Raw genomic sequence first — 72,089 nt, 5'->3', positions numbered from 1 at the left:
CCTCCGTCTAATAGGCACTGCTCATACATGGTTGTATACATCTTTTCGCGGGTTTAGTGACATCTCTGCTCAGTCAAAGAGACTGTGTCAGTGATACATTATCCAAAGTCAACGTTTATCTTCAATGGTTCTGGGAACCGGGGTGATGTAAAACTTTTTTTGATGTGTCTATATAGGACATCGTCTTAAGTGGACAGACTTCGAGAATGTGGAGTAAGGCTGCATACATTTCAAAAGCGTTGTGTGTAGTACATGAACAAGCACATTACGAAACTACCAAATAAATCAAAATGTCTTAGTTGGCACTCAGTTAATTATTTAAATCTTTCTTCATCATGTTGGCACTCAGTTAATTATTTAAATCCATCTTCATCATGGTTTTATCAGCTATCATACAAATAGCTAATCTGAAGCTTTAAGAACGTTCCCACTGAACAGTAGGGTAGCTCAACGTACAGTCTTAGACGTAAAAACGGACCGTGGGTCGGCTGCCACAAAGACTAAGTCCGAATCGTTCACTTAAGGTGGCCATTAAAACCGACCGCCCCTGTTAACACTTAGCGCGCCCACCTGCACAATCGGGCAACACAGTAAGAATCGGAAGTGTCAGGAGTAAGTTATGTCTACTTCCGATATAACACCGTGTTCTGCGAGCACGTGATCTAGTGGTAAACCTCGTGCATTCTGGACTTATATTTCTGTGTTCACCGGCAACGATTTCTTTCTCTTTTCCTTTTGTTTTTAACCATATTTTGGCCCTCGTCTAATGTCATGAGTTTGAATGAACATCGAAGGTAATTCACTTCACATTCTCCCCACCAGCAATGACAAATATTTCCAGAAACCATTCCGTATGACAGCTCTTGGCTGCGTCCCGATCAGAACAGCTTACGCTCGAGCGTTTCCTTGAACTGCAGCGGCTACCGGCCACCGCCCAGACGCCACCCGCCGACTGAAATCGGTCGCCACCCAGGTGAACGCGGCGCCACGCTTTCAGTGTATGTATCAACTGTCGTTTTCGAATTTGAAGTTCTAGTTATCATCTTGCAGTGAAGCATTGGAATTTGCATACTTGAAAATCGTTAAGTACGGTTAAGCACTATAAAATTGGGTCGCAAGTGGAAAAAGGTGTAGCCTCAACAATACAGTAATTAGTTTTGGTGTAAGAGAGGGGTGAATGCAGAGGAGGCAACTCGAAAGATTTGAACTGTGTGTGGAGCGAGTGCTTTTGGGAAAAATATGCCAGAAAAAGATATTCTTGTTCAACAAAGATCGTTCTGGCATGAATGATTTTCCAAGTGAAGGAAGTCTCGAGTACTGATATAAGTAATGGATTACCTTTAACATTTGCATTCAACCGGCAAGGATCAGAAGTGTGGTGTAGGAGTACTGCACGCTCTAATTCGAAACATCAAAATTCAACACAGTAAATATTATTGCAGTTTCGCTTGAACGTCATCAGGTCGCTCATTAGGCATTCCTATGCGATACTGTTACTGGTGACGAGTTATGATGCCTTTATCGTTAACTTCCTAAGAAGAAATGAAAGGCTGAACCCTACCAAAAGACAAACTCGAGCAAAGAGTAGTGTGAACATAATTTTTTCCATCTGATAGCTCGAAAATGATGTTTTGCACTATGAATTCTTCCCAAAGGGTGTGATCACAGCGGGAATGTGTTGCCAACAATTGAGATACCTCTCAGTCGCAGTGTAAGATAATCAACAGACAAAACTACATCACATGTGCTACGAACTCTGTTGATTTGATAAACAGAACTATCCAGGAGATTGATAGGGAAGGCATCTCTCAGGCACCTGTCACTCTGATCGTATACTCGTAAAATTTTACCTTTCCCGCTCTTGATCCAGCAACCGTCAAGGCGATTTATTTCTAGCCAAAATTGCTCCTCGAACTGGACTGGTTTAATGACATCCATAGAACCAGTAGGTTTCTACAGTCGTAGAATTTGTGAACTGCTTTAGCATTATGAGATAGTTTTAGATATTGTGAAAGAATATACTGTTGCTGATTAATCTCTGTTTGACGTTTACTGTTGTGTCCAATAAGCTAATGGAAAACGCAATTTTGATTTTCTGTACTAATACAAATTAAATTCAACTTACTACAGGAACAGTATGACGGCAGTCTACCTTAATAAAGTGTCCGTGAGACGATTGTGGCTATTTTAACACGAATTAATAGGATATTACCGAGTTCTGACTTCGAATAAGTTTCTATTTACTGCATGTTCTGTACCATACTCAAGTATTATGAAAATTTGTCAGTTCGTAGACAGAATTATGTATTCAGAGAACAAAAAATACCTCGGCAGAAAACAAAATTTCCATTATGGATTATGCAGTACCATCAGAGTTTCGCTCTGACACTACGCGTTGTCTTACGGTTCCCTTATTGAGCTTCTATCTGCCAGCTTGATAGACAGTTAAAAATATGGCAGCAGCGAGTCTCGACAGGCCAACAAAAGCACCTTGTACGAGGTAGACAAGTGCCTTACCTTGGAGATACTGAAGAGGAGCGGTATATGTGTTTTACTTATTGATAAAGTAGTTTTTTTATGACAGATAAATCGCAATATACGAGACGACAGTTGTCGTATTTCCCATGAGTGATGTCCATCTTGGACTCAAAAGCATAAACTGATATCCTCATATCACATCTCAAGAGAAAATCTCTCGCATTATTCAATTGAAATGCCACGGTAATCTAAAGGGAATTTAGCAGGTTAGTTCTGTGCCATCAAGGAAGTAACTCGTCCGTCACAGAGTTGCCAAACATATTCTGTGTTGTTGCCAAGTTTCAGTTATTCCACCAGGAAGGGTACCAGCAGATTTGTTCTTTGAGTGACCGCGAAGGTGATTATAGCTTCTTCTCGAAGTTGTCGGTAGCAAGGGCCAGAACATCCACGGGACATTGCAATGGATCTTCATCGCATTTTTATAACTAGGTTTACGGGCTAGAGTGTAATTACTTGTAATACACTCCTGGAAATTGAAATAAGAACACAGTGAATTCATTGTCCCAGGAAGTGGAAACTTTATTGACACATTCCTGGGGTCAGATACATCACATGATCGCACTGACAGAACCACTGGCACATAGACACAGGCAACAGGGCATGCACAATGTCGGCACTAGTACAGTGTATATCCACCTTTCACAGCAATGCACGCTGCTATTCTCCCATGGAGACGATCGTAGAGATGTTGGATGTAGTCATGTGGAACGGCTTGCCATGTCATTTCCACCTGGCGCCTCAGTTGGACCAGCGTTCGTGCTGGACGTGCAGACCGCGTGAGACGATGCTTCATCCAGTCCCAAACATGCTCAATGGGGGACAGATCCGGAGATCTTGCTGGCCAGGGTAGTTGACTTACACCTTCTAGAGCACGTTGGGTGGCACGGGATACATGTGGACGTGCATTGTCCTGTTGGAACATCAAGTTCCCTTGCCGGTCTAGGAATGGTAGAACGATGGGTTCGATGACGGTTTGGATGTACCGTGGACTATTCAGTGTCCCCTCGACGATCACCAGAGGTGTACGGCCAGTGTAGGAGATCGCTCCCCACACCATGATGCCGGGTGTTGGCCCTGTGTGCCTCGGTCGTATGCAGTCCTGATTGTGGCGATCACCTGCACGGCGCCAAACACGCATATGACCATCATTGGCACCAAGGCAGAAGCGAGTCTCATCGCTGAAGACGACACGTCTCCATTCGTCCTTCCATTCACGCCTGTCGCGACACCACTGGAGGCGGGCTGCACGATGTTGGAGCGTGAGCGGAAGACGGCCTAACGGTGTGCGGGACCGTAGCCCAGCTTCATGGAGACGGTTTCGAATGGTCCTCGCCGATACCCCAGGAGCAACAGTGTCCCTAATTTGCTGGGAAGTGGCGGTGCGGTCCCCTACGGCACTGCGTAGGATCCTACGGTCTTGGCGTGCACCCGTGCGTCGCTGCGGTCCGGTCCCAAGTCGACGGGCACGTGCACCTTCCGCCGACCACTGACGACAAAATCGATGTACTGTGGAGACCTCACGCCCCACGTGTTGAGCAATTCGGCGGTACGTCCACCCGGCCTCCCGCATGCTCACTATACGCCCTCGCTCAAAGTCCGTCAACTGCACATACGGTTCACGTCCACGCTGTCGCGGCATGCTACCAGTGTTAAAGACTGCGATGGAGCTCCGTCTGCCACGGCAAACTGGCTGACACTGACGGCGGCGGTGCACAAATGCTGCGCAGCTAGCGCCATTCGACGGCCAACACCGCGGTTCCTGGTGTGTCCGCTGTGCCGTGCGTGTGATCATTGCTTGTACAGCCCTCTCGCAGTGTCCGGAGCAAGTATGGTGGGTCTGACACACCGGTGTCAATGTGTTCTTTTTTCCATTTCCAGGAGTGTACATCGATGCAGTGAGTGCAAACGTCATAAATTAATAACTGTGACAATTATTTGTGTTTTACCGTCTACACCGGACCGAAACACGGAATCCGTTTTCACCAGACGCGATTCACAATTTTGGAGCTTCTCCAGCGGTTGAGTTGGCAACAGATCTTTTGGTATATAATCTTGTTACTGAGATCACTGTAATTGGCACACCCGCCTGAACACAGGCATGAGCTGACTTCTTGTTGTTGGCTTTTCTGACGAATATCCTGCCGTTGCTCGAAATGTGAAGCGTTGCTCCAAATGTGAAGTCTGAAGGTGAATTTGATTATCCCAATCTCATCTTTCTATACTTCAAGTTATAACATTCAAAAAATAGTTACAATAAGCGGCGGAAAAGAACCGGTACAACTGCAATTGATAATGCAGTCATAATTAGTGGAATCTGATAATCTCCACCTGTCATCTGATAACTGTCAAAATTTCCCTTTTTCATCTGCACAGCACCGCAGTATGAACTCAAGGTTTTCGTAGGATTTCTATACCTAATTTCGTTGTGAACGCTTTCGAAGGACGGTAGAAGAGGAGCAAAGCCATCAGTATTGAAATATACTTTTCTAGCTGGATTTGAATCTTTGGATGCAATTGCAGTAGCACATACAGTGACGTATCGAAAGTTGGAGTATTCACTCATTACTGTAGTATAGGCTAGGGCAGTAAGAAGCAGGTTTCCCACAGAGTAAACGATGAGAGTCACTGCAATTAACGCATAAAGTGACCATGTCGCAAACGCAAATTTTGGAAATCGTTGTCACTTAGTAAACATGAATGGTTCAGAAAATTACAACTATTTTCACCGAAATGAGTAGGTTAATGCAGCTACAATCCGTCACTATCATTGAGTTGCCAAATGTTTTAAGAATAGCACTTAAGATAGAAATATATGTATGTGTGGCAGGGGGGGGGGGGGGGGGGGGAAGGTCTGTTCTTTCTGACAGAGCGTTAAAATACAGCTACGGCGGCAGATGAAAACTTGTGCCTGACGAGGTTCGAACCCGGATTCGTTGTGCCTTTTCTTTAGGGAATGTTCTAAAGAACGGACAAGACACATATATGCATATACAGGATGTTTCAGCAGGAATAGTGGATATTTTAGCAGATAGTAGTATAGGCGAATTGCATTTAAAAATTCGATGTAAGTACTTTGTATTGAGTACAGAGATACAGCCGTTAGTACGCAACCCTAACAAATTCAAAGCAAAGGCAAATGATGAGGTTCAAAGTTGATTTTCAATAATTTCCCGACCAACTTCGATGCACTTTTAACTGCTCTTGATAACACCACGTGTATCCCTTCTGAGGTCGTCTTTGCTGTCTTTAGTGAGGACTGCACTATTCATAATCCGTATGATCAAATCGGCTTTGGGGTATAATTTTTCTTTTGAGACTTCACCTTTCAACCATTCCCACAGCAAACATCCAAGGGGATAAGGTCCAGGGACCTTGGTGGCCGAGGAAAGTGTCCATATCTACTGATCCGTCTTCCAGGAAATGTTAGGTTTGGATGATGTGGCACCTGACGACTAGAATGTGGAGTAGCCTCGTCATGCTGGAGGAATATAGGCATTCTTGTAGCCAAAGCTCTTCCACTAATGCTGGAGGTTCATTTTCAAGGAAGAGTTGACAATGTGGTCCTGTAAACACCTACAAATGAAACGAAAATGCATTGAACCCTGGCAAACAATAGAAATTTAACACATTTTATATGGTATTATTCTGCAGATTGTACATACCACAACCTCCTACAGTATTTACTATTCCTCTTGACACATCCTGTATAATTATTCAGGACTCAACGGGTCATCGAAAGTTTTCAGTGCTAGGCGCACGTCATCGTCCAAATTCTCGCGGGAATACGGTGTGGCTGCGAGCGAATGGAATAATGGACGAGGGGTATCGCGTATTTAGTATGCGGCGAAGACGGAAATTTGCGTCTGTCGAGGAGAGTGAGTAGATAGGTCCTGCAGGAGGGTTGGCTGTTGTGTCCCGATAGTGGAGCGGTCAGCGCGTCTGCGTAGTAAGCAGGAGGTTCAGGTTCGAACCCCAGTGCGGCATATACAGGGTGCCGTTGCTGTATTTCAATGCACTGTGACAGTGTTGACGTCTGTCCTTCGATATTTAAGGGGAGACGTTGATGAAATTGAACAAAAATGTCCATTTTCGATTTATTTTTTTGTTTGTTAGAACAACTCATGGACAATAAGTTCCCAAAGATTCAATTTTGAAATCGCATCCGAAGTTCCTGAAAATTAATTAAAAGTGTGACGCGGCCTCCCTGCCCGCCCACATTCTGAATCAGCACTTCAATACCAGCTCAGTCAACAACGATTCTATGTATTACTTTCAACAAAACGTGTGCGGGATACATCTACAAGGCCGTGATACATACTCTTTGGCTTTATAGATCATCTTTGACTCTGTTCCGTATCTTATTAACTCATATGGAAGCGATGTCTTAATAACACATTTGCATATGCTGCAGTTGCCATAATTGCAACTTATGATGCAGTTGTTATATTTAATGATGGTAACGTTGGGAGGATGAAGCTATTAGAGAGAATAGGCTTCAAGATAGGAATTTTTACTCAAGGCATCCTGAGAAAATAGATTTACAGCGTGTTCCTGCAGCTGAAATGTCAGTTGAAGACCTGGTAAAGGAAAGAAGACAGACAAAAGGAAACCAGAAGAGAAGCACTGAAGGGAAGGACGACCCAGAGCACAAATGTGGTGCCTTCTGAAGAAGTGACATAAGAAAAAAGTTATGTTGAATTTTAAATTGCATTTCCTGAAAAGTTTGTTTTTTAAAGTCTGTGTTCCTTTTCCTCAGATCGTATGAATGTTAGAATAATGAAATTTTGTACACGTATTTCTGTATACCTAATAAGCGTTGTCTCGAGAGCAAATTTTGAAATTCTGATTGCAAGCTGAGATTGGGCAAAGCGCTTGGAATTTTGCATGAATTTAAGATGGTACTTGTGGAAGGATAATTAAAAAATTATGAAAATTCTCCTACTTGACCTATTCCAAGAACCTCATGAGAGAAGCTTAGAACATATAAAGAGATGAAACAGAGAATGTTTTGTACAAATCTCTTGAATACTTTCTGATGAAAAGGAATATACATTATTTTCTGAAAATAAAACTTCGAATATCATTAAAAAGTTGAATATATAGATAAACAAAGGATTTTATATGCAAATGTGTTACTTTCAGCCGGCCGCGGTGGTCTCGCGGTTCTAGGCGCGCAGTCCGGAACCGTGCCACTGCTGCGGTCGCAGGTTCGAATCCTGCCTCGGGCATGGATGTGTGTGATGTCCTTAGGTTAGTTAGGTTTAAGTAGTTCTAAGTTCTAGGGGACTAATGACCACAGCAGTTGAGTCCCATAGTGCTCAGAGCCATTTTTGTTACTTTCATGTAAAGCGTGATACAAAATTTCACTGCCATATCTCCAAACCTGTGGATATGGTACAGTTTCTAAATAGTCCCCCCTCAAGATGCAACTGTTTTTCGAGGCAATACAGATGATTTGCGAACCTTCGTCTTGCCATCAATGTAACGGAGCTTCAACGGCATCCACACTTTAGTCATTGCCTTGTGACGCCGCTAACCCATATTACATACATGCGAATCAGATTGAAGCACACATTTAGTCAGATAATGAGTGGTCAGTATACAAGTACTTACGAACAGCAGAAGCTGGATTGCAGCAAACTAATCACTTAACCAAGTGCAAATCGAGTACCTGTGTAGTGAGTCATTTCAGCTGCATAGATGATGATAATATTTGTCAAGCAATTCATTGTAGAATAAATGTAATACCCACTCGATGATCGCTGTAGTCATACTGCATCATTAGCATCTTGTGAATGTAGTACTATGCTCGTTAAATGAGATTACTCAAGCTGATGCCAAATGAAGAGAAGCAACGACGCCTCCACACTATCTTCACTTAGGTAGATAGTGCTAGATTATGTGCGCACCATTAACGTACTGTAAGCAGTTTGACAGCGTAGCACCACCACAATGTGTGCCATTATCATCGTACAATTGTTACTCGCAGTGATTACAAGTTGCCGATGTTTGTCAAGAACAGTGGAAAGCGCCTCATGAATATAAAGTTCCATTTGCATCACGTCTAGGAGTGAGCGAATACTAAATAACAGTAACAGGCTACCCAGTTAAGGAAAGAGTCCACGTATTGTGTCGAGTTCTTGCACTTTGATATTAATTTAGTTCCCCATGGTTTCACACTAACGGGTTGTTTTGGCTATCGAAATACTCATACGAGAATTATCAAAGCGTAATTGCTACTTTGGATTGAATATGACTCGGAAAGCGACGTTAATTTGACGTTTCCGTCCGTCCCCTGACGACTTCCTGAATTAAGTCTGAAGTGCCCTCACAACTGCGTTGCCTGCTGCATGAATTCTGTAAAGTGTTGTGGTAGGCCTGCAGCGGTGGTCCAGCGGCTCTAGGCGCTCAGTCCGGAACCGCGCGACTGCTACGTCGCAGGTTCGAGTCCTGCCTCGGGCATGGAAGTGTGTGATGTCCATAGGTTACTTAGGTTTAAGTAGTTCTAAGTTCTAGGGGACTGATGACCTTAGAAGTTAAGTCCCATAGTGCTCAGAGCCATTTGAACCATTTTTTGTTGTGGTAGCTGGTAGTCATTGCTGAATGCAGACAAGTGCAAATATCTTCACTGCTCTGGGGGAAGTCGTCTTTGTTACATTTTTTCGTACCGCGATTAGAACAATATCATAAGGTTCATTCTGTTGAAGAACTTGATGCCCGCAAGTTCTTAACCCGGCGGAGGTCGCACTCCTCGTGGAAATGGGAGAGGTCACACCGGTCCTCAGAGACTCGAGAGTCACTTTAGCTGTTTAATGTCGTTAGTTCTCCTATGTCATGTAATATGTTTACCATCGTTATAGAATACAATAAAACGAAACGCAATAAAATAATATGTATAACACATGTATTGACAAACTATATTTATAAGTAAATGTTATAGGTAATATATATTAATAAACAATATTTATAAATGAGAAACAAATTTTAATCGTACGCTTTGACTTTGAACAACCTTTACTTGCTATTTACTTCTAAATAGTAGCTATAACAATATTTACAAACGAAGATGGAATGGTCCTTTATGCAAATGTGCTTTTGGCGTTTCATACATTGGTAGTTCGTTTTCCTATCAATATTACTCGAACAATAGTAACATCTTTTCCTTCCTTGGTTCGATGTATGAGAACTGGTTCCACTCGATGGTTGTGGATACAGTGTTGCAAATGAGTTGTCAATCGATGATCTCAGTTGTCTGAGATTTTCCATGTACTTCCTCCGTTTCACCTGCTCAGCTACAAGACCAAAAACACATTCTTTCAAAAAGGTACCCCTTTTTTCGGAAGAGTACCTTTTGAGAACTGTACACTACCATTGCATTAATTCCACAAACATTCAGCAGTTAATAGAAAACGGTCATTGGCCAACGTAGAGTATTTCTGTCCACATTCACAGAGCTGTTTATCGTATCCACTCTGTCAACCCCAGATTTGGTGGCATTGTGAAAAGAAATTACTTCTGGCCTTTTGGTGACTGTTTTACTTTCAATCACAGCGTAATGATGCATACTAGATAACTATTTTTTTGCCTGATATGCAATAAGAGTTTTTGTGTCATCAAACAAGAATAGGGTGGAGTACAAATTTTGTTTATTTGCAATTCCAGGTGGTAACTCTTTTCTATTTTTTCTTACCGTCCAAACAAATGTCAACCTTTTATTCAACAATTCTTCGGCCAGTGAAAAGCTATTGAAACAGTTGTCCATAGTAATATTTATGTATTGTGTAAAGGCTTCGTCAGAAGCATCATCACGTCGAATGGAGACATGACAGTCGAGGAGGGTCCAGGAGGATGTTGTCCAGCATAAATTTCCAAATTGAAGGCATACAACGTCCGTGCTTCGGTAAGGGCAAACATCTTTACACGGTACTTGGCGGGTTTCGAAGGTATACATTGCTTGAAAGAGCATCTTCCTCCGAAAACCTCAAGCTTTTCATCAGTTGTAGCATGTTCCCCAAAGTATAGAAGTTTTGGAAATTACCAGCGATTCGTTCAAAAAGTTCTCTAATTGGAGATAGTTTTTCACCTTTTTCTCGCTCTTTATGAGTTAGTTTATCATCGAATCGTAAATTTTCTAGCAAAAGTCTAAACTTAGACATACTCATTACTGTTCTGGCAAATTCCTCACTGGTTGTATCGTTAGTTCGTATTTCCTCTAGGTTTGTACGATTCAGTTTTTTGAAACCAAGCATCTATATATTACTCCCACAAATGCCCTCAATTATACATCCTCTGCATCCTTCACATTCCTTTCTAGAGAAAAATTATCTTTTTTTGTCCTAATTTGTAATGTGGACTGATCTATAGCATTTATTACGTTGGCCTCAAAGAAAAGTTCCCAACAGGCTACAGGGGTCGTCACATGTTGTGCTTGTCTTTTCACACCAGGTAAATGTGTAATAATGTTCATTTCCAGGGTTCTCTTATATCCAGGCTGAATTTTCTTGGTCCATATACTTTCACCATCACGACCAAGAAGAATGTCGCCAATGTCATCCTCGTCCGAGGAATTATCTTGTTCTGTGTCAGATGCTTCTTTCCTCTGTTCTAAATATTCGTCGCTCACCACACCCTCAGAATCCTCATCTTTAAATTCATTCTCACCCTAGAAGTTAGGCGTGTTGCGTAAGCCCAGCTCAGGAAGATAATCGAGGAGCATCGTGTGTGAATTCGTCGTACACTATCGTTGTCCTCAGGTGACCTATTTAGGAATCCTGCGGTGCATTAAACGTATTACATAATGTCAATAATCCACATGATGAAAATGTTATACCCAGGAGGAAAAATAAGTAAAACTCACTGGGACAAACAACGTCAGGCGGACCCGCAGATGGAAACTCAACAAAGATCAGTACACCTAGACAGCAGGGTGGGAAGTGCAGTCGTGCTGAGGTTTTCCGCCTGCGCAGGACGAGTGGAGGGAGAGGCCTACCGGACGTGAGGTCACCACCTCCGCACTGGCTGTCTCCTGTAGAGTATGTCTGGGACTGTCGGGTCTGTCAGACCCATGCGACCACCACGGGGATAATAAAGACTCTGTGAGGAGTAGTAATGCATCAAAGGAAACAGACTGTTGGATAAAAGAATGGAGAGCTCTCTGCCTTTGCGTTTCCGATATCGCCTGCGATAAGAGTCTGGTGTCCAGAACAGTAACTGCTTATTTTTTCACTTCATACTAAAATAAAAGCTATGACATAAGAAGAAGAAATGACTTAAATGCTTCTCAGAAAGTTTATTTTTAACGTTTATTTTCTCACATCGTACTAAAACAAGGGCGTTGATATAAAGTACACGCTTCAAAAACATTAAATTTCCTTGTTTGTTACTACTGCGTGCATGAAAGCTCTGCAGTTAATTTTTGTGTATTGAATAAAGTATGATATTACCTCTTATTGTTAAAGTTTAATGATTAATGATTAACCAGCAATAGTAAAATCTTTCACAATATCTGAAACACTCTCACAATGCTAAAGTGGTTTACAATTTCTACATCTGTAGGAACCTACTGTTCTAAAAATGTCATTAAACCAGTCCAGTTTGAGGAACATTTTCGTCTAGAAACGAATTGCCTTGACGGCTGATCGATCAAGAGCGGGAAAGGTAAAATTTTACGAGTATACAATGAGAGGGACAGGTGCCTGAGAGATGACTTCCCTATCAATAAAGGTGCCTGAGAGATGTCTTATGTATCAATTTCCTATATATTTTTGTTTGTAAAAAAAAAAGAGAGTGCGTAGCACACGTGATGTGGTTTTGTCGGTCTATTTTCTTACACTGCGACTGAGAGGTATCTCAATTGTTGGCAACACATTGCCGCTGTGATGGACACACCTTTGAGGAAGAATTCGTACAGTAAAACACACTTTTGGAGCTATCAGATGCAAAATCTTATGTTCACACTACTCTTTTCTCGAGTTAGTTTATTGGTAGGGCTCAGCCTTTCATTTATTCTCAGTAAGTTAACGGTAAAGACATCATAACCCATCACCAGTAACAGTATCGCATAGGAATGCCTAATGAGCGAGCTGATGACGTTCAGGCGAAACTGCAATAATAGTCACTCTGTTGCATTTTGATGTTTAGAATCAGAGCGTACAGTACTCCTACACGAAACATCTAAACCTTGCCTGTTGGATGCAAATGTCAAATTGTAATACATCACTTATATCAGTACTCGAGAGTACCTTCACTCGGATAATCATTCATGCCAGAACGATCTTTGTTAAAACAAGAATATCTTTTCTGGCATATTTTTCCCAAAAGCACTCGCTCCACACGCAGTTCAAATCTTTCGTGGTGCCTCCTCTGCATTCACCCCTCTAAAACACCACAAGTAAATACTGTGTTGTAGACGTTAGACGTTTTTCCACTTGCGAGCCAATTTTACGACTCTTCATGATTTTCAAGAACGCAAATTCGAATTCTTAGCTGTAAGATGATAACTAGAGCTTCAGATTCGAAAATGAAATTTCGTACATACAGTGGCAGAGTGGCGCCGCTTTCACCTGGACGGCACCCGATTTTAGGTGGCGCTTGGCGTCTCGCCGGTGGTCGGTAGCCGCTGCAGTGCGATGAAACGCTCGTTCATATGCTTTTCTGATCGGGACGCAGTCACGAGCTGTCCTGCGGAATTGTTTCGGGAGATATTTGTTATTACTGGTGGGTAGGGTTTGAAATGAATTATCTTTGATGTTAATCAGACTCATAACGTTACACGGGAAAAAAAATTGTTGGAAGCGAACTCGGAACTAGAAGTTTAGAAAGCCTGACGTTTACCACTAGACCACGGGCTCACACAAGATGACAACATCTCGGAAGTAGACTACACTGCCTTCTGACATTTCCTTATGTTACATTGTTGCCACATTGTGCAGATGGCTGGACTTAGCGTGTCAGGGACGGTCGGTTTTATTGGCCACCTTAAGTGAACGACTCGGACTTAGTGCTGTTGCGGCCGGCCGGCGGTCACCTTTTATGTCTGAAGACTGTACCTGTTTAGTAGATTACTCTCTCACTTCGTTCCCTGAGCACTATGCTTTCCACAGACACCTCTCTGGACGACGGGCTACTCTGGTGCATACTGCGGACCTCTACCCACGACCCAGCTTCCCCAGCTTCACCGAAAGCGACAACGGGAAATCCTCAATGCAGGTGAGTAATGTCATTCGTACTTCTTTAGGGTGGCATTCAGTGCAATACATCATTGGTCAAAAAGCACTTTACAACTTTGAAATGATATACTAATTTACTGAGATAACTTACATGAGTCATCTTGCAGCAGACAAACTCAAGTTTCTCATAAAAGCGTCAATTGTCAATTTTTTAAGTGGCGAACATCCCACCAGTAACCAATTCCTTCTCACACTCGTTCCAGCAAATCGGGCGTAACTTGTGCAACGGCAGCATAGATTCGATTTTTAACGTAGGCTAAATTGTTTGGTAGTTGAGGAACACACACGGTCTTCAGTGAAAAATCAGAGAAAAGAATCGGGTGTTACGTCTTCGGAGCGACGTGGCCGTGTGATTGGCTCTTCAAGGCCAGTTCGCCAACCAGGGAAGCGATTATCGACTTCCGTGAGGTGGTGCACCGTCTTGTTGGTGGTAAACCATTCCATCTCGGCCACGTTCATCGATCTGTGGAAGTAAAACGTTTTCGAGCAAATGCTGATAGACAATACAGCTCTTCTATGAGGAAGGGAGGGCTGTATATACTCAATTTGCAAAGAGCACAATACACATTAACATAGATGCTGTTACGAAGGTGTTCCATGGTACGTGTGAATTTTCTCCGCCACATATTCTGCAGCTGTGGGTGTTCATCATACCACCGATAGGAGACGTTAACGTACCGCTGAAGAATAGTATGTTCAGAAACGCTCCACGAGCAGCCTTATCTGCATCACTAATGTGCTGTGTCATTGCGAATCTGTATGATTTCCAATGTAAACGTCGTAGTAGTCGCAAGACATTCTTATGTGGAAAGCCAGTCTCGCGAGACGCATATCACTTTGATTGTTATGGACGGTGAAAAAGGTCTCCCTAACCTGTTCAACATAATCGTCTACACGCGGGCAATTTGGTGATTTATCATGGTGCAGTGAACAACCTGTCTCAACAAAATAATTATACCAAGAGCAAATTGTAGGCCGACTTGGAGGTTAGCGTTTTGGGGGTAAATTTGTGCCAAACAGTTGTCACCGTTTCATGAAATCAAAACATATACCTAGTACGCTCCGCACCAGTGAACGTAGCCATATTAACTATGCACTACGCTGACGCTGCTGGTGGCGGAATGGAAAACTGATGCACTATGTGACTAAAAGTTTAGGTTGTTTGTTACAAAATGACACATCTAACGATTCCGTAAGTCATCTCAATGAACTCAAATATCTTTCCAAAGTTAGAAAGTGCTTTTCCAAGAATCTCTATAGATGGCTTTTGCCGCGCGGTATTAGCCGAGCGGTCTATGGCGCTGCAGTCATGGACTGTGCGGCTGATCCCAGCTGACGTTCAAGTCTCCATCGGGCATGGATGTGTGTGTTTGTCCTTAGGATAATTTAGGATAAGTAGTGTGTAAGCTTAGGGACTGATGATCTTAGCAGTTAAGTCCCATTTTTTTGCTTTCTTTATAGCTTTGTTGAATTGACGACAATACGTTATACTGCTGAAGCGAGCGACTACTGAGGTAACTTAAGTGAACGCGGTGACCATCTGATGGCACTCACGTTATCTACTCTTACTGGTATGGAAACTATGTAGTTCCAGTTAGTAAGGTAGTAATACGGAAAGAACAAGCCTAGTTGGAGCTGTCTCGCTAAGGCACTGATGCATTGCGGCAATTTGCATGAGACATACTACCGGCGGCCCTTCTCAGGATACTTGAAACTGAATAGTGGAGACGTCACACAGTGAATACGACGAAGACATAGTTTCATGTAGAGTGTCCCTCTTGTAGAGGATTTCGAGAAAGGAGCTAAGCGTCGAAAACGAATACTTAATTTTTTATTGGCCTATGTAACTTACACTTCACAACAACTAAACTGTTGAAAAGAGACGCCACCAGTCCCAGTTCGTCCATAACAAAGGTGCATGAACGGTAGACACACTCTCTCCAGTAACCTTATCAACCAGTTCTTATTCAGTTGGAGCTACATTCAAGAGCAAAATCTTCGAAGGAAGCCCTTTAGAGTGCACAACATCCACAGACAGATGACCCCAGCATGCTAGTATAAATTAATTTTTGAGAGATGCATATGGGACCTGAAGATAGCATGTTGAATTGCCAAAACTGGTAGCGAAAATTGAATAAAATGATTTCTCAGTTTGCACGGCTGTTCGTCGTATTTCTTTGCTAAAACTTTATTATTATGGTTCTGCTAATGTTTCTTATGCCAGTGGCTTCATATACCCCAAAAGAAAAGCAGCATAGGCGATGGCAGTATTCGAGGCGTGGGATCTCCTCTGTCACTCAGCAACCTGTCACGTGTTTAAAGACGGTGATGACGGGCTACCACGTGCCGCTGTGCTACTGAAGTAAACGGGGTATCGTGCATCAGTTTTAATCACTACGCAAATGTTCACTGAGCCAGTTGGAAACACCACGTCTGCGGCCTGCACGATCTGTAGCAAATTCATCAACGCAATACTGGATTAGATAATCTAGTGAAAGAACTGAGCAGTGGAGCTAAACCATTTGGCCCCATTGCTTGTACAGGTTGACAACGGCCTTGCCGCAAAGGATGCACCGGTTCCACGGAGATCACCGAAGTTAAGCGCAGTCGGGCGTGGTCGGCAGTTGGATCGGTGACCATCCAGGCCGCCATGCCCTGTTCCCTTTTTTTCTGGGTGCACTCAGCCTCGTGATGACAAAAGGAGCTACTCGACCGATTAGTAGCGACTTCGGTCAAGAATAGCACCATAACGACCGGGAGAGCGGTGTCTGACCCCACGCCCCTCCTATTCGCATCCTCCTATGAGGACGACGCGGCCGTCGGATGGTCCCGGTAGGCCACTCGTAGCGTGAAGACGGAGTGCTTGTACAGGTTGTTTATGCCATGGTTGTAGCTGCTGATCTTCTAGGACCCTCCACACGCTCCGCGTTCTACGACCATGCTGAAGTGTTCTTATTGATGAAGACTTTTCCACACAACACGTAAGTATTCCTGAAATTCGAAAATGGGAACGATTCTGCGCCGAGATCTTTGATTATTTTGGCCTTCCGCGCACTACATCCTGTTCGTTCACAATCTCAAGTTCCTTAGACGGATACTGCTCCATCTTCTGTAACCAGTGAATACCTGTGAATAGTGAAAACCTCCAGCGTGAAGAACTCAGAGACGGTTGTGTACCGTTTTCAGTACGGGGCTACAAACGCCGATGCCGCAGCTAGTTGATCCACTAGATTATGGGTGTGTATCGACAGCATACCTTACGGCTACCTTTTTTCATTCGAAATTTTTGGTAAGGTCTTATGGGACTAAACTGCAATGGTCATCGCACTACTTAATCTAACTTAAACTAACTAACACTAGGAACAACACACACACCCTTGCCCGAAGGAGGACTCGAACCTCTGATGGGGGCAGCCGCCCTTGCCGTGACAAGACGCCTCAGACCACGCGGCTACCCAGCGCGGCTCGGCTATCTTCATAGTGAGATGACAGACTAAAGCTACAACAGTCGCATCCCTCGTTTTAAACAGGAGAGTCGAAATCTATTACATCAGTCAGAATGCTGCGTAACTAAGAAAAAGTGAAAACTTGTACAGTTTACTAACACAAAGCACGTACACGTTCAACATTGAAGACGTTGTACCGCTTTAAATAGTCGTTTACGGGCGTTGATTTCTTATGTAAAAATACTCAGCTTGTCATCTTGTACCATCTACATAATTTTGATCCTCTTGGCTTAACACAACGTGTGCATTGGGGACACTAGAAGGATGGGGACGTACTCTCGTATACCTGTTCACTTCGTCTATGCGTCAAAAACTTTGTCTCCTGAACCATCTCATATTACATAAGAAAGATAACCACGTACTGGTGCACGTGAACATCCTGGAGTGTTTCACAGCCAAGTTGGGTTTCTCGTAGACTTTCAGTCCTATTCAGTGATATAAGAACATTCTCCCGACGTACAAGCTGCTTCAAATACTTCAAATAGATCTACTTGCAACACTGGTTACAGACGATTTGTACTGTTTACACACCAACTACTGCACGACCAGTGATGTAAGAAACATTGCTCATTGGAGGAAAATAATCGGCGCCAAGCAACAGCCGTTCACTTTCATTCCCAGTAGCAAATTCTTAGCGTGAGCAGATACTATATTTACATGACTGGAATCATCATACGCTGCCAAAATGTGCTACACAGAGCTGTGCACTGGATCAGTGATGAATGCCTCCTCGACCGTGTAACAAACTCGTACCAACAGCTCTCACCACCTGTGGTGGTAGTTTGCAAGAAACCATACGCCTGTGGGGAGTGATCTGGAGGGGGTGCATCATCGACAGTCTTTTGTCCGTTAGGAAAGCATTTGAATTACGCCGAGCGGAGTGATCGCGCGGTTAGGTGCGCAAAGTCACTGGTTGGAGTCCTCCCTCGGGCATGGGTGTGTGTGTTGTTCTTAGCATAAGTTAGTTTAAGTAGTGTGTAAGACTAAGGGCCGATGACCTAAGCAGTTTGCTCCCTTAGGAATTCGCACACATCTGAACATTTGAATTACCATAAGACAGATTTTCCGTATAGAACTTCTGTTTACTGCCTTTACAGTTATATTGGTCCCTGTTACCGACATTCGCAACACAGAGTACAGTGTGCTCGAAAGTCAATTCATCTCAAACCCACACGAGTCTTCAGTCTCAGTTCAATCCACTGGCCACTACACAGACATTAGCTTCAAACCAGTGTGTTCAGCATTACATGGAATTTTTAATACGTATGTCTGTAAACTGAGGTCTCAAAAGTCACTGAGTATCGTCTAATGGCGTGTCCGGGCTCCTTTTGCCCAGAACAGTGCAGCAACCTGGCGTAGCAGGGACTCAGTAAGTCGCTGTAAGTTCCCTGCAGAAATATTGAGCCACGCTGCCTCTGTAGCCGTCCATAACTGCGAAAGTGTTGCCGGTGCTGGATTTTGTGCATGAACTGACCTCTCGATTATGTCCTAAAAATGTTTGACGAGATTCTTGTCGGGCGCCCTGGTTGACCAAATCATTTTCTCGAACTGTCCAGAGTGTTCTTCAAGGCAGTCGTAGCCTGGTGACAACACGAGTTGGCATCTGCAAAAATTCCATCGGTGTTTCGGAACATGAAGTCTGTTAATGGCTAAAAATGGGCTCCCAGAACATAACCATTCCCTATCAAGGATTAGTTCAGTTGGACCAAAGGACGCAGTGCATTCCATATAAACACAGCACACACCACTATGCAGCCACCACCTGCTAGCACAGTCCCTTGTTGGGAACTAGGATCCGTGACATCGTGGCGTCTGTGCCATGCTCGAACCTTACCATCGGCTGTTATGAACTGAAATCTGGACTCATCTCACCAAGCTCCAGCTTTCCAGTTGTCTAGGGTCCAACCGATAAGGTCACAAGCCTAGGAGAGTCACTTTAGGCGATGTGGTGCTGTTACTAAAGGTACTCGCGTCGGTCTTTTGCCGCGATACCCCACTAACGCCACATTTCGCCGCTCTGTCGTGACGGATACATTCATCGTACATACCACATTGAATTCTGTAGTTATTTCACGCAGTCTTACATGTCTGTTAGCACTGGTAACTATCCACAAATGCTGCTACTCACGATCGTTAAGTGAAAGACGTCGGCCACTGCGTTGTCCGCGGTGAGAGGTAATGCCTGAAATTTGGTATTCTCAGCATACTCTTAACAGTGTGGTTCCTCAGAATATTGGATTCCTAAACGATTTCTGAAATTGAATGTCCCATATGTCTATCTCTAACTACCATCCCGCGTGCAAAGTCTGTGAATTTCCGTCGGAAAACTTTTCACATGAATCACCTTGGTACAAATGACAGCTCCACCAATGCACTGCCTTTTTGCTCCTTGTGTACGCGATACTGCCGTCGTATGTACATGTATGTATCGCTACCCCACGACGTATCAACTCAAATGTTAACATACGTTACCACTGAAATATGTCTGTTTGTGGAACTACTATGATTATTTTTTTAATTTATTTGCAAAAATATGATGTTTAAGAAGGATAAATGATATCGTATGAGTAGTTAGAATAACTAATGAAGAGTTACGTAATCGGATTAAGCGTAAAAAGCATTATGGCACAGTTTGACTAGAATAAGAGATCAGTTGACACAACACATCACGCTGCATCGAGGAATCGTCAGTTTCTTAACGGAGTGTGACATGATTTTTTTGGGGAGGGGCAGAGAATTGCAGAGCAGATCAAAACATTACTGTTGTAAGCGGGCTGAAATGTACACTCATGTTCAGAAAAGAAAACAGGTCACCTTGAACAACTGGAGACAGAACGTTCATATTCACAGGACATGTACATTAGTATGTGCTGCAGCAGTCATTAGCATTTCGGTCACCTCTGTTCAGCATGTGTCCCGTTGCCTAGTAGGCGCAGGGTCTACAAGGGCCTGATAATTTGTCCCGTGCGTGATAACATCGACTCGCGTAGGGCGCAAATGGCGTGACGAGGTGTAGCCATTCATGTTGGATTCACCTTCCTCCAAAGTTAATGTGTGGTGTTTGGAACTCGGTCACAGCACTGTCACCATATTACACACATTTAGGACTGGCGACAAGTCTGATGTTCTGGTGGGTCAGGACAAAGGGCTGACATCCTCTGACACCAAGAAGGCACCTGTTCGTGCAGCAACACATGTTCGTGCATTGCCTCGCTGAAAAGTGGCGTCAGGGTTGTTGTGCAGAAAGGGTATGGCTACGGGACGCAGGATGTTATTCACGTAGGTCACGCTGGTCACAGTGGCCTGTACCTCAGCAACTGTGATTTATGGTTGTACCCAATAGGACCCCACACCATAAGGCCTCGAGTTGCTGCGGAGTGTTTAGTACGAAAGCAGTCAATGCGATGCCCCTCTCCCTGTCTACCTCCCGGCTATTATTTTCAAACAAACGTAACCTGGATTCGTCCTAAAACACTACCAGGTACCATTCCTGTCCACCGTGACGCCGTTCCATACACCGCTGTCGTCTAGACCGTCTCTGCACATTAAAATGGTTCAAATGGCTCTGAGCACTGTAGGACTCAACGTCTGAGGTCATCAGTCCCCTAGAACTTACAACTACTTAAACCTAACTAACATAAGGACATCACACATCCATGCCCGAGGTAGGATTCGAACCTGCGACCGTGGCGGTCACGCGATTCCAGACTGTAGCGCCTAGAACCGCTCGGCCACCCCGGCCGGCTGTACACATTCCTCAAAGGTAGCCGATAGGTGCGCACTTAACCCATACCGTAATAAACGGCGACGGACTGTCCCCCCTTATAGTGTACGATGCGTTACACTGTTCCATTGTTGCGTTAGAGCCGAGAAGGACTGCGATCTGTCCTGCAGTACCTCTCATATGATGTGTCGATCTTCTGGGGGATGGTCTGACCCATCTCATCGTGATTTTGTCACACACGTGCAGCAATTTTTCGTATGGATGCATCACATTCTCTCATGCCAATAACGCACCCTCTTTAAGACTCACTGCGAGGCATCCCTCACGTCTACTCAAGTCACACTGATCCATTACTTTCCGACCGTAGCGACAACGAGGGCCGCAGGTACGTTTTTCCGGTAGGTAGTGTTGCGCGATATCGATGTTGACCTTCAACATGAGGGCCGACATGGTTCCAGCGCTAATTATCTCTTCAGAACATACTAATGTACACGTAATGTGAATATGAACGTCCCATCTCTAGTCCTTCAATGTGTTCTGTATTTTTTGAATATGCGTATAGTTTGCGGCAATTATACAGAGATACAAAAAACATAACAACAACATGGTAAATAAAGTCTTCGTTCTTATAGCAAGTACTTCTATAATTACTGTTCATACTAATGAGATTTTATAGGTGGAAAATAAAGTATCCTACTTATTCTACAAATAATTTGAGGCCTAAATATTGCAGATTACCAGTACTTCTTACTTAATATAATCCGAAGATGAGGCTGGACGATGCACTAACAATTTTTAAGACTGTGGCTTGATGTAGTCATAGGGTCCAGCTGTACATGTCCGCTGTCATACCTAGCAGCTGAATTCGCTACAGAAATGGTCATAACCTGCTATCCAGCAATCTAGTTATTCGAACAATGGCATGTAATGCGAATTATTAGGTAGAAGCATTCGCACGGTAGCTTGGCACGCGAAAGCACTTTAGCGCAGTTACGCTCCCCGACGCTTTACCTAATCACAGTTGTGCTTGAATTCCGACATTCCGACTCCCGAATGCCCGCCGACAACGATTGATCTTCCCAAGAGCGACTCCACGGCAGTTCGAGCGGCCGTCCGCTTGTCCTAATAAACTCTCGCCCTCCCAACCCCCCCCCCCCCTTCTTCCCACCAAAATGTATAACTTACCTAATATTACAGAAAACTGAGCACCATTTAAATGATGATAATGGTACAAATTTGACATTTAACTTAGGCCAGGACTGGCCACGGCGCGCCAAACTTAACACGTGCAGCGTGTGCGGGGCAAGGCCCGAACTCTCACTGGACTGTCCTCGGTTCTTCTGGGAAGTACCCGGAACTGCGCGTCATTTGATTTAGGACTGTGGTGTGCCATTTCTCCGTCACCATAATTCTCTTGACTTCGGAAGAATGGTGGTATCAGCGCTTGGTACTGCTCCCTCTTTGTTCGTTGCATGAAATACGTACAGAGGTTCAGTGGTTCTTTGCAAAAAAAAACCCGCTCTAGCGATCTATCGAATCCTTTTAAATGAACGGGAATGACAGAAGAGAGGGACGGTAATTGTCATTTCGTATGCCCCCCTCGTAATAGCCATGTACCGCAAGTCTCTAGAGGAAGGTTCCAAATGATTGGAAAAGAGCACAGGTAGTACCAGTCTTCAAGAAGCGTCGTCGAGCAGATGCGCAAAACTATAGACCTATATCTCTGACGTCGATCTGTTGTAGAGTTTTATAACATGTTTTTTGCTTGAGTATCATGTCGTTTTTGGAAACCCAGAATCTACTCTGTAGGAATCAACATGGATTCCGAAAACAGCGACCGTGTAGGACCCAACTCGCTTTGTTTGTTCATGAGACCCAGAAAATATTAGATACAGGCTTCCAGGTAGATGCTATTTTTCTTGACTTCCGGAAGGCGTTCGGTACAGTTCCGCACTGTCACCTGATAAACAAAGTAAGAACCTACGGAATATCAGACTAGTTGTGTGGCTGGATTGAAGAGTTTTTAGCAAACAGAACACAGCATGTTGTGCTCACTAGAGAGACGTCTACAGACGTTAAAGTAACCTGTGGCGAGCCACGGGGGAGTGTTATGGGACTATTGATTTTCACAATATACAGGGTTTTACAAAAAGGTACGGCCAAACTTTCAGGAAACATTCCTCACACACAAAGAAAGAAAATATGTCATGTGAAAGTCAAGAGGGTTGAGGTCAGGAGAGCATGGAGGCCATGGAATTGGTCCGCCTCTACCAATCCATCGGTCACCGAATCTGTTGTTGAGAAGCGTACGAACACTTCGACTGAAATGTGCATGAGCCATATGTTGTGTCGTACTTGTAAGGGCACATGTTCTAGCAGCACAGGTAGAGTATCCCGTACGAAATCATGATAACGTGCTCCATTGAGCGAAGGTGGAAGAACAAACTAAAATGAGCTCTAACATGGAAATTAAGCGTTTCCGGACATATGTCCACATAACATCTTTTCTTTATTTGTGTGTGAGGAATGTTTCCTGAAAGTATGGCCGTACCTTTTTGTAACATCCTGTATATAAATGACCTAGTAAATAGTGTCGGAAATTCCATGCGGCTTTTAGAGGATGATGCTGTAGTATACAGCGAAGTTACAGCATTAGAAAATTGCAGCGAAATGCAGGTAGATCTGCAACGGATAGACACTTGGTGCAGGGAGTAACAACTGACCCTTACCATAGAAAAATGTAATGTATTGCGAATACATAGAAAGAAGGATCCTTTAATGTATGATTATTTGATAGCGGAACAAACACTGGTAGCAGTTACTTCCGTAAAATATCTGGGAGTATGCGTACGGAAAGATTTGAAGTGGAATGATCATATAAAATTAATTGTTGGTAAGGCAAGTGCCAGGTTAAAATTCATTGGGAGAGTTCTTAGAAAATGTAGTCCATCAACAAAGGAGGTTGTTTACAAAAGCCTCGTACGACCTATACTTGAGTATTGCTCATCAGTATGGGATCCATACCAGGTTAGACTGACAGAAGAGATAGAGAAGATCCAAAGAAGAGCGGCGAGTTTCGTCACAGGGTTATCTGGTAAGCGTGATAGCGTTACGGAGATGTTAAGCAAATACTCTGCAAGAGAGGCGCTCTGCATCGCGGTGTAGCTTGCTGTCCAGGTTTTGAGAGAGTACCGTTTCTGGATGAGGTATCGAATATATTGCTTCCTCCTAATTATTCCTCCCGAGGAGATCAGGAATGTAAAATTAGAGAGATTCGAGCGTGCACGGAGGCTTTCCGCCAGTCGTTCTTCCCGCAAACCACACGCGACTGGAACAGGAAAGGGAGGTAATGACAGTGGCACGCAATGTGCCCTCCGCCACACACCGTTGGATGGCTTGTGGAGTATAAATGTAGATGTAGATGAATATTTAGTTGACAATGCAGAGCAAAATACTTCAACAATGTGCAGACGGATTCATTGTTCCGGACATCAAAAAACACTTTGTGCAAATTTTGCAGTCATGGAGTACGCGAAGAAATATGTCTTACAAATGGTAGAATTTTTGAAGTCGCACGCATTATTCCATTTTCAGGAGCAAAATTTTCCAGTGGAACTGAGGCAAGAATATGGAGACTTCATATATTATTGCAAATTATGTTGGTTAAGTCAAGGTGCATTTCTGGAACGGAACCTCGCCATTTATGAAGCTATGAAGGAAACATAGAACATACTGAATGGCTTCCAAAACTTCGTATTTTAAGCAAAACTTGATTGAACTTTGCCCACAGTAAAACATTGCATGGTAACCTCTTTCTGATTTGATTCACATGTATATGGAAAGAAAATCGCTTTGTAGAAGATGCACATTCTGACAAAGACAAAATGGCTCTGAGCACTAATGGAGTTAACTGCTGAGGTCATCAGTCTCCTAGAACGTAGAACTACTTAAACCTAACTAACCTAAGGACAACATACACATCCATGCCGAAGGCAGGATTCGAACCTCCGACCGCAGAGGTCGCGCGGCTCCACTGAGAAAGACAGTCCAGTTCGCTAAAATCACTAGTGTTAAAAAATACTCGAGGTTTGCACAGTTCATTGTGGCATTGAAAGAATTGCAAGGATTGTTTTATAAAGGTAGTGAGGACACTGTCAGTCTCACATCTGCTTTGTAGCTGTTTTCGAGACTGTTTGCCGTTTCAGTTGAAAGTATCCCTGTGCATGTGCAGATGTAACTGACTAACATGCCGGTTAATTCCAGTTATAATGACAAATTATTATGTTTTTTAATTTTTTTTTTGCATTAAAACTGTCCAGTACGTCTCCCTTGCTTTCCTCGTGTAGAGTTTCCATAACGAGGATACAGAAGTGCTACAATATTTCAATCGGTGTATTTATGAGAAGGACTTTTTTTGATTATGAAACTAAATAAGTCATGATTACATGGCAAATTGAGTGCAAAACTCTGAAATTGTCAGCTCCTGTCCACACGTCAATTTTTCGTACTAGATTAAAATTGCATTATATCTCCAATTCACTACAAATAATTAAATAATGCTGAAAATATGTTTTGTTCGTGATCTATGTTGTAGAAAAATGTGAAATATGCCGCTGAATTGCCATTTAAATGAAATGTATTCACAGACTTCTCCCGTTCCTCGTCCTCGCTCTCAGACAGAGTGGTTGAGTGTGCAGAGAGCCTGATTGCTACTGTAGCCGTGCGTGGGCACAGCCCACGAGCCGAAATCTTGGCTGCCCCTGACTTAAATAAAGTCTCTTCCTCTTTCAGTATCATTAGCACCAAACAATATTCTATTACAAAAATTTAGACGTAAATACGAGAGTTGTCCAGAAAGTAAGTTCAGATCTGTCGCGAAATGGAAACCACAGTGAAAACCAGAAACGTTTTATTTTCAACAGTTAGTTACACCTTCCACCTACTTCTCTACATAGTGGCCGCTCCAACTTTGAGTTTTGTCGTAGTGTTGTATCAACATTCCAATATCCTCGTCATAGAAAGCAGCCGCCTCTGCTTTCCGCCAGTTATCTGCACTGGTCTGCAGCTCGTTGTCTGTGGAAAACTATTGTCTTCATAGTCAGTGGTCCTTGTGAGCAGAAATGAGACTCAGGGGGAGCCAATTACGGACTCTATTGTGGACGATCAAACACTTCGCATCGTAAACGCTTCGGGAGCGTCTTCATTGTCCCTGCAGTGTGCGGCCGAGAATTGGCATGAAGAAGGAACTGCTCGACAGTTGTGTTATGTGGGCTGCATGACACAGGCGAAATCTCTAACCAGGCCCTCTTACTTGGCGGGAGACACTATCTCCTATACATATTTATGTGCTCACTATTTACTCGGAACTGAAAAGAGCGACGCGGCACAGTCGGCAAGCATACTGGAGACACTGGCCAACACATCTGTTGAAAGCCTTAGCAGATTTTCCCAGTGGCTTCCATTTCGAGACCGACTGGAACTTACTTTTTCGACAACCCTCCTGTTCAAGACACACATCTCGCAGAATGCACATATGAAAAATTTATGTCAACTGATCCGTCTTTTCACACTCAGTCTAATGATAGTACAAACCTTATCAACAATTTACCATATTTTATGTTCCGAATGCTTTTAATACTAGCTGAAGTAAGTTTTAGTTAAACAAATTAATAAGCTATTAATAATCTACACTAATGCAGTATTGTTACTTATGGAGAGATATGAGGATGCCATATTCATGTTCATTTGGTGTGTCTATAGGGATATAGTAATGCATTAAGCAATTAAGCTTTCTGTGATGATAGCTGTAGAGCTAACCTACCAATCAACACCTAGTTTATTGTGCTCATGTGAACTGTCAGGTAGTTAAAAACATACAATTGTTTTTGTCAGAGAATTCGTTTACTGTGGTTTTTGTGAGAAATGTGAAATTCATCTCTCAACAAATTCACCCCAGTGATAAGATTGGATTTGCGCTACAATGAAGCATCGAATTATAGATAGCTGTAGAGCTAACCTACCAATCAACACCTTGTTTATTGTGCTCATGTGAACTGTTAGGTAGTTAAAAACATACAATTGTTTTTGTCAGAGAATTCGTTTACTGTGGTTCTTGTGAGAAATGTGAAATTAATGTCTCAACAAATTCACCTCAGTGATAGATTGGATTTACGCTACAATGAAGCATCGAATTATAGATTGTTGCTGTGTGGTCATGTTCCACACTGTTTCAACTGCCACTACTGTAAAGTTCACTCACACACCATACCAAGAGTGCTGTCGATCATCCGTTTTCCCAGACCACCCTCCCACGGGAGAAACCGCTGATCAGCTGTCGATGGGCACTCCTTTGTCGGCGACCGCTTGTTTTGCCTTGAAAGCCTTAGACAATGACCCTTCGACTCGCTTCAGCCCCTTCAAGTAAACCAACGCTTGTAACTTTATGACATAAATCTTCCACCAGGCCGATACAGGTTGACCACTATAGGAGTCCCTGATTTCAAAATTAAATTCCTGGAAAAATAAGGTCGATAGATAAGTGCAACAAGCGGTGAGTTTGTAGTGAAATCTGTAAGAATTTTATACAGAACGTTCAGAAGTTTCGAAGTAGTTCGAAAAGCTGCTGACAGATGGCTCTCTAATAGCAATACGAAGTGCCTATATATAGCACACAGCAGCTTAGAGTGATCATCTCCGCAACTGAAACGTGGTATGTGGTTAGCTAAACGGAGGAAGAAGTTGAAATCATGTATTCCACAGGGCAATGTCTTATATTTTTGCTGGAATACAGCAGTTTATAATATTATGGGAAAAATGCGCACTTTCCAAACACGATTTAGTGTTCCAGAAGCACCGTATGTAAAAACCATTCAGAACCTCTTTGTTTAGTTCCAATGAACTGGCAGCACGTCTGATGATGAATCGGGGAACGTTGGTCCCAAATAAACTTAGCTACTCTTGTTTTCCGGAATTATTCATCAAAATTTAAGCAAATCCGTCCGAAGAGATGCAGCAGAAACTACACTCCTGGAAATGGAAAAAAAGAACACATTGACACCGGTGTGTCAGACCCACCATACTTGCTCCGGACACTGCGAGAGGGCTGTACAAGCAATTATCACACGCACGGCACAGCGGACACACCAGGAACCGCGGTGTTGGCCGTCGAATGGCGCTAGCTACGCAGCATTTGTGCGCCGCCGCCGTCAGTGTCAGTCAGTTTGCCGTGGCATACGGAGCTCCATCGCAGTCTTTAACACTGGCAGCATGCCGCGACAGCGTGGACGTGAACCGTATGTGCAGTTGACGGACTTTGAGCGAGGGCGTATAGTGGACATGCGGGAGGCCGGGTGGACGTACCGCCGAATTGCTCAACACGTGCGGCGTGAGGTCTCCACAGTACATCGATGTTGTCGCCAGTGGTCGGCGGAAGGTGCACGTGCCCGTCGACCTGGGACCGCACCGCAGCGACACACGGATGCACGCCAAGACTGTAGGATCCTACGCAGTGCCGTAGGGGACCGCACCGCCACTTCCCAGCAAATTAGGGACACTGTTGCTCCTGGGGTATCGGCGAGGACCATTCGCAACCGTCTCCATCAAGCTGGGCTACGGTCCCGCACACCGTTAGGCCGTCTTCCGCTCACGCCCTAACATCGTGCAGCCCGCCTCCAGTGGTGTCGCGACAGGCGTAAATGGAGGGACGAATGGAGACGTGTCGTCTTCAGCGATGAGAGTCGCTTCTGCCTTGGTGCCAATGATGGTCGTATGCGTGTTTGGCGCCGTGCAGATGAGCGCCACAATCAGGACTGCATACGACCGAGGCACACAGGGCCAAAACCCAGCATCATGGTGTAGGGAGCGATCTCCTACACTGACCGTACACCTCTGGTGATCGTCGAGGGGCACTGAATAGTGCACGGTACATCCAGACCGTCATCGAACCCATCGTTCTACCATTCCTAGACCGGCAAGGGAACTTGCTGTTCCAATAGGAGAATGGACGTCCACATGTATCCCGTGCCACCCATGGTGCTCTAGAAGGTGTAAGTCAACTACCCTGGCCAGCAGGATCTCCGGATCTGTCCCCCATTGAGCATGTTTGGGACTGGATGAAGCGTCGTCTCACGCGGTCTGCACGTCCAGCACGAACGCTGGTCCAACTGAGGCGCCAGGTGGAAATGGCATGGCAAGCCGTTCCACAGGACTACATCCAGCATCTCTACGATCGTCTCCATGGGAGAATAGTAGCCTGCATTGCTGCGAAAGGTGGATATACACTGTACTAGTGCCGACATTGTGCATGCTCTGTTGCCTGTGTCTATGTGCCTGTGGTTCTGTCAGTGTGATCATGTGATGTATCTGACCCCAGGAATGTGTCAATAAAGTTTCCCCTTCCTGGGACAATGAATTCACGGTGTTCTTATTTCAATTTCCAGGAGTGTAGTTTGAACCATTCCAGCACCCAGGAATAACTGAGACGGAAGAGCTTACAGAGGTCTCTGCTGAAAATCCAAAACCACCAGGCCATACCTCTACGAGCTGTGTGACAGACGGCTCGCAATGATTGGCAATGAAGGAATTGATATTGGCTACATCTAGTTCACAGTTGAAGCACACTTCCACCTGAATGGAGTCGTGAATAAAGAAAACTGGGTATTTTCAGTTTACTAATATCCCCATCTGTGTGAATCGAAACCACAGTATTCCCCCAAAGTTACTGTTTGGGCTACGGTGTACAGCAGAGGCATTGCTAATCCTTCCCTCATGTGAGACACAACCGCTGAGTAAACCTTACGTTACAGTTTTAGAGCATTTTATCTGCACACATCTATTACTGAAGGACAGATCAATCACCGCATGGTTCATGCAAGATGGGGCAAAACTACATCTCACCGAACAGGTGTTTGCTGACTTGAAGTATCGTCGGGGGATAGACTCACTGCGTTAGAGTATTGCAAATTTACTGTCGCAGGGATAGATTGCCTCCATATTCGCCTAATACGATTCCTTCTGACTAAACCATTGTAATGCGATTGCAAAGATTGCTTCCAGAGCACGACTGTTCAGCGTACAGTGCCTTCTGTTAGCAGCTTTTCGAGCTATTCGTGAACTTCCGGATAACTTCCGCATAAAATTCTTACAGCTTTCACAATAACCATACCATTCTTGCACTGGTCTATAGATATTAGTTTTCGAGTTATTTAATTCTGAAATCAGGGACTCCTTCGCTGGACACCTTGTATCTCGCCAGTCCATTTCGTCATAATATTATAGTTACTGATGAGGTCCCTCAGAACGTCTGCTCCACCTCACTACGTCATCGCCTAACAATAGATGTGGTGCACTTGATCCCAGCTGCCAATACGACGTTAACAGCTGGCCCAAAAGGGAGGCACGATCTAGTTTCTATATCGTGATGAGCAAACGTCTAACATAGGACAACTTAGAAAGCCGGTGGAACTCCCAAGCAAAGTTACATATTTTGTTCCACTCCAAGACCATTGTGAAACAGGAGCGGCACATCGTCAGAAGAGTGTTGTTGTTCTGGGTTTCCGCAATGTTCAGTTCTGCTGCGATCGGATAACACGGATATCACGGTGTGGGACTAACGTGGCAACTGGAAACGAAGTCGAAATTAGCTCTCACAACATTAAGATTACTCTGGGAATAACTTCTGCATCGTACAAGGATTCAACTTGAAATTCTGGCATATTTGGATCAAATGCAAGGTCGCGTCCAGCTGTAATTAGATGATGGCAACAACTTGACCAAATTCACAAAGATGTGAACAGTGCTGATCCTGAACGGGTAGAAAGCTCATTGACGTTAGTCGCACAAGGTAATGTTCAACAGATGGAGGCAGAATATCTGGTTAGAAGTGTGAGACATACACTGAAGGGACAAAAAAAAACTGGTATGGGCATGCATATTCACATACAGAAATAGGCAAACAGGCAACTACGGCGCTGCGATCGGTAACGGCCATGTAAGACAACAGGTGTGTGGCGCCGTTATTAGATCAGTTACTGATGCTACAATGGCAGGTTACCAAAATTTAAGTAAGCCTGAACGTGGTATTATAATCGGCACACGAGAGATTGGACACAGGTAGCGATGGAGTGGGTATTTTCCCGTACGACCATTTGATGAATGTAACGTGAATATCAGGAAACCGGTAAAACATGAAACCTCCGACATCACTACGGCCGAAAAAAAGAACCTGCAAGAACGGGACCAACGACAACTAAAGGGAATCGTTCAAGGTGACAGAACTGCAACCCTTCCTCAAATTGCTACAGATTTCAATGATGGGCCATCAACAAATGTCAGCATCCGGAGCATTACACGCAACATCATCGATGGGGCTTTCAGAGTCGAAGACCCACTTGTATACCCTTGATCACTGCACGACATAAAGCCTTACGTTTAGCCTGGGCCCGCCAACACCGACGTTGGACTTTTAGGAAACATGTTGCCTGGTCAGACGAGTCTCAGATTAAGCCGATCAAATGGACGCGTACCGTTATGGAGACAACCTAGTAAACACATGAACCCTGCATGTTAGCAGGTTCTGTAATGGTGTGGGGCGTGTGCAGTTGAAGTGGGACCCCTGATACGTCTAGATACGACTGTAACAGATGACACGTACGTAAGCATATTGTCTGATCACCTGCATCCATTCAAGTCCATTGTGCATTCCAGCAGGACAATGCGACACCCCACACGTCCAGAATTGCTCCAGAGTGGCTTCAGGAACACTGTTCTGAGTTTAAACACTTACGCTGGCCACGAAACTCCCCAGAGATGAACATTATTAAGCAATGTGATATGCCTTGCAACGCGATGTTCAGAAGAGACCTCCACCCCCTCGTACTCTTACGGATTGATGGACAGTGCTGCAGGATTTATGGTGTCAGTTCCCTCCAGCACTACTGCAGAGATTAATCGAGTCCATGCCACGTCGTTTTGCGGCACTTATGTGTGCTCGCGGGGGCTGTACACAATATTAGGCAGGTGTACTAGTTTTCTTGGCTCTTCGGAGTATTTCTCAACGGGTTTATAAAACGTCTTTGTGAGCAAGTAGCGAACTGCATGGTTGTTAGAAACTTCTGGTCTTTTTTACCATGAGTTGCTGACTACTTTGAAACATAGGGGCTTGTGCCTGATGCACTTTGAAGTGTAGTGCAGCAGCCAGTAAAAGTTACTTGGCCATCCATAACAATGTCCCCTAATGTGAAAATGAGTTCACTGTGGTACTGTGCCGTAAATGCCACTTGTATGCTGTTCATCGCTAGCTGTGTTTGAGTACCACACCTGAAGATATTGATACTGACATCGACCACATGAATATAAAAGTGCCTTCATTATTCAGATAGAAGGAAAGCCTGATCCTAGATGAATGATTCTATGGCGATGGCCAAACACCCAGATACTCACCTAAAACTAGGACCGCAAATACTGAGTGAATGGAAAGAGCTATTGATGTGCGGTTTACACAGAAGCGATTTGGTAGTTAGGGGCTCGCATTGTTAGGCAATAAAGAGAATATAATAAGACAGACAGGGTGTATTTTTTCTGCAAACATACACTAAAAGGCCAGCAGTAGGATAAATCTGAATGTCAGTGATGTTTTCTGCAGATTTATAGTCGTTTACGATGTTAATGATGCATAGCATTTTCAGAAGTTCCCAAACAGTGACACTTGTACAATGCCTAAGGTAGCACACACTAAAGAGCAGCACAAGTGCATACATTAGGTACGGATTCCGACCAGTAACGAGACAATTAACCATCACAGGTTGTCTTCGAAATGACCACCGGCAGCGGCAAAACACTATTCCAGTCGGGTGTGAAACGTGTGCGGCACACGTGCTAGCATTTCAGTGGAGACGTGTGAGCAGGCTGCAGTAATATATCGTTGCATATTATCGGGTGTAGTAGGTACGCCCTTGTAAACAGCGTTTTTTAGATTTCCCCCACAGAAAAAGTCTACAGGTGTCAAATGCAGCGAACGGGATGGCCGTGGTAGAGGTAATCTGCGTCCTGTCCAGTGACTGGGAAACAATTCACAAAGATCTTCTGTAGTACATGGTGCAATAAGGGCTGGGCAGCCATCATGTTGGTACCACAGGTTACTCCTAGTCTGCAGTAGAACGTCTTATAGTCTCCGTGGACGCTGCGACACTTCAGTGTTCCGCCTGCGAAACACGGGTCAATGAGCTGATGGTTGACTATCAAACATCACACGTTTACACTCTATGGATGCTGACGTTCCACCTGCCGAAGCAAAGGGGATTGTCAACAGACCAATAGTGTACCAACAGTGTACTTGGCCATGATTGGTAAATGTGGCTTCATCAGATACGTGATGCATCTGGAGTAACCTATCTTAATGCCCATGTACAGAAGTTCACAAGATTTTCATAATCATTTCCATGTAACTGTTGATGGAGGTAGATGTGATAGAGGTGGAATCTACGTCGATGGAGAATGAATAGGACACTTGCCTTACTCATGCCACTTCCTCGTGCGATTGCACGGAAGCTAACGTACGGATCGATTGCATCACCAACAGGAACATTAATTTTCTCTTGCATAATCACTTTTTTCCTTCTGTTGCCTTATGTACGTGTTACACGAAGATTTTCACGTAATTGGTTCAAGAACTTGATAAATAATTGCCCAGAAGGTTAACGCCTATGGGAGTATCTTGTCATGAAAGGTATAAGAAAGAACTTCATTAATCCTGCACTCTCCATACACAATGAGCATGTCCACTTTTTCTGCATTGGTAAATCCCACCGTACACTCACGACCTACTGCCTGGCGTGTCACGCACTACCCGAATGTCAATTCGCAGTGCACTCAAGTAACATACCACCACACTCTAAACAAACATAACATCATCGTACCTAGTAACTACACGGGTTTAATAGCACTAACAAGTGTCGGTGTGGAAATATTTCAAAATACTATATCTCATAAACGACTGGCACTAGAATCCTGGCAACAAGCACCGGTGACATTTTAATTACTTTTAGTTTGTTAATATCAACAGACATGGTTCAAATGGTTTAATGGCTCTGAGCACTATGCGACTTAACATCTGAGGTCATTAGTCCCCTAGCACTTAAAACTACTTAAACCTAACTAACCTAAGGACATCACACACATCCATGCCCGAGGCAGGATTCGAGTCTGCGACGGTAGCGGTCGCGCAGTTCCAGACTGCAGCGCCTAGAACCGCTCGGCCTCCGCAGCCGGCATCAATAGGCATCCTTCCACTTCAAAAGTGTTTGTTTGTACAGAAAATACACTTCTTGAGTATTACAGTACGAACCCTTGACTATCAGTCTATTCTCTGAAAACCGCACTTCAATAGCGCTTCCCATTTCCGCAATATCTGTGGTGCTGGCTTTACGTGATTCTTTCCGTATAAGTTGTAACAAAATGATATTGACAAATCTGGAGGGTTTTTAGAGCGCCTCGAGGATCAAATTGAGGATAGTAGACTAAGACAAGAAACGTAGTACAAACATATCTACCTCTACTCCAGGCCTTAGACAAGCTCCACGGAGTGCTTTTGCGACGTGTGTACGCTTTTGAGTCCGCCTTACGTCCTGAATGCTACGAGGCCCACTGCCCGGCGTTAAACTTCTACATCTACATCTACATACATACTCCACAATACACCACACGGTGCGTGGCGGAGGGTACCTCGTACCGCAACTAGCATCTTCTCTCCCTGCTCCACTCCCAAACAAAACGAGGGAAAAATGACTGCCTATATGCCTCTGTACGAGCCCTAATCTCTCTCATCTTATCTTTGTGGTCTTTCCGCGAAATACAAGTTAGCGGTAGTAAAATTGTACTGCATTCAGCCTCAAATGCTGGTTCTCTAAATTTCCTCAGAAGCGATTCACGAAAAGAACGCCTCCTTTCCTCCAGAGACTCCCACCCGAGTTACTGAAGCACTCGCGTGATGATCAAACCTACCAGTAATAAATCTAGCAGCCCGCCTCTGAATTGCTTCTATGTCCTCCCTCAATCCAACCTGATAGGGATCCCAAACACTCGAGCAGTACTCAAGAATGGTTCGCACGAGCATTCTATAAGCGGTCTCCTTTACAGATGAACCACATCTTCCGAAAGTTCTACCAAGACGACTATCCGCCTTCCCCACAACTGTCATCACATGCTTGTCCCACTTCATGTCGCTCTGCAATGTTACGCCCAAATATTTAATCGACGTGACTGTGTCAAGCGCTACACTACGAATGGAGTATTCAAACATTAGGTGATTCTTTTTCCTTTATTTTCCATTAATTTACATTTATCTATATTTAGAGTTAGCTGCCATTCTTTACACCAATCACAAATCCTGTCCAAGTCATCTTGCATCCTCCTACAGTCACTCAATGATGACACCTTCCCGTACACCACAGCATCATCAGCAAATGGCCGCGTATTGCTATCCACCCTATCTGAAAGATTATTTATGTGGATAGAAAACAACAGCGGAAGTACCACACATGCCTGGGGCTCTCCAGATGGTACCCTCACCTCCGATGAACACTCACCATCGAGGACAACGTACTGGGTTCTTTTACTTAAGAAGTATTTGAGCCACTCACATAGCTGGGAACCAATCCCATATGCTCGTACCTAAGTTAGGAGTCTGAAGTGGGGCACCGAGTCAAACGCTTTCCGGAATATGGCATCCGTCTGATACCCTTCACCCATGGCTCGCATGATGTCATACAAAACAAGGGCGAGTTGCGTTTCGCAGGAGCGATGCTTTCTAAAGCCGTGCTGATGCATGGACAGCAACTTCTCTGTCTCAAGGAAATTCATTATAATCCAACTTAGAATATGATCGAGAATCCACAAACAAACCGATGTTAAGTATATTGGTCTGTAATTTTGAGGATCCGTCCTTGTACCCCTCTTATATACAGTCGTCACCTGCGCTTTTTCCCAGTCGCTCGGGACTTTACGTTGGACAAGAGATTCGCGATAAATGAAAGCTAAATAAGGAGCCTATGCAGTAGAGTACTCTCTGTAAATCCGAATAGGAATCCCATCAGCGCCTGGCGATTTATTTATTTTCAACCCATTCAGCTGCTTCACAACCCCAGGGATGTCTATCACTATGTCCTCCATACGGGAATCTGTACGAGACTCAAACGGCGGTTTGTTTGTACGATCCTCCTGCGTGAAAGATTTCTAAAAATGCTAAATTTAAAATTTCAGCTTTCGTTTTGCTGTCTTCCGTTGCAAGGACAGACTGACCAGCGAGTGACTGGATTGAAGCCTTCGACCCGCTTACCGATTTTACGTAAAACCAGAATTTCCTTGGGTTTTCAGGAAGATGTTTTGCTAAGGTATGACGGTGGCAGTGGTTGTATGCTTCGCGCATTGCTCTTTTTACAGCAGCACGAATCTCTACCACCTTTTGCCTGTCCTCATTCTCCCGATCTTTCTTGTACCGCGAGTGCAATTGTCTTTGCTTCCTGAGCATTCTCCGAATTTTGCTGTTAAACCACGGTGGGTCTTTGTCGTCCGTAACCCACTTATTCGACACATACTAGTCTAATGCATGATTTACAATGTGTTTAAAATTTGCCCATAATTCTTCCACGTCCATCGTACCGGAAGTAAATGAAGACGATTCATTTACTAAGTGGGATGCTAACAACTGCTTATCTGCTCTTTCTAGTAAGAATACTCTACTAGCCTTCTTGACCGACTTTTTAACTTTCGTAACCACAGTCGTAATGACAACATCATGATCACTGATCCCGCCGTCGCTGCACCTCGAGGCAGTAGCCTGAAGGCAGGTGACCATGGCCAACAGCAAGCTCAGCTGCTCGCGAACCGCGGCCGTTTCCTCCTGCGCCCGCACACAGCACGCACATACCCTACCCATCCTACTCCTAACATCTAGACGTATAGAGTTGTGACAAATAAAACAGCAATATGCGACTGCACGGTTGTGTCACCAGCGCCAAATTGAGCTGCGATATGTGAACAATTACTTACGAACAAAGCAATCAAATGGCTACAACGACGCCACTATATAGATATTACAATGCGATCGTACCCCTGTCTTAGTACAAATGACAACCGGCTACGTTATGTTACACTCTACCATTTATTAAAATTTGATACTACCCTTTTCTAATTCGAAAATATTCAAAGATCCGAAAAATTTCACCACACAAGCACACAAACACAAAGTAATTTGAATTAAACCTGCGGAACTAATAGGAAAAACTGAATACACGACTAGTTTCTGCTACTGCTGCTCGCACACGTCACTCTGCAAGCAAAGATGAAACTGTCTTACAACTCACGTTTTCTGCCGAAGGCTTTGGTCACCGTAACTTTAACTTTCACTGACTGCCGAGAGGTTCTACAGACATGTATTCAAACACGTACACATGCACATATTTTAATTTTGGTCTGGACCAATGAAAAAAGTTGTTTGAAATATAAAAATTGCTCCAATTTACCTGTACTGACGAACATTTCCGGGTGGTTTGTCTTTATCATTACGGAAATGCTGGAGCTAGAAAACTGCTTCAACAATATTCTAACTGGGATTCTCTTTGTCTCACTTTTTGATTACTGGGATCTTTGGCTGAAAATGACGAGCCGCACCTGTGGCTGGCGTCAGGTGTCGTTATCCGCCGCCCAGCGGCCAGGCGCTCCTGTGGACGGTGTGGAGGTGCGCAGACACGGTACCACGTAACCGCAACACGACAGCCCCTTTGCTTCATGGGACAGGTCGGAAACGAAGGTGAGCCGCTGGACGGGCAAGGGGTGGGTAGGTGTAGGGGAGGGTGCGCTGCTTCCCGGCTGTGGCAGCTCTAGGACGGGGACTGCAGGGAGAGAGAGAGAGAGAGAGAGAGAGAGAGAGAGGGACAGAGAGCGATAGAGATAGTTTGCGGACCGTGACGGCAGAAAGTTTGCTCGTTTTCCGGCACGCGGTGGCTGGCGGGCGTGATCTGTAAAACTCTCGTGCATTCATTAAAAGACCCAGAGACAGAGCCAAAGGAAAAGTACGAGAGAGGCTTTCCTCAGCGACAAGATAGCTTGTTTTGTACAGGACGGTGCAGATATAAGTAGTCGTTGTAAGTATAAAGATAATGCACTGAAATTACAGAAACGAAGAGCTGAAATGGACTTACTATTTGTATACATTTTAAGAAGATGCTGAAAGTGATTCACTGCAACATCAATACACAGCTGTGCACGTCTAAGCATAGTTTTGTACATCCGGCGTGAAGTTCGGATATCGATGGCGGCAGCTTCACGGCTGATACAGTCTTTCAGTTCCAGTATTGTACGTTTTTTTTTTCATGGATACAGGAAAAAATTACATGTTGTTAGATCCGGCGAACGTGGTGGCCAGAAATATTTTATGTTTGCCGACAGATCATGTCTCAGTGAAGACATTGTGGACTTGTTACAGGGATACCTTAGAGGTGTGGCATGTTGCCCCATCTCGATGGAGAAAGGGGCATTGTCTTTCATATTCAGTGAGTTGAGCACAAACTATACCACAAATTTCTCTAAGTGCAACCGTGTTGAGGATAATGTCAAAAAAATATCGGTTCAGTGATGCGTTTCCTGTTACACAATACCAAACGCCGATTTTTGCACCACGGAGTCGTTGCTAACACACAATATTATGGTTCTCCTACGCCCAGTACCTCGTGCTCCGTGAAATGACATGTTCATAAAGATGAAACCATGCTTCATCACTCATGATGTAATGGAAAGGCTGTAGTAAACCATCGCTGATCTCATTCAAAAGTCACGATTCTGTCATCTTCCCGCGGTTGATGTACGACTGTCACGCGATATGGCTTGAAATTAAGACTATTAAATGTCTGACGGCAGCTCTTTCTGCTTCATATTAGTGTCGAAAATTTAAGTGTAGACTTCTTTTAATTTTGAACAATTCTTCGTCGAATGTTTTCAATAACTTCCTGTGTGCGAACTGAAGGAATTCTTTGTCGTTTCACATTCTGCACAGATGCTTTAGGTGCTCAAATTTTTATACAGACACTGTACCGCTCTCTTTTCTGGTAGTCTTCTATCCGGTTCTGGTAGTCTTCTTTCACGAGCTTCATTAACCGAACTTGTTTTCACATATACTTGCACAAGTCCAATTCTTTCTTCTTTCGAGAAGGTCCTTTTGCAAATCGTAAAGAGAAACGTCTAACTTCACTAACGAAAAAAACGAAAATTGTGACAGAACAATGCTAACCATCGATTGTTGCATAAAACTGTATGCTGTTTACTCTCTTTCAGAAGTCGAAATATTGCATTCGCATTCAAATGGGAGGCAGACTACTTTCAACTGCACCAACTGCATTACAGAGGGGCCACGGCACTGTCTTCTAGACTTCTAGATGCTATTTGAAGAAATTTGTGGCAGTTTTTTAAGTGTCTGAATGTTGACGAAACAGTACACAAAAGAAACGTTGTATATGTTTTTCATTAACCACAATATTTCGGCAAGCCACAACAGTGCCATCCTCAGGTGCGTTGACGAGCTGACTGCTTATAGAGGTGCGGCATTGTCATCTCTTCGTCCCTCCCCCCCCCCCCAACCGCCCCCCCCCCCCCCCCCTCGGCTCCTCGTTCCACTGACCTAAGGTTATTTCCGGCGTCCGCTCACACCATCTCTTCCCCACTCCTTCCTCCGACACATTGCTCTGTCGTAGCTACACTCTAGCTACACAAGCCGGTGGCACCTCTTCTGTTCCTGCACCTGGCCACGAATTCAGCTCGTTCAGAGGTAACTGCTTCTCTTCTTAATTAAATTAATTCCGGGTTCCCAGGCTTCACTAACTTTGTAGCTTAGTGTGATCGTAATGGATTACGATAGTACTAACTCTCGTGGAACGTGTCTTTATGAATCCATTGAGATTCGAGACAGGAAACCGCTGACCAATCGTGATGCTGGCTATAGCACTGCTGAGACTTGAGAACCCACAATCAGTGTGAATAAAAAGACGATGGAATACCCGACAACCAACTGACTTCGGGGGCAGGCGGAGCAATAGGATAGGTGCCACCAGCTTGCTTACATGAGTGTGAACTTACGACAGAGCGATGTGTCGGAGGGAGTTGTGTGGAAGGATGTGTTGGGCTCAGACGCAGATGAAACGGCCAATCTGAGGGATTGGGGAGGGGAGGGAGGGCTGGAGAGGTTAAGTTAGAAACTCCACGCTCGCCTCCTAGCGATCAATTCATCAGGAAACCTGGTGGTGACAGAATTATTGTGCCCATTGAACGATAACATCCGTGCTTTCATCCGTGAGTTATGAGGCTGTGCTGAAAAGTGATATCTCCGAATTTGTGATGTGAAAACACTGAAGCCTTTTCAAATAAAACAAATGTTATTAACATTTTGTATCTTTATTCTTTATGTCTACCTAATTATTTCTCAACATAGTTACTATGACCATCAATACATTTCTCCCAACGAGAGACCAGTTTGTTTATCGTGTTACTTCATGACCATCAGCGTAAAGTCATAGAAGGTGTACCTCATGTCGGGACTGTACGTCAAGCTGAAGGAGAGTTTTCTCCATGTGTGGACAAACTCTTAGAATTTGAAACTCGGTTACAGCACGCTGTTTCTCGCTCACCGAGAAATGATGATGATGATGATTAGTTTATGGGGCGCTCAACTGCGCGGTCGTCAGCGCCCGAACAAAGTGCTAATTTCTACACAGTCTATTTTTTTCACAGTCCAATTTAACCACTGTCACGAATGTTGATGATGCTGCTGAAATGATGGGGGCAACACGAACATCCAGTCCCCGCGCACCGACATAGTTACGCGCTACAATTGGGAGACCTTTAGCGGTAGAGAGCTGCAGTTATGTACGGATGAAGAACAAAGACGTAGAAGGGTTCTACCGTTCGCTTTATTTCAAAACTTTAAGAGTTTTCACATAAAAGAGGTAAGTGGCATTACTTTTCACCACGTCCTTCTATTTCTTCATGGAGGACGCCGGAAAAAGTAGAAGAATTACATGCCAGAGTGTTGCTGCCTCAGATTTTTTCACCAACTTCTCGGTCCATTGTTTTGCAAGTTCTGACTGATATTACAACCTTATGTAGAAGCTGTTATTTCTGAAATTGTTGTTGTTGTGGTATACAGGCCAACGACTGGCTCGATGTAGCTCCTCACTCTATATCTTCTGCAAGCTTCTTCTTCCCAAAATTGAATCAGCTTACGTTATTGAATCTTTGCTCTCCCTATACAATTTTTATCTTTCACATTTCCTTCTGTTACGTAACATATATTATTGGAAGCCAAAAGATGTATCCTACCAAGAGATCCAAACTGTTAGTGCAGTTGCGCCATAAATTTCAATTCCTTAATTCCATTGAGTAACGCATCATTATTTATTCGATGTATTCTTTTCTTGTCTGAAACTTTCGATCATACATTTTTTTTCTGCTCAAATACCAGAACTCATCGACTAGTTATAGTATCTCGTTTCGCAATATATAACACTATCAGCATCATTTGACTGAATTAGGATATCCCATTACCCTTGTTTTACGATCAATTTTTCATAAAATGGAAATAAGAACTGGGCAGCATACCATTACCTTAGTTTTTATTTTCTTTATTTTCATCTTATAACCTCTTTTAAAAAGATTCTATCCGTTCTGTTCAACTACTCTTTAAAGTGCTCTGAAAGAATTACTACGTCGTCGGCAACCCTCAAAGATTATGTTTCCACTCGTTGAACTTAAATTCCCTTCCCTTTGTTCAATGAACAGATTGAAGAACGTAAAAGTACTGTCTCACTCCCTTCACAAGTAATGCACCCTTTCATGTCCTTAGATTCTTACAGCAGTTGTAAATAACCTTTCGGTCCCTGTACTCTGGGGTGACAAAATCATGGGATAGCGATATGCATATATACAGACGCGGGTAGTGTAAAAGGGCAGTGCATTGGCGGACCTATCGTTTGGACTCAAGTGATTCATGTGAAAAGGTTTCCGACGTGATTATCACCGCACAGCGGGAATTAACAAACTCTGAACACGTAATGGTAGTTCAGACTACATGTATAGGACATTCCATTTAAAAAAGTCAATATTCCGAAACCCACAGTGTCAGGAGTGTGCCGAGAATATCAAATTTCAGGCGTTACCTCTCACCACAGACACAGCAGTGGCCGACGGACTTCACTTGACGACCGAGAACAGCATCGCTTGTGTAGAGTTGTCAGTGCTAACAGACAAGTAACACTGCGTGAAATAATCGCAGAAATCAATGTGGGGCGTGTGACGAACTTATCCGTCAGAACAGTACTGCGAAATTTGGCGTTAATAAGCTATGGCAGCAGACGACCGAAATGAATGCGTTAGATAACGGTACCAAATCTTGTGCAGCGCCTCTCATGGGTTCGTGACCATGTCGGTTGGTCCCTAACGTCTAGAAAACCGTGGCCTGGTCAGGTGAGCACCGATTTCAGTTGGGAAGAGCTGATAGTAGGGTTCGACTGCGGCGTGTACCCCACGAAGCCATGGACCCAAGTTGTTAACAAAGCACAATGGAAGGCGATGGAGGCTACATAACGGTGTGGTCTAACTGACAGATCATTGACTGGAGACGATTTGCACTCTTTTAGGGACTTCATGTTCCCAAACAACGATGAGATTTTTATGGATGACAGTGCACCATGTCAGAACATTCTGGACATTTCGAGCGGATGATTAGACCACCAAGATCGCCCGACATTAACTCCATAGAAAATTTATGGGAAATGCTGCATTAGCAGCTCTGTAGCAATACAGGCAGCAAGGATCAATATTTCTACAGGCGACTTCCAACAACTTGCTGAGTCCATGCCTTCATGAGTTGCTGCACTATGCCTGGCAAAGGATGTCCGACGCGATATTAGGAGACACCCCACGGTTTTCTTCGCCACAGTGTACTTTGCATTACAGTAAGGAGATCACGTAGAACCGTGGTATAGGTGTATCGTCCTTGATTACTAGTCATAACGTTCCCGGTCTCGGGTTGAAGCCTCTGCGCAATTTAAGTTTTGAATAGAAATCGTCACATTAGCAATGGGGGCGGAAGACTGCCGATTTATGAAATCGCCTTCATTCTGCCAACGGCCGTGTCAAAGAGGACGAAGCAGCGGAGAGAGGTTTGGGGCAATCTCTTGCCTTTGCTCAGAGAAACTGCCCGTAAAAGGCGCAAGAATTAGCAATGATTAACGGCATAAGAATACAGAAGGCAATAGGAACCACTGAATTAAAGACACAGGATACGGGGCCTGTAATAAAAAAAGTGTCCTAATGATCTCTCCTTTGCTGAAAGATTCCGGAATAGTCCCCCATTCGTATGTCCGGGAGGGGACTGCCAAGGGGGAAATGACTACGAGAGAAAGATGAATAACCAACGAAAGGATAACGTTCTATGAGTCATGGCGTAAAATGTCAGAAGTTTGGACATGTTAGAGAAAGTACAAAATCTGAAAATGGAAATGCTAACGCTCAGTCTTGATATAATGGGTCAGTGAAATGAAATGAAAAGACGTTAAGGATTTCTGGTCAGATGAGTACAGGATAATATCAACAGCAGCAGAACATCGCGCAACGGAATTCGTTATGAATAGGAAGATGGCACAGAGAGTGAGTTACTGTGAACGGTTCAGTGACAGGGATGTTCTCATCAGAATCGACAGCAAACCAACACCGGCAACCAACAACCGACGTTGTAGGCCAACGATATAAGGTTAGTGTGAGAACATGAAGGTATTGAACAGGTAACTCAATACGTGAAAGGGGATGAAAATCTAATAGTCATAGGGGATTGGAATGCGGTTTTAGGGGAAGGAATAGAAGAACGAGTTACAGAAGGATATGGACCTGGTATTAGGAATGAAACAGGAGAACGATTAATTGAGTCGTGCAATAAATTTCAGCTAGTAATAGCGAATAGTCTATTCAACAATCTCACGAGGAGGAGGTATATTTGGAAAAGATCGGAAGGTACGGAGACTTTTCAGTTAGATTACGTCATCCAGTATCTACATCAGATACTGGATTTAAGTGGTACCCAGCAACAGAAGTAGACTCAGATCATAATTTAGCAGTGATGTGGAATGGGCTGAAGTGTACGAGATTAGTGAGAAAAAAGCAGTGTACAAAAAAGTGTGATCCGGAAGTACTAAGGAATCAGCAAGTACGCTTCAAGTTCTCGGAGGTTACAGATACTGCGATAAGGAGTAGCTCAGTAGGCAGTTCAGTTGAAAAGAAATAGGCATCTCTAAAAACGGCAGTCACAGATTTTAGACAGAAAAACATAGGTACAAAGAAAGTAACAACTGGGCAGAATCCATGGGTAACACATGAAATATTTCAGCTGATTGTTGAAACAAGGAAGTATAAAAATTTTCAGGGAAATTCAAGATGACAGAAATATAAGTCACCTAGAAACGCCATAAATAGGAAAAGCGGGGATACTAAAGTGAAATGACTGCAGGGAAATTTTTAAAGAAATCGAAAATGATACGATAGTCGGAAGGACTCAGCATATAAAACAGTCAAACTACCTACGGCGAAATCAAAAAGCAAGGGCGGTAAAATTAAGATTTCAAAGGAATTCCACTGTTAAATTCAGAGGAGAGAGAGAGAGAGAGAGAGAGAGAGAGCAGGTAGGTGGTAGGACTACACTGAAGGCCTCTATGAGGAGGAAGACTTTTCTGCCGACGTGACTGAAGAAGAGACAGGACTCGGTATGGAAGAGATAGGGGATGCAGTATCAGAATCTGAAGTCAAAAGAGCTTTGGTTACGATCGAATAATACATTCCTTCAGAATCTCCAAAATAATTGAGGGAAAGGCAATGAAATGACTATTCATGTTTGTGAGCAAAATGTATGAGTCTGGTGGTATACCATCTGACTTTTGGAAAAACATCATCCACAGAATTCCGAAAACTGCAGGAACGGAAAAGTGTCAGAAATATCGCCAATCAGCTCATGCATCCAAGTTGCTGACCAGAATAATACACAGAAGAATGGAATATAAAACTGACGATATGTCATATGACGATCAGTTTAGCGTTAAGAGGCGTAAAGGCATCACAGAGGCGATTTTGACGTTGCTGTTGATAATGGAAGAAAGACTGAAGAAAATTCAAGACACTTGGATAGGATCAGTCAACATGGAAGAAGCGTTCGAACAATCTAAAATACTGCAAGATGTTCGAAATTCTGAGGAAAACAGCCATAAGCTACAGGGAGAGACGGATAACAATAAATGTACAAGAACCAAGAGTGGACGACCAGGAATGAAATGTTCGGATTAATGAGGGCGTAAGACAGGGATGTAGTCTTTCACCCCTACTGTTCAATGTGTACATCGAAGAAACAACGATGGAAATATAAGAAAGTTTCAACAGTGGGATTAAAATTCAAGGTGAAAGGATACCAATGATACGATTCGCTGATTACATGGCCATCCCGGGTGAAAGTGAAGAAGGCCCTGAGCACTATGGGACTTAATTTCTGAGGTCAGCAGTCGAACGTGAAGAAGAACTACGTGATCTGATGAATGGAATGAACAGTTTAATGAGTACAGAATGTGAACTTAGCGTAAATCGAAGAAAGAGGAAAGTATTGAGAAGTATCAGAAATGAGAACAGGGAGAAACATAAGGATTAATGATCACATATTACATGGAGTTAGGACCGCTACCTTGCCAGCAATTTAACCCATGATATTCGGAGCAATGAGGACTCAAAAGCACACTAGCACTGACAAAACGGACATTCCTAGCAAAGAGAAGTCTACTAGTATCAAACATAAGCCTTAATTTGGGGAAGAAATTACTGAGAATGTACGTTTTGAGGACAGCGTGGTGGTGAATCATGGACTGTGGGAAAACCGATACAGAAGAGAATCGAAGCATTCAAGATGTGGTGATACGGATAATGTGAGAATTAGGTGGACTGATAAAGTGAAGGTTGAGAAGGTTCTGCGCAGAATCGGAGAGAGAAGGAGTATATGCAAAACACTGACAAGAAGAAGGGACAAGATCGTAGAACATCTGTTAAGACATGAGAGAATAACTTCCATGATACTGAAGGGTGCTGTAGAAGGAAAAACTGTAGAGGAAAAGAGAGATTTGAAAGTTTGCCATTGCTGCCCTGTAATGAAGAAGTTGGCACAGGGCAGGAACCAGGAGAGTGATAACTCAAAGAAAAAGAAAGTAGCCAAAAAGACGTGAACGATGATGATGCATATTTTTTCCCAGGAGCTATCAGCATGGTCTTTCAGATATGTTGTTTGAGTACAAGTAGCACAGTGTGCGGGGGTGGGACTGGAGTCAGGCTGGTGACTGATCTGTGTGAAACTACGGGAGTGGGTTCCTCCTCCATACCTTATACCAATGTGTGAAATTGGGGCTTAGAAATTGCAATATAAACGCGTATCATAATAAAATGCAGAGTTAGTTTGACGGCTGTCTCATGGTACGTCAGTGGGAGACCGGGAGAAATGTCCAATTTCTGTACTCTTCTTCATGTTAGCCCGGACGGTGCATTCAACCAGTGTCTCGTTCACTATCTGTGGGCACCACATTCAAGTCGCGGTAGGTTTGTTCAGGTTTTTTCCTCGGTGCTTAAAGTGTTGTCAGCAGAGTATGTTTGGCTCTCTGCTAGAGGCTCTTTGTGAGATCGTCCACTCAGCGGTGGCTTACTAATCGCACATAATTTGTCCGATGTTGCTGTGGTTTGTCATTCTCCTTTCCATGCCTTTAGGATTAGGTGTCGAATGTGGCATGGTCGTGGAGATTGCGAGGTCTAGCAGTTCTTTTGTCGTATCTTGCTTTGCCCCACGATCAGCCGTTCACTTCCTGTGATAACTTGGCGTCCGATTTAATGTGACATGGATGTCGTCATGAAGCTTTGCTAGCTGGTCCTGGATGTTGTATTCAAATAAGTTACGTTGTATTGTTTGTCAATTGCCTGTAAACAACTAATAGAATGGTGACATATTACGAAGTCGTTACACACTTTCATTTTAATTCTCTACCGGTCTTGGGTAATCTCTATAAGTCTAACGGTAAACACACTTCGGTAGGAGCCATTCTCGATTGTTTGATCCGTGAGGCTAGTCGAGGAGCATCACTGGCCGGCTTAGTCTTGCAAATACCATGAGAAGAACTTGGTGGTCCAGAATGAGATATTCACTCTGCAGCGGAGTGTGTGCTGATATGAAACTTCCTGGCAGATTAAAACTGTGTGCCGGACCGAGACTCCAACTCGGGACCTTGCCTTTCGCGGACAAGTGCTCTACCAACTGAGCTACCCAATCATATCTCACGCCCCCTCCTGACAGCTTTACTTCTGCCAGTATCTCGTCTCCTACCTTATAAACTTAAGGTAGTATATCTGCTCTTGGTCGTTTCGTGTAAAGCACTCGTGCATGTGTGATGAAGATTGTAATGTGAAGATACAGAAACACTGAAATCACTAATGATTTTGTCTTAAGGATAAAATGTTACTCCCTCGCCGGGCGGAAATGGCGAAATGTGAGTGTGCAAGTGTCGTAGGCTGCATGAGATGTGGAAGGTTGGGTCGGCCCTGGAGGGCTGCCCACTAGCCTAAGTGGTCAAGTCGACCGCTCCCCATAAGAGGGATTCGAGTCCCGGCCCGGAACAGATTTTCATTTATCATAAGCAGCTGATATCAATCTAGATTCCCAAAATGGGAATCAATTTCATAAGGGAATTGTTGTTTAGTATTCTATATCACGACATTTTTCATTTAAAAGCAGACAAACTGTCATATGCGCAAGGTGACAGAAAGTGAAATCGGGCTATTGCCACACTCAGTAAGAAAGTAATTAACGTAGATTCCAACAGAAATCTCCATGCGTAGAACGAAGCTAATGAAATTTTTATATACAAAGTATACTGTACGTAGCGAGAACAGTTGGCCAACGGCCTTGCGGCAGTGGTAATACCGGTTCCCGTCAGCGCTATCCAGCTGGCTACCTCTTGGCTGGATGACCATCCGGTATATCCCTCCATATCCGCAACCATTGACGCTTGGGGGCTGAGGATGACACGGCGACTGGTCGGTACCGTTGGGCCTTCCAAGGCCTGTTCAGTTCACAAACAATCCTTTTTTCTACCTATTGTAGATCTGGCGATAACCGGCAGATCATTCAGAACCGGCCACCCTTGTATAATTCTGCAGTGAAGACAAATTTTATAGTGAAAATTAAGATCGAATACTCCATAAAATCGTTGATGTGAAGTGTTAAAAATTATTAATTAATCGTATCTTCCAGTGGAAAAAACTGCTTCGTCTTCTTGTTTAATTTTCTTCTGTTATTTAGTGTGTGTTCTCGTTCCGTGATCATGAATAGAGCAGTAACTATAAAACTAATATTTCTCTTAATGTGTACAATGGATTGTCCTGATGTACCCGACTCAGTAAATGAGTAAATACTAAAAGAAAAGGCAACTCCTTAGACATATTTTTACAATGAAATTTAGTGAAGCTGAGCAACACTAACATCGACATGAAGAAGTTGGATCACTTAGAACATGATACTGCCCGCATCTCGTGGTCGTGCGGTATCATTCTCGCTTCCCACGACCGGGTTCCCGGGTTCGATTCCCGGTGGGGTCAGGGATTTTCTCTGCCTCGTGATGGCTGGGTGTTGTGTGTTGTCCGTAGGTTAGTTAGGTTTACGTAGTTCTACGTTCTAGGGGACTGATGACCATAGATGTTAAATCCCATAGTGCTCAGAGCCATTTGAACCATTACTCTCTGACCAAATGCTCATAAAGCCGCAGTATCAACTTTCCACTTACACAGTAAACAAGCAAACTACGAACCTAACATCTAATTTAGACTTCAAAATCTACAATATTGCATCGCGAAATTGCTAGTTGTGATCCTAGGTAGCTCATTCACATGCAAAATCAATCTTAGGAATGTGTCAGCTAGAAACCGGCCGCGGTGGACAAGCGGTTCTAGGCGCTTCAGTACGGAACCACACCACTGCTACGGTCGCAGGTTTGAATCCTGCCTCGGGCATGTATGTGTGTGATGTGTTTAGGTTAGTTAGGTTCAAGTAGTTCTAAGTTATAGGGGACTGACTACCTCAGAAGTTAAATCCCATAGTGCTCAGAGCCATTTGAACTTTTTTTTGTGACAGCTAGAATCAAAACTTGGGACAATACACAGTCCAGAAGTTAAAACAAGCCGGCTGGGGGGGGGGGGGGGGGGGGGGGGTGGTACTGCAATTTCTCAGGCTGTCAGCTTTAACTCCTTCATTCTCAGCCGCAGAATGCTGCTGTTTTATGTGGATTAGGAGTGCTAGCACTAAAACAGCTGATACACAGGTTAGTTAAGCAAGCCACTTCATCACTCACTTTATTGGCCCCACAAACACGTACTGGTTACCGGTTCTTAGTAATATTCGTCCGCCGTCCATAAGAAGATCATATTCACTGCTGAAAGTCTGGACAAGAATAAAAAGAAAGCACAATTACCAATTTATTCGGAATTTTCATTATCAGAACCCTTGCGACTGAGCATGCAAGGTGCTTGGAACAATAAACGGTAGGAGATAACTTCCTTGAGGCATCACCAACTAATTAAGTCTCCCGGGGAACAATCAGGAGGTGTTGGTGCACCCGAAGGACATTGCCACTTACTGAATCCGATCAGAACTCACTGGAACAAATGTGGAGCATTGCTTCACCAACGGGGATGGAAGTCCGCGTCTCAGTGTGACTGCGGCGAAGGACAGAAAACTGCACATAATATAAAATTCGAATGGGATGTCAGATGAAACACCTTTGAAGAGTCTAGTTGTCTAATTTCCAAACTTATTTTATTTAGATACCAGTTTCTGCGACCTGCGAAGTCATCTTCAGGCCCCTGACCGTCGTGCACGAAGATTTCACCTCGGTGCTCGCCAGAAATACTGGTATCATCTGGCGAATGATGGTTGAAGTGATCACTACAGCAAGCAGAAATGTATTAATACCAGAATTGCTGGCCCCTGTTTTGACCAGAACCGAGGTGGAATATTCCTGCATGTCGGTTTTGGACCTGAAGGTGGCGTAGTAAATCGCCGAAACCGAGAACCAAATAAGTTTGGAAACTAGGTGGCTGAAAGGTGTTTCATTTGACATCCTGTATCAAACGGCCGGGTTCCGCAACCATCTCTGAAAAGATGGACATACACCGAAAGTTCGAATATTCTCTCGAAGTCCTGAAAGGGACGATTTCTTTGTAGAAGTGTCTGACTGGATTTGAAACCTGTACTTAAGACTACGAACATATTAGGAACTTGAGATTGTGTGTAAATGTGTATAAATACATATGTTCGTTTGAAAAGGTTATCTAGTACGTTCTCCTGTCATCATATGAAGAACAAATGAAGGCCCTTTCTCTGTATTTTCAACATTATTTTATTGACACATGTGCTACACGTTTTCGTAGACAAGTGATTGAAGGAACTGTGTCTGCCTCTTTCGCAGGAGACGAAGCGACATCAAGCGGGGTCGGGCGCCCACGCAGCGGCAGAATACGGTGGGCGGTCTGAGCTCGCCCCCTCTGGCCGCCACAACGCAACGCTGGAGGCGGCGCCACAGGTGGGCTGCGAGTTTTCAGCATCGAGGGGCTGTGACCGAGGCTACACTTGGGACGATATCTTATGGATATTCATTCACATCAAATACACTAACGGAAAAAAATCGCAAAACCAGAAGATAATTAGTGTAACGTAAGAAATTTCTGGACTAAGTTTGTCCAGGTAACAGGTGACATTACAGGATCACAGGCTGATGTTAGAGCGAGATAAGCCATTGGAAATATGATATGCTGGTACAGTAATAATGTGTATAACTGCCAGACTGTTGAACGCAGGCATGCAAACGTGCATGCGTTGTATTATACAAGTGCTGGATGTAAGTTAGTGGGATGGAGTCCCATGCATGTGGCATCTGGTCGGTCAATACAGGGACGGCTTATGTTGGTTGCGGCTGACGCTGGAGTCTTCGTCCGATGGGGTGACATATGTGCTTGGTTGGTGACAGGTGTGGTGATCGAGCACGCCAAGGCAAATGCCGACACTCTGAGATGGGTTACAACAGTGGTATGCGGGCGAGAGTTATCTTGTTGGAAAGTATCCCCTGGAGAGCTGTTCACGAATAGCGGCACAACGGGTCGAATCACCAGATTGAGTTACAATTTCCGAGTCAGAGTGCTTGGGATAACCAAGAGCGTGCTCCTACTGCCATAAGACATCGTACCCCGGAAAATAACACCAGTTGTAAGTCCAGTGTGTCTAGAACGCAGTCAGGTTGGTTGCAGGCCCTCAACTAGCCACCGTTTAACCAACACACAGCAGTCGCTGATACAAAGGCCGAATCAGATTTCATTATAAAATACAGCTGACCCCCACGCTACCCTCCAAGCAGCTCTCGAGTCATACATCTGAAGTCGCATACGGCGGTGGTTTGCGGTCAGTGCATTGCTCGTTCTACCGCCGCCAGCAGTTGCGTACAGTCCTGCCAAGTGTTTCTGCAGTATCGTAGAAATAACATACAGTTTCTCGTAGGCCTATTACACGACCTCGTCCAAACTCAGTGAGTTATTGATAATGGCGTCTGTGCCGAGCGGTTCTCGACCCTTAAGTCAGGAACCGCGCAGCTGCTACGGTCGCAGGTTCGAATCTTGCCTCGAGCATGGATGTGTGTGATGTCCGTAGGTTGGTTAGGTTTAAATAGTTCTAAATCTACGGGACTGATTACCGCAGATGTTAACTCCCATAGTACTCAGAGCCATTTGATTCAAGTCACATCCTTTATCTAACGTTGCGTCTAATGTTAAACTTACACTGTTGTTGTTGTTCTCTTCAGTCCTGAGACTGGTTTGATGCAGCTCTCGATGCTACTCTATCTGTGCAAGCTTCTTCATCTCCCACTACTTACTGCGACCTACATCCTTCTGAATCTGCTTAGTGTGTTCATCTCTTGGTCTCCCTCTACGAGTTTTACCCTCCAGGCTGCCCACCAATGCTAAATTTGTGATCCCTTGATGCCTCAGAAAATGTCCTACCAGCCGGTGCCACAAACGCCTCTTCTCCCCAATTCTATTCAATACCTCCTCATTAGTTACATGATCTACCCATCTAATCTTCAGCATTATTGTGTAGCACCAGATTTCAAAAGCTTCTATTCTCTTCTTGTCCAAACTATTTATCGTCCATGGTTCACTTCCATACATAGCTACACTCTATACAAATACTTTCAGAAAAGACTTCCAGACACATAAATCTATACTCGATATTAACAAATTTCTCTTCTTCAGAAACGCGTTCCTTGCCATTGCCAGCCTACATTTTATATCCTCTCTACTTCGACCATGATCAGTTATTTTGCTCCCCAAATACCAAAACTCCTTTACTACTTCAAGTGTCTCATTTCCTAATCTAATTCCTTCAGCATCACCCGAGTTAATTCCACTACATTCCATTATCCTCGTTTTGTTTTTGTTGATGTTCATCTTATACCCTCCTTTAAAGACGCTGTCCATTCCGTTCAACTGCTCTTCGAAGTCCTCTGCTGTCTCTGAGAAAATTACAATGTAATCGGCGAACCTCAAAGTTTTTATTTCTTCTCTCTGGATTTTAATACCTACTCCGAATTTTTCTTTTGTTTCCTTTACTGCTTGTTCAATATACAGATTGAATAACATCGGGGACAGGCTACAACCCTGTCTCACTCCCTTCCCAACCACTGCTTCCCTTTCATGTCCATCGACTCTTATAACTGCCATCTGGTTTCTGTACAAATTGTAAATAGCCTTTCGGCCCCTGTATTTTACTCCTGCCACCTTTACAATTTGAAAGAGAGTATTCCAATGTACATTGTCAAAAGCTTTCACTAAGTCTACAAATGCTAGAAACGTAGGTTTGCCTTTCCTTAATCTTTCTTCTAAGATAAGTCGTAAAGTCAGTATTGCCTCACGTGTTCCAGTATTTCTACGGAATCCAAACTGATCTTCCCCGAGGTCGGCTTCTACTAATTTTTCCATTCGTCTGTAAAGAATTCGTGTTAATATTTTGCAGCTGTGGCTTATTCGACTGATAGTTCGGTGATTTTCACATCTGTCAACACCTGCTTTCTTTGGGATTGGAATTATTATGTTCTTCTTGAAGTCTGAGGGTATTTCGCCTGTTTCATACATCTTGCTCACCAGATGGTAGAGTTTTGTGAGGACTGGCTCTCCCAATACTGTCAGTAGTTCCAATGGAATGTTGTCTACTCCGGGGGCCTTGTTACGACTCAGGTCATTCAATGCTCTGTCAAACTCTTCACGCAGTATCGCAACTCCCATCTCATCCTCATCCACATCCTCCTCCATTTCCATAATATTGTCCTCAAGTACATCGCCCTCGTATATACCCTCTATATACTCCTTCCACCTTTCTGCTTTCCCTTCTTTGCTTAGAACTGGGTTTCCATCTGAGCTCTTGATGTTCATACAAGTGGTTGGAAACATAATGTATATAATGTATATAATTTGTGGCAGTGCCCTTTAGTGTACCTGCAATGCGAAAGACAAACTGTAATTGAAATTTAATAAAAGCTCTTTGAAGACAAAGAAGAAGACAAAGTTTTTGAAATCTCCGACAACGACAAGCCTTGATTTCATGCAGTTCTCTATGCCATTTTTTTCAGCATCTACCCACATAGAAATTGGAATGTCAGTATAACTGTAAAGATTCTCCGATGGATCGATTTTATTTAATACAAAGAATGGTAATAATTTTGTTTCTCACATTTTCGACTGGTTGCCATCCCTGTACAAATCTGAAGTAAATGCGTTTTTTGTGCAGTAAATGAATATCAAGCCTAATGATAGTGTGCTACCAAACGGCCATTGATAATTCACAAATACACCATACTGCTTCAGATGAAATGACATAACACCCATTTAGGAAACCGCTCATTATATCAACCTGAACTTCCTCGTTTCCATGTGTTATTTCATTGCCTACTGCTGTACTTGCACTATCGTATCCTTTCTATACATACTTAATAAAATAACACTTTCAGCTATAATACAAACTTCAACATTCACAATGCAATCAAATTGGGAAAGTCAATATGGATTGTATGGTACACTGGAAAGTTTATCAAGTGATTCTCCTAGAACATTGACGCTAACGCCATTATCGCTCTATCTGTACAATGGGTACCCATTAACTATTCTATGCGCGATTTCACAAAAATCTTTAGGATCTTTTTGTGCATTTGCCAATTCTCATATACACAGAATCTTGATTAAGTGCACCATATCGTCCAAGCATTTTATGTTTTACCACATATATCTGGTGTATTCGAATATCTGGAATTTCTGTACATATGAATTTCTAAATATCATGAACATCTACCTAGTTGACACATTAAATATTAAAATATAGCAAATAGCAACCCTCTTTTTTTGAAATTCATTGATGTAAATCATTGCTTGAACTTCGCCAACAATATGTTTCATAACAACATAATCAGCTAACTCTTTTAATATAGTCTTGTACACTCACACAATAAGTTCTGGATGGAAATTAGAAAGTTCATATGGATCAATATAGTTATTAATTTATTGCCAATTAGGATTGTAAGTCACTGTAACAAACAATGAAGATTTGAATAAATGTCGAATCCAAATAATCTTGATACATATATCTTGGAGAAGCATTAATTTAAGAAAGCAAAATATCTCTTTTTGTGATGTTTATAGTATCATTCAGGTTTTGTTCTAAATGATATCATCCGTTAATATACATTTCTGATCTTAGAAGACTGATTGTGACTAAGGAAATCGAGTCTCAAAGCTTAAATACATGCATAGATATCAACAATCCACTGAAAATATATTTTTTGTGACTGATGTAAGATGCTGACATCATCCCTAATTAAAAGGTGATAGCATGCCTATTGCAACACAGTAATTTAATTTTTTGCTGTCTCACAGTAGATATATTTAGTATATTGTGGAATGAATTATCATGCCACTCAGCGTCTCCATTTGGAAATGACAATGGATATACTAATGGATCAGTGGGGAATCTAAAACCAAAATATTTTTCACTTTACTGGCTTCTTTTCCAAAAAAGAAAACCTCATCGTATTGTTTTTCGAATGGTGGCTTACCATCAGCTGTGGTAAAAACAACCGCCACATTATTTTGAACTGGGTCATTGCAGTGCCGGAAGTGTAAATTATTGCTATCCATAATAACAACAGAAATTTATCTATTTTCATTTTTGACTCTTGCACAATAGCCTTTCATCACAGTGGAAAAGTGCACAAAAGGATTTGCACATTCTAAGTCAATAGAAATTTCGTCCATAAAGTTGTTATCAGTGTTGCATGCCTGGTTTTATAGTTCATTGACTCTATAGCGAACAGCAGTGTCGAATTCACAAAAAAATAACTGAGCAAAGCACGATGAACAACCGCATGACCACATGTAGAAGTCATTGGTCCTGACCTATGAAAAAAGGACGTTGATCTTAAAGTGATACACTGCATGCCAAACTATGTCTGAAATTTTATCCTGAAAACTAATCATTACAAATGCTGCATTGCGATTATAATATAACTGAAATAGTTCTTAGGTTTGTCTTGGATTCTTGGATCATTTAAAGTGTGTCCTTCATAAACTGCATTGAAAAATAAACTTTGTTTTGACACTGCCAATTAACTTTCCCTTATAACAGCACTATGTTAGTGCCATTGCATTACGTACTGTAAACTTGGATGCAAATTGTTTTACATTACAAACCAGGCACTGTAAACACATGAAACTGCAGCTGCAACTGCCAAAATTATATGCTGTTACCTTTAGTGCACAAAACTTATTTGAATTATCATTATGAATGTCCACATTCGTATTACTTTCTCTATACAAAAGTGGTACCTGTCTAGATCTACGTCTTTCAATCTGACCCGCTAACGTTCTCCTTCCAGGCACAGGCTAAAACAAATATAGTTTATGGATAATAAGGGGAGGCCGAAGTCAAAGTTATTCCAAAGGAAGAAAGTAAACACTAGGAACTTACTTTAAATTTTCTGTTGACGGCGGCAAATGAACATAAAAGTACTCTTAAAGAAAAATAAGTGATGTAATGACCCCAATATGTAACGTTATTTCCGTCACCCTAGCAGTTGTAATACTGCAGATACCCGGAATGTGTGTGTTACTACAAATGAACCATGTACGCATCAACTGCCCTAGAATGCAGCTTACTTTGGTGTGTTAGCCCTCCATAGCACCTGATCGGAATGCAGGGCAGACGTTGGCAACACTTTATTTTCCGACGTTCCCGTAGTGGAAATTTTAGTGCGTGATAAGGAAGGTATCATCAGACCGTAAATATGAAAGCATCTACATTCTTTAACTGCTCTTAATGGCTCCGTAAACACGTGATTCCTTCTGTGCGCACATCTACGGCAAAGTACCTTTCTCATTACTGAAGTTTCATTGGCCTCCTTGTATAACTAATATTAAAAATCGGTCCTTTTATTTTTGGTGTTCGCGTATTGATATTATGATTAATAAAACTGATAGCATTTTAATTAGGACTGCACAACAATGCGAAGATTTAAACTATAACAGTCAGACTTTCTGTTAATTTCTATTGTTTGTCGTTGAGTATCAATAGCGAATATAAATAAATTCTGAAAACTGCATGTGAGCCCGAAATCCTGAAACAATTGGTTAATTTAATATTGAACGTCCTATATGAAACTATAATTAATGGCATCGTGTTCCACGACACACTTTCGGCGCTTACATGTCTCATGGCTACAGCCATATGCATTTCACGACGGCTCGTTCACTGCTACAAATCAAGCGCACTGAATGAACTGTCGCAGCAAAGATAGTATATTACCACTGGTGTCAGCGGTACTGCATGACTGTCGGTATATAACGGTACATGTAGCCACAGGAAAGCAATGGCTCAAAAACAAAACTCCAAAATATTACCAATATCTAAGAGCCCTCACAAGAAACGTATCTAAATTTTTGTACATAAGTGATTCTCAGTTAAAGAAGGGCAACATTGTAAACTCTGTAACAGAGATTTTGGAAACTGTGTTGCTTTGTATTACCTAATAGAACATTTATACAATTAAGTTACTAGCAAATTTAAATACAGACTCACAGGACTTTTTTTTTGGTTTTCCACTACTCTTCTCGTTTACATTTTTCATATGAAGAGACCTGCTCGCTTCTGACGACAGTGTCATGTTTCAGGGTTGTCGCCACAACCTGTGGCGGAAGCAATGCAGCGAGCCGAGTTGCATACCACCAGAGCTGAGCACCTGCTGAAGACGGACAGATGCCCAGCCACGAGGCGGATTCCAAGCATTGACCCAGTGGTGGCGCTGCCGTGGTGCACATGCGGAGCGAAGCACTTCCGACCACACTGCTACGACCGTTTTAGCTGACGTCATCTGCTAACTTTAGCTGGAGCTGAAGCACACTATGATCTGCTTGACATAACGTGTCATAATCATTACGTTTCGTTGCGTCATACCATATATTTGCATCACAATACGATTTTGTTGACTTGTGCACAATGAATACATTTCTTCATGCCAAAGTGTTCCTTAAGGTACTCTACACTTCAAACCGTATTTATATTTTGTCTCTCTTCGGACCAGTGAAATAATCTTTATCACTAATAACTGAGATGGGGTGAAACCATTACTATCTCACAGTAGGTAACAACAAACAGTACTTTGTGTTACTGAACCGTGCAAGTAAATTCACCAAGTTCAGCGGTGTGCAAAATTTAAGGACGGAAGTAACTTTCACGTGATTCGTTACTGCGACATAACATAGGTCGATAAAACGTGGACCATATATGGAAAGAATTGCTACAGTATAGTTTGGAAGAAACTTTAAAGAAATACCCAATCAGACTAGCAAAAATGACATTTTCATAATTAGTAATTATTTTGAATTCACCACGATTTGTGAAGGTCCTTTGGATATTAGAAGAACGGTAAATGGTTATTAATGGACCGTGTGATAGCAAATCATATTCTGCGACCTGCTCTCGTACTGGCCGCAAGGTTGTTAACGAGTTCATGTGGTCGAGCGACTGTTCCTTCACCAGCGCGGTCGGCAACTACATCTTCCCATCTTCCCATTGCATCCTACAAGAATTCGATGGGATTTAAGTGGGGGGGTGGGGGGGGGGGGTTGAATGGGCAGGCCAGTCCATTCCCTCGAATAACCTCTCTTCCAAAGATCTGCACACTAATTGTTATCTCCGCACTGGTGGGAAAATGGGACGCATTACCACAGGAACTCCTTACCACCGTTGTGTCCCGAATGAGAGCACTTTGCAGAGCACATGTTGCCGTCCGTGGTGCTCACACACCCTATTAAAAGTCATGTCAAGACCTCTTTATTGTCGAAGGGTTCATCGTGAATGGTGGTGACTACAGTGTAATTATTGTATCTTATTAAAAGTATCGTTACTGTTCGTCTCATTGTGTAAATCTTACAGTTTCCTTCAGTATTATACTGTAGCAGTTCCTTCGGTGTGTGGTCCAAGTGTCACCGAGCAACCAGAGTGTTACTTGGCAGTGACACGTAATGTGAAAGTTACTTTCGTTCTTAACAAAAGTTAAGGACGAAATTAAATGTAATGAAGAAAATAGAATAATGGACATTAATTTGTGTAATGACGAAAATAGAATAATGGACATCAGTTTTTGTTGTTCATAGAATGAAACGGGAACTCGATATCAGGCAGTCAGGGTAAGACAGTACACACGTTGTACGCGTAGATCGAAAATGAGAAATCTGAGTTAGTACAACAATCAACTATCGTACACGAGCTTCTGTACCATACGGTCGAATGTTAAAAGTAGTAGTCATCCAGCCCAGTCGTACTAGTACGTGTTGTTTATAATGGTAGCATAGAAGGTCAAAGTTATTTCGTAATGATTCATCTTGTTACACTTGCTCTTTCCTATTTTCATAATAAGCTGTCTTGCGTGAAAATTGTAGAGATATACTCTAGCAGTAACTTCAGGCATTTAACAATTCAGTACTTTTAGTTAGCTTCCCTAACTCAAATCATAGTTACGTACATTTAAACCTACAGGGCTATTAGAAAGCATGAAATAACCACCAGACATTCAATTTCCAACCTTCGATGGCAAAGAGCATGATTTAATTGCAATAAAATAATGATAACTGTCGAGAACTGCAGATGAAAATCAGAATGTCTCCTAAAGATTTACACTGCAACCGTTGGTATCTTTCAGAATAAAACCCTGGCTTCTGTGCTGGTCCTATTGTTAAATTCAACGAACCACAAAACAGATAATAAAAAAGTATGATATATTCTAATCAAATTCCGGCCAAAAATCATAGTCCATCATAATATGTATAAATCTTTGAAGATAATGCTCACTAGAGGTGCATCACAGATCAGACCAGCGAAATTCTTACATGTCCCTTATTCCAAATATATCGCAGTTAGATTGTATAGTATGAATTAAAATTTCTATTACAGTTGAATACATCTCGAACCCAATATGAATCTTGTATCTACTAATCACTGCATAGAAATAACGATAAGTTTTTCCATAAAATTGAAAGGATATAATCTGACACTTATTGAGCTCTACGTATGGTGCCTGAGCACTCATTCAAATACAACATACACATGAGTATGTTTCTATGTTTGTAACAGATTGATGAAACAATACAAGTTTCCTTGTCTACTACACAGACTTGTAAGTCACAGTTTGACGTTTTTGTGGAACTGAACGTACTTTTCCTGTAAATTGTTATTAACGTGTGTCTTTAGAGTCATCATACGAGAAAATTGACTCGAAATCTACCTGAAGCTTCATAAACATAAAAGCCTTATACAAAGATGCTTTAAATGTAGACTGAAGTGAGTTTTGACAAATGAAATCACTAGCATTGACAGTTAACAGCTATCGAAATTGATGAGAAGACCTTAGAGGCTTTATTACTTGATAGATAAGAATTGGCAAATGCTTAAATTCTTGGATGTGGGATATTAGAAAAAAAATTTGTTTGGATGTCCAGCATATTTGTACTGTGTAAACTGAATTTTTTCAGCATACTTGGATACAGTATAGCAACTAATCCATTGTTACTTTTTATTCGTCTCTGTCTTACAACTTCAGGTTTCATAAAGAGGATGATCGTGTTACTGATGTTGTGGCCTTCAGTCGGAGACCGAGCTGACACATTTCTCCACGCTCGTCTATGCTGTGCCAGTCTCTTCATCTCTGCATAACTACCTCAACTTACCACCATCTGAACGTACTTACTGTACTAGGAAATTAAATGTAATTCGTTATTATTTGCTGCAAGTGTAGTTACGGTCTTACAGTTCCAATATGTCTACGTGGCATCGTCTTTGAGTTATATCCCCCCGCTCTCCCCGGAGCAGACGTCACTCCAGTACCAAACTGAACACTGCTTCGTGACTCAGAATATATTTTGTCGTACAATATCTTCTTTCAGTCAAGTTCTGGATTTTTTTTACCCCATTTCAGTTCACTATCTGCACATCAGCTACAGAGTCTACCTATCTAATCTTCAGCATTTATGTGTAGCGATACATTTAAAATGTTTCTATCCTCTTCTCGTATGAGCTGCTTAACAGTCACGTTTTACTTACGTACAAGGCTACGTTTCAGACAAGTACCTTCAGAACGGACATCCTGACACTTATATGTATGTATTAGATATTAACAGATTCCTCTTTTTCCGTGCTGTGACTAGTCTGCATTTTATGTTCTCTCCCTTTCGGCTGTCATCAGGTACTTTGCTGTTCAAATAGCAAAACATATTTACTTCTTTTGGCGTATTATTTTCTAATATAAATCTCTCAGCGTTACGTTCACCCAAGTCTTTTGTTGTCTCTGACAGAATTGTGATTTCTTCCTCCTGAACCTTAATTTAATCACGAAATTTTCTTTGACTGTTCAGTGAATGACCTTGGGGATAGGGTGCACCCCTGTCTTACTCCATTCTCAACTTCAACTCTTTTAACCGCATTCTTCTTTCTGCACAATTTGTACATTATATTTCTGTTCTGTGTATTCTACACCTGATACCATCAGGATTTCAAATAATGTACGTCAATTAACAATGTCAAAAGCTTTCTCTAAGTCTACAAATTCCATAAAAGTAAGTTTGCCGTTCTTTACTCTGTCCGTTCTAAGTCGTAGAGACATTATCTCCTCTCACGTTTTTCCGGAATCGCAACTGATCTATATCATTGTTCGCTTCTAAAAGTTTCTGCATTCTTCTGTAAATAACTTGTATCAATATTCTGCAACCATGACATATTTAACTGATAGTTCCGTGAAATTCACGCTTGTCAGCAGATAATTTCTTTAAAACTGAAATTAATACATTTTTATTGAAATCTGGATGTATTTCACTTGTCTCATATAATTTTCACACCAGGTGCAGTAGTTTTAGTAAGGCTGGCTCTACGAAAGATACCAATACCACTGAACGAAGTCATCAAGTCAACGGTGCCATTGGTGTTACTTCGATTTGAATCTTTCAACGATCATTCCGCAGTACCATATCTTCCACATTATCTTCATTCAGTTCATCTTCGATTTCTATAATACTACCTTCGAGTTCATTTTGCTTGTATACCCCGCTAAAGATTCCTTCCGAGTTTTACCTTCTTTTACTTTGCTTAATACTTAGTACTTAGTTTGATTTTAAGATGGGTGTAGCTGTCTGTCCCCCAGTTGCGCATAACTTCAACAAAAATACTTTTATCCTCTAAAAATTCTTGTTTAGACATTTTCCACTTCCTGTCACACTCATTTTTGCGACGTTTGTATTGCCTTTTGCGTGTTTCATTTGCAGAAGTTTTCACGCTTTCTTCTTTCATCATCTGAATTCAATATCACCTGTGATATCCAAGGATCTCTAAGAGTCCTTGTCTTTTACTTTGTTTGATCCTATTTTGCCTTGAGTGTTTCATCTCCTAAAGCTACGCATACGTCTTTTAACTTTTTCCATACCCTTATTCCAGTCAAACTTTGCTGCCGTTGAAACTCTCAATTATTTCTGGTTCTTTCAATTTACCGAGGTCCCATCTCTTTATTATCTAACTTTCTGCTTTTCTTTAGTTGTAAGGCGCAGTTCGTAACCAATAAATTAGGGTCAGAGGCCAAATGTGTCCCTAAAAATGTTTCTAGTTAAAAATGCAGTTCATAAATCTGAGTGTATACGTTGCATAACCAATCTGAAGTCTTCCAGTATATCCAGGTCCCTTCCACGCATACAGCCGTCTTGCATCACTCTTAAACCAAGTGTTAGCGATGTTTAAAATATGACCTGTGCAAAATTCTATGAGGCAGGTTCCTCTTTGATTCATTGCCCTCAATTCATGTCCTCCCATTATTCTTCCCTCTCTTCGTTCTCTTCCTATAAAGTTCCAGTTCTCTTGTATTTATTAACTAACTGAATAATTTCTTCTATTTCGTCATACATTCTTTCGATTTATTCGCCATCTGCGTAGCAAGTTGGAATATAAGCTTTTGCTATTGCGGTGGGTGATTGCTACATGTTTACCTGGGCTTGATAATACGCTCACTATGTTGTTCAAGTCACTTTACCACTCAGAGTAGCAGTGCCACAGGGCCATGATTTCTCCGATGTTGCAAGGCTAGATTAGTCTGTCATCCAGACTGTTGCCCTGCAACAACTCATAAGGATTCGTAAGTTTGTCTGGCCTGTACACAGACACCCCTCCGTTGTGGTAGCGCCTGTGGTATGGCTATCTGTATCGTTGATACATGCAGGCCACCCCACCACGGTAAATTACGTGGATCATGGAAAGTGAGGGGAGTGGGAGGATGATCATTAGAGAGGAATAATTTCGTCAACATCTGGCGGGTTTTGAGCTAAGGTTACATATCTTGAATTGTACAGTACTCCTCACCGAAAATTTCCTCATAAAATTGCAGAACTAGAACTTTTATCTTTTCTTTGACTTTTTAGTTTATCGTCACGTTACATTGCATCTGATTTCTTGTTGATATGGACGTGTGAATTTACGCATGACTATTATTCGTTGAAAGTTAAATATCGTTGTTATATAGAACATAAGCTATTCGAACAAAATGAGAATGTCTCAGTTTGTTAGGGCATGCACATTTTAGCACATTGTTTTGTATAATGAGAAATTACTATATTACGTTGAAAGACCTGTAAGATTCCAGGAAGCGTTAGAAGGAAGCAAGTGGTGGTGTACTGACCATTGGTTTGCTTGAAGACGGTGATGATCATTCTTTAATGTTCTAAAAGTTTTGTTATGTATGATACAAAGCGAAAACGCAGTGAGCCTGAATTCCTAGACTTCACAGTAATTTCTGATTGATTCTTAAGATTTTTCACTCCATAAACTGTTTTTGTGAACTGCTGTTTATTTACAACAATAATTTTTGGTTAAACTGTTTAACCGATTTAGTTTCGCTGAGATTTACGGTTGTTACTTAATTATTAGTATTATATTTCATAATAAAATCAATTAAAACATATTGTAACTTCTTGTAGTGTTGTCTTTTCTGTGTTTCGTAACTGTCCCTATTACCTGTTATTTGTACCACTAAATCAATGGTGGATTTTTGAACCATCATGCACAATGAAACTACTCTCTTTAAGGTACTTTGTGTATCACGTATTTTTCTGTGAGTATAACCACTTGAAACGTTACAAGGGTTGGTATTCAGTAAAATCCGCCCAATGGTATGTACCATTAGTCGTTTACTCCTTACATCAAACAAGCGGTGCTTTATTTTTACAAAGCCAAATCACTAGCTGTTTACCTTATAAGTTGACTTTAATTTCTGAATGACAATGGAATAAAAGTAGTTGTATAACGTCTTCATAAAATGCAACACAGACATAAATTTACTCAGTGAAGGTGAAGTGTCACTAAGGGCTCTGGCATGGGACTTCAAAAAGTCTCCTTCATCTTAATTCAAGTAGGCACTTAAAATGGGCACATTCAACGTTTTTTTGTGTTTGGGACACCTTTCTAACATTCTTCTGATCCTCTTATTTATGTATCTGAATATTTCTGTATGCGCAACGTCTGACCTACAGTTTGTGCTTTTCTATTTATCAACATTTTCGTTATGGGTGGATATCTCTTTAATTATTTGGTGTAGTGAGTAACTGGTTTCAGGCCTTCTTAGTTCGATCTACGCAGATCTGCATCCGAGAACAGATAGCTGAAGAACCTGAAGATCTCTACATTTTAATTTTTACGTGGGAAATCATGTGACCTAAAATTAACACAGTGGTTCGTAACAATACATTTCTTTTAAATCGAGAATAAAGTAGCGAAAGGCTCTCGAGCAAACATAACAAATCCCTGAAACTGGTTCATTATACAGTCCAATATATGAAAATGTCTACTTCATAAGTTAGGTTTAAAGGCACAGAACATGTACTCGAAGACATCCTTTGTCAAGAGAGAAACAGATTACAAAACAGCGCAAAAAATCGATGGACGTATATCCGATCGTCCTCATAAAAATAGATCTCAAACACTGAAAGCATTAAAAGTGAAAGAATGCACGGTGTGTGCCAGTGTCATGGTCACTGTGTAGTGCTAGCGGTGTAGACAACGGGAAACGGACATTACTGAATCCAAACGAAATCGCGGAGGAGGAACAGCTTCTTTTTTTTGTATTCAGTAAGTGTTAACTGTGTTTCAGGGTGGTTCGCTATTGACTGGATACTAAATGCTGAGGGGCTCGTGATCATGTACGTCAGTAATTTGTCCTTAGGATGCACTGCACAGCAGTCTAAATTACCAGTCCGAAATAGAAAATGTGATTCCTGAAAATATTGCAGAGCAGTAATTAATGTGAAATTTATGGGACAAATGCCTCAACTCTTCAAAATAAACGAAGATTTACGGGAAGCTTGAGCCCTATCCACAGGTTTTTAGCTGTGTTCTAACAATGAACAGTGACAGTAATGTGTGTCTATTGTTTTGGGAAGCAGAAATGAAAATATTGGAATAAACTCTCCCATTTGTAGATGAACTACCTACGCTTTCTCACATTGTGTCATGTGCTGTAACGCACATCAATCTTTTAGAGGAAATAGTCAGTAGGACCGGCTTCAGAAAACAAACAAATATTGTAACGAAATGCATGAAAACAGTTGCTGCCCAAACACAGAAAGTCAAAAAATTTAAGTACCTTGTGGAGGCAATCAAAATTTTTTTTGTGAAAAGCCTGCTATAGAGGAAAGAATACAAAATCAGTTTACTGCGGTATTGACTGATAATCAATCGTGACTCTTTCAAAAACATGCTAAGGATTATTTTGGCTTTTTTTTTAACAGACTGCATTGAGATTCTTCTTAAACAGAGGAAAAAGGTCTCACTCAGAGCTACCAACCACGAGGCAGAAGTAAACGCTATCAAATACACTGATCAGTCAGAACATTATGACGACCTCCCTCTTATTGATATAAAACCATCCAGGCGATATCAGCGTCACCTGGCGAGGAACGACTGCTCGTCAGACACACGTATGTTGAATATAGTATGAGTGAGCATGCTGTCCGTGTGTAGAATGGGGAAGGCGTGCGATTTTTCTAAGTTTCACCGAGGGCAGTCTGCGATAGCCCGGAGGCTCGGCCCGATTATATAAGACACTGCACGAGTTATAGGGTGCTCGAGGAGTGCTGTGGAGAGTGTCTTCAACACGTGACGAAGTCAAGGTGAAACCGCGTCAATAGGTCGTGAGGTTGGACGGTCAGTACTGATTACAGATCTCGGACGACGTAGGCTGGACAGACTGGTAAAACAGGCCAGACGGCGATCTATGGCCGAACTACACTACTGACTATTAAAATTGCAACACCACGAAGATGACGTGGTACAGACGCGAAATTTAACTGACAGCAAGAAGATGCTGTGATATGCAAATTATTAGCTTTACAGAGCATTCACACAAGGATGGCACCGGTTGCGACACCTACAACGTACTGACACGAGGAACGTTTGCAACCGATTTATCATACACAAACAGCAGTTTACCGGCGTTGCCTGGTTAAACGTCGTTGTGATGCCTCGTGTAAGGAGGAGAAATGCGTACCATCACGTTTCGCACTTTGATAAAGGTCGGATTGTAGCCTATCGCGATTACGGTTTGTCGTATCGGGACATTGCTGCTCGCGTTGGTCGAGATCCAATGACTGTTAGCAGAATATGGAATCAGTGCGTTCAGGAGAGTAACACGGAACGCTGTGCTGGATCCCAACGGCCTCGTATCACTAGTAGTCGAGATGACAGGCATGTTATCCGCATGGCTGTAACGGATCGTGCACGTCTCGATCACTGAGTTGACAGATGGTGACGTTTCCAAGACAACAAACATCTGCACGAACAGTTCGACGACGTTTGCAGCAGCATGGATTATCAGCTCGGAGACAATGGCTGTGGTTACCCTTGACGCTGCACCACAGTCAGGAGCGCCTGCGATGGTGTACTCAACGACGACCTGGATTCATGAATGGTAAAACGTCGTTTTTCGGATGAATCCAAGCTCTGTTTACAGCATCATGATGGTCGCATCCGTGTTTGGCGACATCGCTGTGATCGCACACTGGAAGCGTGTATTCGTCATCGCCATACTGGCCTATCACCCGGCGTGATGGTATGGGCTGCCATTGGTTACACGTCTCTGTCACCTCTTGTTCGCATTGACGGCACTTTGAACAGTGGACGTCACATTTCAGATGTGTTACGACACGTGGCTCTACTCTTCATTCCATCCCTGCGAAACCCTACATTTCAGCAGGATAATGCACGATCGCTTCTTGCAGGTCCTGTACGGACCTTTCTGGATACAAAAAATGTTCGACTGCTGCCCTGACCAGCACATTCTCCAGATCTCTCACCAATTGAAAACGTCTGGGCAATGGTGGCCGAGCAACTGGCTCGTCACAATACGCCAGTCACTTCTCTTGATGAACCTTGATATCGTGTTGAAGCTGCATGGGCAGCTGTACCTGTACACGCCATCCAAGCTCTGTTTGATTAAATGCCCAGGAGAATCAAGACCGTTATTACGGCCAGAGGTGGTTTTTCTGGGTACTGATTTCTTAGGATCTATGCACCCAAATTGGGTGAAAATGTAATCTAATGTTAGTTTTAGTATAATATATTTGTCCAATGAACATGCGTTTAACATCTGCTTTTCTTCTTCGTGTAGCAATTTTAATGGCCAGTAGTGTAACATCAGACTTTAATGCTGGACAGAGTGGGAGTATGTGTGAACACGCTGTGCACCGAACTCTCTTAATGAAGGGCCTCCGCAGCCAACGACCCATGCACGTGCGAATGGTACCACCACGACATTGGCAACTGCAACTGTGGAGCACGTGACCTTCGATACTGGACTTGCCATAGTGGCAGGGCTTTGCACAGTCTGATTATTTTCGATACCTTCTTCTTTTTTAATGGGACCATTCACAAGGGCATCCATGGGTGCTTTGGAGTTCGTGCAAGGGATCATGACGCCCAGGAATATCGTACACTGGTCGCAGATGACCTACACTCCTTCATGATGATCATGTTTCGCGACAGCAGTGGCCTTTTTGAACAAGATAATGCGGTATGTCAGAAGGCCATGAGTGGGATGGTGTCGTTATAGGAAAACGATGGCGAGTTCCGATAGATGTGCTTGCCCGCAAGGTTTCCAGCACTGAACCAGATAGAACTCATCTAGGATGTGATAGAATATGGCGTCAGAGTTCATCCTAGCCCTCCTCGGAATTTACGTGAATTAGATGACTTGTGTGTGCAGATGTGGTGATAGATCCCTCCAGCGACCTACCAAGGGCTCGTTACTTCCACGCTAAGGTGCGTCGCCGGTATTATCCGTGTGAAGGTTGGACGCACCGGCTGTTAGGTGGATGATCAGAATGTTCTAGCTGATCAGTGTATATTGCTCGTGATAACACCTGTCATGGCCGTGAAATGGATACACCTTTACGACGCATAACACAAAACAAAAGCAACCAAACTGATACGTCCATTTCCTACAACACACAAAAATCCAATTGTATAACTGTACCGTATCGGACAAAATAGCACATGTCGGAATTTCTTTTGCTACGAACAACAACTTAAGAAAGAAACTGGTCCATGACATCTCACATTCAATAGATTAACTGAACATATCAGAAATTTTTAAAGACACATGGAGTGATTGTGACAAGTGTTACATCGGTCAAAAAGGAAGAAATTTTAAAACCCGTGTATATCAGACTTGATATAGGTAATACGTCAGCTATAGCGAACATACAAATCAGATTACAGTGTTGCAATCGACAGTGGTCTTAAAGTTCTACATTCTTTACAAAAGAGCTGGAAAATTGACAACTTGGTGTGGTGAGAATGGAAATGTTCATCCATGGCTAAAAGTGGAAAAACGAGATCTTAAATTCAGTCACAGAGTTCACTGAGAATTCAAATATCTTCTTCAAGTTCAATTTAGAAATCTCGATGTAGAAAATACGTTAAGGTAACATTTGAGTCCACGTCCCAGCAACATCTTTGTAATTCGGAAAAATAAATCTCTTATACCCTCATTTTTATTATAAAATTGTCACAGTCGGCCATTCTGTAACATATTTCGACAGCCAACATCACTGATGTGACAGTACGACGTGCTGAGGACACTGCAGATGACTGACAGTATATGTATAGTCAAATCTAAACAACTTTTGTTTTAATCGCCCTCTTTTTCTCTGTACTGTATTTATGATATCGTGCTCCAACATAGTGGTTGGGAACAATAGCAAGATCAAAACAGACATAGAAACAGAGCTCGCTCAACAGATCGTAAGAAGACTGCCACGCCACAAGAAGAAACTCAGTGATATAACTGCTTAGGTTTCCGCAACCAGAATCAGTCGACATAAAATTTTTCTGGATACGGTACCGCGTCATATTGTACAAAACTACTGCTGCAGAAAATCAATGTTTCGGCCACGGCTGCAGTGGTCTTCTTTCGGGTCTACTGGTACGTTCTAGCTACGCAGTGATCCTTATATTTTGTTACGACCGTTCACTGCACATGCCATTAGTGATAATTTTAAAAAAATAGATCTTTTCATCTGTCACTTAAGGAAGAAGGAGCAGGAACTTTATTTTAATAGGTTACTGCAGTGGAGGGAGAACGTAACCTCTGTTGTCTATTGGTTCTCGTATTATGTGCCATGAACATCGGCGAGACTGGCAGGCCAATAGCAGCGCGCATTCGGGAACACGAGTACTCTACTCATCTAAGACAATGAAACAAATCTGCAGTGGCAGAACATCAGCAACTGTGTGGAAAAGGAAATTCAGCGAAGCCTTTGTGTTGGCCAAGCAACCGGTTACGACGAGACGCAAAATCAGAGAGGCCATCGAAGTGCTTAAACACTCTAAGAACATAAACTGAGAGGATGGGCCGGCCACGGTGGTCTCGCGGTTCTAGGCGCGCAGTCCGGTACCGCGCGACTGGTACGGTCGCACATTCGAATCCTGCCTCGGGTATGGATGTGTGTGATGTCCATAGGTTAGTTAGGTTTAAGTAGTTCTAGGTTCTAGGGGACTGCTGACCACAGCTGTTATGTCCCATAGTGCTCAGAGCCATTTTTTTTGTTAAGTCCCATAGTGCTCAGAGCGATTTGAACCATTTTGAGGAGATAGACTCAGGCTTGCCCCATCTTGGCTGCCAGCTATCAGAGCCCAACAGAGGCGCGAGCGCTGCCGGCTAGTGACTGCCGCTGCGGGGCTGAGTCCAGCAGCTGTTAAACAGCAGCAATCTTCTCATTCGTCGGTGACCAACAGTCATGGCACGTATTGCAAGAGCCAATAGACAACTGAGGTTACGCTCTCCTTCTAATGCAGTAACCTATTAAAATAAAGTTCCCGCTCCTTCTTACTTAAGTGACTGATGAAAAGAACTATCTTTTTCAAATTATGACTAATGGCATGTGCAGTGAACGGTAGTAACAAAATATAAGGATCACTGCATAGCTAGAACGCACCAGTAGACCCGAAAGAAGACCGCAGAAACCGTGGCCGAAACTGTGGTTTTCTCCATCAGTAGTTTTATACAATATGTCGCGATACCATGTCCAGAAAACTTTTATGTCGACAAACTGAATGTTGCAAAATAAGCTAAGCAGCTAAGTAGCCACTGAATTTTGTGACTGATAGTGTTATTTGAAAACCTTTCCCAGAGTACCAATAACTGGAAGAATATATTGTGTAATCAAAGAAGATTGCAATAAGCAATTCCGGTTTGAAAAAGTAAAAACAGCAAACTGGAATACAGAAGTGAAGGCCTACTCTCTGCATGCAAGTTAATTCCTAGCATTAAGCTACAATTTAAATAAATAAGAAATATTAGAAATGCGAATGATCAGGAAAGTATTTAGGGTCGCAGAAAACTTTGGACGGTTGGAAATTACCAAGTAACGATGAAATTTCGCGAAAACTTGAAAACACATCAGAAGTGATGTGAAAAGAAAACGAACATTTTTTAGACATTTATATCAAATGCAAGAAGGTAGGCTAACCTAAAAAGTCCTCAGGTACTTGTGGGTTAAAAAGTCAACAACAATACAGACCCACGAAGTAAAAAAGATTTACAACAAACAAGAATTTTAAAGTTGAAAGAAGCGACTAACAGAGGAATAATGAATTTCGAAGGTGTCCAACGTACGAGTGCAAAAAATAGTTTTCTGATGCGATCAGAATAAAGAATATAGTACAGAAATAAAGAGTACGGGAAGGAAAGAAAAGACAAGGCTTAAGGAACTAACAATGGCGTGTGGTTCCTAGTTGACAAACCTACAATGGGAAATAAGGGAACAGTGCCTTGAATTTGAGAAACTGAGTGCTGTATTCAGCATTAAATTTCCAATGTACATTAATGGATCACTGCAACTGAAAACTTTCATAAGTGAAATATGGACGTTAAATACACAAACAATGAAAAATTTAAGTGTTCTTCAACTAGTAAATTAAAGATATATATTGTACATAACAAGACTGGACAGAAGAAAGACAACCAAACTGATGGAGAAACTATAGAACATCAGGATGTCTTAGTGACTGACGAAACTGAAATGGATGGAAAAGGGTCTGCACATAGTAAGATGAAATATCGGGAGACTGACAGAGGACGTTTTATATTGGATTTCTCGTGATGACAAAAGACGCAGAACGCGACATGACGAAAGATGGATTGACTAAGTGAAGAAAAAAGTAACACAAACCTGGAGGTGGAAAGGTGATGATGGCAATGTGTAGAAATGTCTCGAAGACTTGCATATCTAGAAGTGAGTAATGAGTGGCTGCTGCTGACAACGCTGCTCATTTCAGTCAAAGTTCTTTAAAAAATTCTTTAAATGCCGGTCGGAGTGGCCGAGTGGTTCTGGGTGCGTCAGTCTGGAACTGCGCGACCGCTACGGTCGCAGATTCGCGTCCTGCCTCGGGCATGGATGTGTGTGATGTCCTTAGGTTAGTTAGGTTTAAGTAGCACAAAGTGCTACGGGACTGATGACCTCAGAAGCTAATGCAAAGAGGGTGGCCACCAAACACATGACGTCATTTAGATAAAGCTGTACATGCCAAAACTAACATTAGTTTATCTTCATGATTAGCTGTATACTGTTTTTCTATAATGTAGAAACAGTCTATTTAATAAACGTCTCTCATGGTACATAGCAGTATGCAAGTTGCGTATAGCTCGGATGACTCAAAGAGTCAACAGCCCATATTTTTACGTCCTAGGGAAGTCTTACCTTCGCCTAAGTACTGAAAAATTATTTCTTTAAGACGTACATTCAGCACGGTGCCTTGCCAGCCAACGAGGATGCTTAGCGCAGAATTTCTAGATCGATAGGGCCTTGCGAACAGACAGAAAT

The 72,089-nt window shown here is 42.7% G+C and overlaps 1 long non-coding RNA gene across 1 annotated transcript; it reads left to right on the top strand.

Annotated features, from left to right (window-relative positions):
- The first annotated feature begins 13,649 nt into the window (after positions 1–13,649).
- On the top strand, positions 13,650–57,984 carry LOC126282107 (uncharacterized). Its single transcript, XR_007551328.1, has 3 exons — positions 13,650–13,746; positions 50,564–50,677; positions 57,357–57,984. It is a non-coding gene; the product is annotated as an uncharacterized LOC126282107 (long non-coding RNA).
- Positions 57,985–72,089: the final 14,105 nt, after the last annotated feature.

Source organism: Schistocerca gregaria, chromosome 7 (assembly GCF_023897955.1).
Source record: "Schistocerca gregaria isolate iqSchGreg1 chromosome 7, iqSchGreg1.2, whole genome shotgun sequence".
NCBI classification, from domain to species: domain Eukaryota; kingdom Metazoa; phylum Arthropoda; class Insecta; order Orthoptera; family Acrididae; genus Schistocerca; species Schistocerca gregaria.
This window is presented reverse-complemented; position numbering and strand designations above follow the sequence as displayed.